The 72089-nt window shown below is 44.8% G+C and overlaps 1 non-coding gene and 1 pseudogene across 1 annotated transcript; both read right to left on the minus strand.

Annotated features, from left to right (window-relative positions):
* Positions 1-12789: 12789 nt before the first annotated feature.
* LOC139257448 (zinc finger protein 23-like) lies at positions 12790-34019 on the minus strand (annotated as a pseudogene).
* Positions 34020-47969: 13950 nt separating this feature from the next.
* Positions 47970-48051, minus strand: trnas-gcu (transfer RNA serine (anticodon GCU)). Its single transcript has one exon. It is a non-coding gene; the product is annotated as a tRNA-Ser (tRNA).
* Positions 48052-72089: the final 24038 nt, after the last annotated feature.

The following is a 72089-nucleotide window of genomic DNA, read 5'->3' on the forward strand; positions in this document are numbered from 1 at the left end:
ACTGGTCCTGAGCCCCACACTCACTCACGCACAGCACAATTGCCTTCAGGAAATATAGAAATCCCACTTTATTCTTTGAAAAGGGAACTGCTATCCGTCAAGGGTCATTCTGCATCTGTGCAAGACGGATGTGCTTGCAGTCCCGGACCATTCGATGTCCGTTTAATCGGGTTGGTTGTCAGTTCCCATTCATAATTTGCCCCTTTATGACGTATTTCCTCATAATCCGGATCATCCTGTATAGTTTTAAAAGGAGTTGATTTTAACTGCGATGACCGAATTGTTAAACTGTTGTGTGTCAAGCTACATTGACGTTGCCTGTGCCCGTGCAAATCTATATCACAGCGCGTCGATTCATTACTCGAAATATGCTCATGTTTTCCGAAATCCACAACTTGATTTCACTCTTGTGCCAAATTTGCTCTCTATATAATCAACAACAAATTTTGCAGAGCCAGCAGCGGCCGCGTGGCCGAATGGATAAGCTATGTCAATTGTAACTGCGATATTATCGAAAGATTGTAGGCTCGAGTCTTGCAACGGTCAACTAACTTGCCGCATCGAATTTTATATTCTTTGTTTTGGTTCTGCCTCAAAACCAACCATCTCGTACAGTCACTCACCTGAAGTAAAGGAAGGCTGTTTGCTTTAAGAAGCTAATGGCACATTTTCATCACTGTCGATCTGGTTGCACGGACAAAACAAGCGGTGAAGTAAACTTTCGTGCACATTATTTCTGTTTGGATGCAATAAGTAACGGATGGATATCTGACGTCGTTGTAAATAGGAGACGAGGTGGCCGAGAGGTTCAGGCGATTGATTGCTGATCCAGTGTGCTCGTCGTTATTGTGTTAAACATTTGATCCCTCTGTTTTTTTTATCAATCACATTTAACCTCATGGCAAAATTAAATATTTGCTTACAAGGATACTGCAATTTGGTTATGCAATGTAATAATACATTCATCAAAGGGAAAACCTAAGCAGGACTATGAAGAGGGGGACTCATTAAATCGGTCTTTATGAGTGAGCACAGGCAGGATGGGCGGAATAGTAAACTACCGTCAGAATTTTACAGCTACGCTCCTCGTTGTCGGCGGCTCCTTCGTGTAAGGGTATGAATCTTGTTTCGGGATATTCATATTTGAAATACGAGAGATCCTGGACGAGCGCTGCCAACTTTTAGTCAAAGAACCGTTTCTGAGTCGGTCGACATGTGAGAAAACAGACATATTTCAAATTAAAACGTGTGATTTCGCTCCGTTGTTCCCACAGCGTCCAAATGTCAAAAAGTGCCTTTGGAGGTTGCAGAAATTTTAGTTTGTTTGTGTATTTGTGTAAGCGAGAGAGTGCGTGCAAACGTGCTTCACGATCTTACTGTGCATTTCATGTCACGTGAGAAAAAAGGCATTACATGCAACTTGAAGCCACACTGATTGGATTGAACACGCATTCTAGGACTGCCTGACAGGCGAAGAATCTGCTCTGGGATTTTGCTATTCCACATCTGAAAGAAGGCAAATGACATAAGTTAGAAACATAGCGATTTTAGCGAGAGCTTGTGGATGGGCTGTGTGACAGGATGACCTCCTTCCCCCTTATTTTCAAATACAAATCAAATAAAGACAAGACAAGACATGACTGACTGACTGACTTTGTTCATGTAAATATATGTATAAATATTTATATATACGTATATTTATATACATTCCCTACTTTTTAACTTTCACAATAAATGTACTTTTTCTGTTCTGCCTGCACTGGACTCTATTACATTTGACCTCTATCACAGCACACGCAGCTGCTGTCAGATCCAGCAGAAAGGCACTCGCGACTTTAAAAGATCGCCTTTGTTGCCCACATCTTCAATCGTGGCTTGTGTTCCACCATGGACTTACTGTGTTCGGGTATTTACCGACTGCACGTCCTGATTTCCAGTGGAATTCATCCAGTCACATAGCCTTCGTTCAATCAAAAATATATAGATTATGAAACAATTACTTATTTATTTAATTCAAATCAAATTCAATTTTTTGCAATAAAATTGTAAAATTATTTATTTTCTTACTTTGATAAATATATAGATATTTTAAATTGTCTTTTTGTCTGGGTTGGTTTTACTTCCATCCCTCCTTCCTGCCTATCTATCACCTGTGGTTTCAACAACCGTCGCAGCCCCCACTGGTCCTGAGCCCCACACTCACTCACGCACAGCAAAATTGCCTTCAAGAATGATAGAAATCACACTTTATTCTTTTAAATCGAACTGCTGTCAGTCAAGGGTCATTCCATATCTTTGCAATCGGGATGTGCTTGCTGTTCAAGATCATTCGGTGTCTGCTTAGACGGGATGGTTGTCAATTCCGTTTCATAATTTGCCCCTTTATGACGTATTTTCTCATAATCCGGATCATCCTGTATAGTTTTAAAAGGAGTGTGATTTCAGTTGCGATAACCGAATTGTTAAACTGTTGTGTTTCAAACTACATTGACATTGCCTGTGCCGGTGCGCATCCATATCGCAGCGCTTCGGTTCATTACTCGAAATATGTTCATGTTTTCCACCATCCATGCCTTGAAATAACCCTTGTCCCAAATTTGCTCTCAAGATCAAATACAACGAATTCTGTGCCCATGGCTGCGGACGCCTGGCCTCATGGATAATGCATCTAACTTCGATTGTAACCACAATGTTATCAGAAGATTACAGATTCGAGTCACACCACGGTCAACTAACTCGGAGCGTGAAATTTTAGATTCTTTGTTTTGATTCTGCCTCAAAACCAACCATCTCGGCAGTCACTCACCTGAAGTAAAGGAAGGCTGTTTGATTTAAGAAGCTAATGGCACATTTTCATCACTGTCGATCTCGTTTCACGGGCAGAACAGGCGGTGAAGTCGACTTCCTTGCACATTATTTCTATTTGGATGTAAAAGTAGGGGATGGATGTCTGACGTTGCTGTAAATAGGAGACGAGGTGGCCGAAAGGTTCAGGCGATGGACTGCTGATCCAGTGTGCTCAAACCCTCGTCGTTATTGTGTTAAAAATTTGATCCCTCTGGTTTTTTTGTCAATCACATTTAACCTCATTGCCAAATTCACTTTTTATGACAAGGATACGGATCTTTGGTAATGTAATGTCTCAAATTAATAATATATTCATCAAAGGGAAAACATTAGCAGGACTATGGATCGGGAGAGTCATTAGATAGGTCTCTGAGAGTCAGTCCAGGCATGATCGGCCGAATAGTAAACTACCGTCAGAATCTGAAAACTGGGCGGCTCGTTGTCGGCGGTTCGTTGGTCTCGGGGTATGATTCTCACTTTGGGATTTTTCAAAATTGAAATGCGAGAGGTCCCGTGTTCAAATCCTGGACGAACCCTGCCAATTTTTAGTCAAAGAACCGCTTCTGAGCAGGTCGACATGTGAGTAAACAGACATATTTTAAATTTAAAAGTGTGATTTCGCTCCGTTGTTCCCACAGCGTCCAAATCCTGGAGTTTCCCAGAAGCAAAGTGAAATTCACCTAACTGAGTAAAGTTAAAGTCTCTTAGATGTACTCGGCTCTGTGTCTCATTGGACAACCTAAACCCGTGTTTGGTTCCGGACAATACTTGATCAGTGTATCTTCCTTTCTGCATGCATGAGCTCACCTCCATTGGGATAAACATACATTCAGTGTCAATCTCCACTTCAACGTCAAACATACTCTGCCCTGAATATGAGTGCGTCCTATTTCTCTAGCGCCGAAAAGATGTGAGAAGCTGGTTTTGACTTGGGCGGAGACTATTCCTTCCAGTGCCCCTCGCAGGAGGGTGGCACCGTCCTGGTCTACCAGCCCCATCTGGTGCGGAATTTCCCGTCGATATATCGTCGGGACCCATCAACGTAAATGTTTAAATCGGGATCGCTCATAGGTTCATCGGCTATTCCCCCTTCTGTTCCTTGGTCTATCTCAGTTTTGCAGCCATGGGGTTCACCTTCGGTCACTATTCCCTCCGCGGGATTAAACCCTGTATCCCTGATTACTTGTATGGATTCGTCTTTGGGTAATAGTACTGCCTCCCAGGTAGCTCGTCGCGCATCTGACACTGTTTTTAACCACCCAGTGTTTAGCAATTCAACTATGGTTTGCTTCGTGTGTATGATTAGCTGCCCCGACATCGTGACTGGTTCGCATATTCTTGTAGCCCAAGCGGCGCAATCGAGGGCAGTCACACACCGATGAAGTCCGTTCACTACTGGGGACTCTTGTGTTGCGTAATACGCTACTGGTCTCATTCCCCCCCCCCCACCCTTTTCCTGGGTTATGACGGCGCTATATAAACCTCCCTCAAGATCATAATATACGTGGAACGGCTTCGTCATGTCAGGTAGCTTCAGCGCCGGGGCTGCCAATAATTCAGCTTTTAATTTCCCATCGGCTTCTTCTTGCTCCAATCCCCACTCTACCAGTTCTGTTCCTGGTTTTCCTCCCCTCACTAGTCGCTGAATGGGTTCGGCCACATTCGGAAATTGAGGAATGAAATTCCTGCAATAGTTGAACAAGCCCATCACCCGTCGCACTGCCCGCACCGTAGTTGGTCCGGGCACAGCAGCGATGTCTGTCTTTCGGTCTGTCGGAAGGGTCTTTTTTCCCTGACTGATATCATGTCCCAGATATCGAAACGTGGCTTGCCCGATCTGTGCTTTTTTTGGAATTATTTTAAAACCTGCCTTGTCTAGAGTCCTTAAAACCTTGGCTACGGCCCCTAAGTGCTCTCGGTCGCTTGACGAGGCTATCAAGATGTCATCTACGTACTGAAGAATTGTGCTATTGTAAGGGGTTAAGTTACACTGTTCCAAGGCATTACTCATGATTCGGTCGAAAATGTTCGGACTATTGTGGAATCCCTGAGGGAGTCGGGTGCACGTGTATTGTCTGCCACTGGTTGTAAATGCGAATCTTTCCTGAGACTCAGGATCCAGTGGGATTGACCAAAATCCGTTAGCAATGTCTAAAACGGTGAAAATCCTGTGTTCCGGATTCAGACCGTTGAAGATAGTCGCTGGGCTGGCCACAATCGGGTGTTCCCTGGGCGTTACTTTATTTAGGGCTGTATAATCTATCGTTAGTCGGTAACTCACATCCGGCTTTTTAACTGGCCACATCGGGGAGTTCGTGATTGACACTGTCTGTCGCAATATGCCTTGGTCTACCAGGGCTTCTATTATTTCCTCAGTGACCCGCATGGCCTCTGGTTTAATAGGGCATTGCTTGTGGGGAGGATGTACTGGCCCCGTTACCTTCTCGGGTGTCATATCAATTAGTCCACAGTCCTGTTTGCTTTTTGCCCAAACTCCCGGGATTGCCTGACACAGTAATCCCAACATTCCGTCCTTCGACCAGTCTCTTGCCAAGGTGCCTTTTTTACCTAATGTGGCTATATTTTGTTACTTGGGCCCATCTCCTGGCAACTTTATCCTTGTATCCTTTCTTAGTCTTCCAGGTTACCCGCCTTCGCTGTGCGTCCACTATGGTGCCTAATTCGTGGAGTAGGTCCATCCCTAATATAGTGCCCTCTGAATTTTGACAGACCCAGAACTGGACCGGTACGATTATACCGTCCACCTCGAGTACTTGTGTTTCACTTTGATATGCCGTGGTCCTATCTCCCCCTACCCCTTGGATTATGATAGATCTCCGGGTAGTGGGTAGTTCGAGATTGGTTAGGGATACCGATGCCCCTGAGTCTATCAACATATCGCATCGCCGGCCCCCTAACGATGCATTGATCCACATTCGGGGATCGGGTTCCTGGCTGGGGGCCGATGCGATTCATTGGGGATTCTTCTGCTTCTGAGTCAGCTGCTGTATAATGTTCAGCAGCTGCTGATTTCCGAGCGTACTAACGTCCGGGGCTCTTTCATTGGGGTTTTGTCCCGTTTTAGGTCCCCGTTGCGGTCCCATCCCTTTCTTACCACGTCCTTTTGCCCAACAGTCCTTTGACTCGTGACCTGATCGGTCACAGTTGTTACACTTTTTACGTCCGATGCGTTTTGCGGCTCTACACTCGGCGTGGCGATGTCCAGTTTTGTTGCAGTTACATCATGTCTCAGCCGCCTTTTTGTCGGTGGCCATGCAGACCTCCGCTGTACTGGTGGCTATTTTCGACCTATGTTGATTGTCTACCGAGGTCGCCCAACTTTCCAGCTCATCATAATTATTATACACCACTAAGCCTGTTTTCAGGATGGCTTGGTGTGCGGAGCTTATTCCGTCCTTATACAACTGTAGGAAGGCCGGGTTCCGCCGGTCTGCGTCCGGTACTCCGCTATGTGCTAAGAACGCCTCAAATTTCCTAACCCCGTACTCTTGTGCCCGTTTGTCCTTCTTCTGCACTACCCCCGCTATAGAGTTCCAGTTTACGGGAACCTGGCCTAAGACGAGTGTCACGTTTGCTTTGAATGCTGTGATGTCCACCTTCTGCTGCTGCTTAGTAGCAGACAGGTCGGTACACCAGGCACCGTTTCGGTAATCATTAGGTAGTCTGTCCCAGTAGGTTTCTGGCATTTTAATCCTAACTATACCAGCGATGTCTTGATTGTGGAGCTGGTGGCAAATTGTCATTTCCTTGAGCTTCTGCCAGAAGGTTGCATTGCTATTGCGGGGTATTAGGGGTGGCAGTTTGTCCCGGGTGAACAACGATGTGTACGTTATTCGTGTTTGTATGGGTATGGCGGGACTGCCATTGTGTCTTGCTCCTGCTGGGACCCCGGGTATGCGTTCCACATTTATCGGCGCGATCTGGGCCGGGTTTAATGTGTCATAATAATATGACACAATAAAACGTCCCCTCTAACCGAATCGCAACTATGCGTTTCATTCTTTGGCATTCCCAATCTTCCTCATTAGGTGTTGCACTTGGACTATTTATGGACAGGACTGGCAAAACTGTCTGTCCGTTTTCAACAGTTACTTGCTTTCTTTTTATTTGCACATACTGGTTTACTTTCTCTGTTAACTTTACATGTGCTCGCAGTATCAAAACTATTGCCTTTTCCTCTTTTTCTTTCTTTTCCTTCTCCCACCATTCCCTTTGCTTTGCTGGCAGGTCCTGAGGATCCCACCCCGCTTTTATCATTTTTTCGATAGATTTATTTTGTTTATCCACCAGGTGGCGGCTAAGGGACCCTTCTGGTCCCCACTCGAGTTCACTTGCATTCATGGCCATTCCTGGGTAGGACTAGATCCGTTATGTATCTACTCTCAGAGGACCGCTTTCTACCTAGCGTAACTTGTAGTAGACCGTCTCCTAGCTACTGTCAGGTCACAAGTTCTGCTGTTACACAAACTTATACAATTCTTAAAACGCATTTAAGCAATTCCCGCAGTGCTCTACGTTAACCTTAACGACTACCTACCATCACTCTTGCCCGTTGGTCCGACCCTGTTCACAGGTTTGGATTCCGTTAGCCGCTGTACACCGCTTGGTTCTACCCTGGGGTACATCTCAAATTACACTACTGGGTCCGGAAGATTTCTTTCAGTATCACGATCCCACGGTCGAAGTGTGTTCCCAGCACCTACTTAATTACTGGCCGTCACGTGGGACTAAAGTCCTCTTAATTCAGGCTCAGGCTAGGTGTTTGAGATATTGGACCAACTCCTCGTGTCGATCAACCTGCATCCACCTTCCGCACCCTTTATAAAATGTTTTATTTGTAAGCTATACTCACCCGGTTTCTCCAAGAGCGTCAGCGACCCCGAAATCATGTTTGTGACGCCACTGTTAGTGTTAGTGTTTATCAGAAGAATCACTCAACACTTAAAGTCGGTTCCAACGCCAGTGCGGCCTTTATTGACTCCAGCGGGGAGTAAGTCACAGGACTGAAACCAGGCATCTCTCCGCTGAACAAAGGGTTTCATGGATTTTTATATGTTTTTACAACACTTTACTACAGTTACATACTATCCAATCATATTGATTATAAATTCAATTGGACCAATTGGTAAAGTTAGTTTCTAAACATAAAGTGGCTTATGTGTTGCCAAGAGATGTGTTGCCAAGGGGTGTGTTGCTAGGGATGACTCATATGTCTTGTAACATGGCCTGGGCCTCCCTTATCTTATTGTCCTTGAATGCTGTCTTTGGGTAGCGTCCTTATCTCCATCCTGCTACAGAGTCGTATTGTTAGGCCTAGCTGATTAGAGACAACTTTAGAGCTTGCTTGCTGGTTCTGTGTGGGAAACAACAAGTATCAGTCTCCAGGAATGCGGTCTAGTTCAGCGAACAGAAATCCCTTGAGGCTTCACTGGTAGCCATTTTATGGTACAAGTTACATACTTAATTCTAACCTTATACTACAGGTGTATTTCTAACCTTATCCGACAGATGCCGTTGCCTTACGGTGCCTAATACCTACAACAGGTCTCCTCACATGGTGGGTGATATTGAGGTTCTGGAAAGGGCCACTAGACTAAGTCCAAGTCGAAAGCATCTTAGTTATCAAGGTAGGTTCAAAAAGTTGAGACTCTTTACCTCAGTGCAGCGTAGACGTAGGGCGATATGATTGTGGTTTATAAGATAATGAAGGTGAAAGAGAATGTTTCAGCTGACCACTTATTACAAGTAAATAGGTTAGGCAGGACCAGGGGACACAAATTTCAGTTGTATAAGGATAGATCTAGGTTAGACATCAGGAGGTGGATCTTTTTCCAGAGAACAGTCGACCTCATGTGGTGGATGCAGACTCACTGAATTCCTTCAAGTAAAAGCTGGATTTGTTTCTGGCTGCGGCAGAGATTAACACTTACAGAAGGTAGGTACTGCAGGGAATTTAATGGTAAGAGTGATCTCCTGGACTAGTTTCGATCGGTTAGATGACTCGAAGAGGAATTTCCCAGATTTCATTTTCCCAAATTGTCCCAAGTCTTTTTGTAATCTGTACTTTTGCCTCTCCCAGGAGATCACATGGACTCGGGTGGAGTGGAGTGTATACGCTGTGACAGGCTTGATGGACCAGACGGTCTTCATCTGTGCATAATCTTTCGTATGTATTAAAGCGTTTCGTCGACACTGTCCCATCGAACAATCCCAGGACAGGTACAGCACTGATTAGATTCAAAGTAAAGCACCTCTACACTATCTCATCAAACAATCCCAGGGCAGGTACAGCACGGCTTAGATACAGAATAAATCTCAGGCCCCGAATTCGAGCCCACAGGCCCCGTGGTGACAGGATCGGGTGAGCGGGGTCACTGGCGCCCATCTTGCACATGGATGGATCAGGGCGCATGCGCGGCCATCTTGGTTCAGGAACAGAGAGTGGGTGGGGCTTGGGGCTTCAGAATCTCTGTTCCCAACTGGGTCCCAGTGCCTGGGAGATGGATCATCCTGGACAACACATTTTCCATCATCTTAGAATCAGAGACTAGTTACAACATGGAAGGAGGCCATTTGATCCGTCGAGCCCATGCCGGCTATCTGCAAGAGCTTCTGCTAATCCCACTCTATCTACTCTGTCCAGACCCCTCATGCTTTTGAGCACCTCTGTCAAATCTCCTCTCAATCTCCTCTGTTCTGAGAACAATCCCAACTTATCCAGACTATCCACGTAACTGAAGTCCCTCATTCCTGGAATCATTCTCGTAAATCTTTTCTGCACGCTTCAAAAGGCCTTCGTTTTCTTACTAAAATGCCGTAACCAGAATTTCTCCACCTCTTTCAACAAGCTCTCTGCTGGAGAGGAATTAAACGACAGTACCAGTGGGAAGCTGTTCAACCTTCATCGTCTCCAGGCCAGGTACAAGACCACACCAATCTCTGTCGTTGAGCTACCATACGCTGACAATACCTGTGTCTGCGCACATACAGAGGCTGAACTCCAAGTCGTAGTCAACGTATTTACGGATGTTTAGGGCCTTACACTAAACGTCAATAAGACAAAGGTCCTCCACCAACCTGTAATCCGCCACACAGCACTCCCGCCCACCCCCCTCCACAGTCAGCAAAATCTACAGCGCGGCCCTGGACAACGTGGACCATTTCCAATACCTCGGGAACCTCCTATCAACAAGAGCAGAGATTGACGACGAGAGTCAACACAGCCTCCAGTGCAGCCTTCGGCCGCCTGAGGAAATGAGGGTTTGAAGAGCAAGCCCTCAAATTTGCGACTAAGCTCATGGTCTCGAGGGCTGTAGTAATACCCACCCTCCTCTATGGCTCAGAGACAGGGACCATGTACAGTAGGTATCTCACCCACAGCACCCAGCTCATGGTCTACAGGACTGTAGTAATACCCACCTCCTGTATGGCTCAGAAACATGGACTATGTACTGTAGACACCTCAAGTCACTGGAGAAATACCACCACCGATTTCTCCGCAAGATCCTACAAATCCCCTGGGAGGACAGACACACCAACGTTCGCGTCGTCGACCAGGCCAACATCCCCAGCATTGAAGCACTGACCACATTTGATCAGCTCCGCTGGGCAGGCCACATTGTTCGCATGCCAGACACAAGTTTCCAAAAGGAAGCGCTCTACTAGGAACTCGTCCACGGCAAATGAGCCAAAGGTGTGGCAGAGCAAACGTTACAAGGACATCTTCAAAGCCTCCCTGATAAAGTACAACATCCCCACTGACACCTGGGAGTCCCTGGCTAAAGACCGCCCTAAGTGGAGGAAGAGCATCCGGGAGGGCACTGAGCACCTCGAGTCTCATCGCCGAGAGCATGCAGAAATCAACCGCAGGCATCAGAAAGTGCGTGTGGCAAACCTGTCCCACCCACCCCTTCCGTCAACGCCTATCTGTCCCACCTGCGACAGGGACTGCGGTTTCGTATTGGACTGTTCAGCCACCTAAGGACTCATTTTTAGAGAGGAAACATGTCTTCCTCGATCCGAGGGACTGCCTATGATGATGATGATGACGCAGAATTGGACAAAATACTCCAGTTGAGGCCGAACCAGAGTTTTATGCAGGTTCAACATAATATCCACACTTCTGTACTCCATACCTCTATTCATGAAAAATAGGATCCCGTAAGTCTTTGTAACCACTTTCTCAACCAGCACTGCCACCCTCAGTGATTGGTGCACACATACTCCTGGGTCTCTCTGTTCACGCACCCCTTGACAATTGTACTCTTTAGTTTATATTTCCTCTCCTCTTTCTTCCTCCGAAAATGTATCACTTTTGAACTTTTCTACATTAAATTTCATCTGCCACATGTCTGCCCATTCGACCAGCGTGTCTATGCCTTTCTGAAGTCTATCACCATCCTCCTCACTGGTCACTGTACTTCCAAGTTTTGTGTGAGCTGCAGATTTGGAAATTGTGCCCTGTACACCCAAGTCGAGGTCATTAATATAGATCAGGAAAAGCAGTGGCCCCAATACCGACCCCTGGGGAACACCACTTCCTCCAGTCTGAAAAACAACTGTTCACCACTACTCTGTTTGTGTCAGTTAGCCACTTTCATATCCATGCTGCCACTGTCCCCGTTATTCCATGGGCTTCGATTTTGCTGGTATTGGTAACACGCCTGGGATCACTAAACACAAAACCCAGTCTGTTAGTAACTTTCAGCTGCTGGACTTAGCATGTGTCCCACAGCATCTCTTCTACCCTCAATATGTGAATAGAGCATCACGCCTGTAAACCTGGTTTAAGTTTATATCCACTTAGCAAATCCATTTAAGAAAAGACTGTCGGCCAATGAGACACTGTTAAGGTGCCAGTGTGCTGCTGGTTTGATTGGCATTTTGCCTGTTAAGGACTCTGTATTTTGGTCTCCGTATTTAAGGAAGGATATACTTGCATTGGAGACAGTTCAGTGAAGGTTCACTAGGTTGATTCCAGAGATGAGGGGATTGACTTATGATGATACGTCGAGTAGATTGGGCCTAAACACATTGGAGTTCAGAAGAATGAGAGGTGATTTTATCGAAACATAAGATAATGAGAGGGTTCGTTAAGGTGGATGCAGAGAGGATATTTCCACTAATACGGGAAACTAAAACTAGGGGACATAGTCTTAGAATAAGGGGCCACCCAATTAAAACCGAGTTGAGGAATTTCTTCTCTGAGGGTTGTAAATCTGTGGAACTTTCTGCCCAGGAGAGCTGTGGAGGCTGAGTCTTTGAATATCTTTAAGGCGGAAATAGACAGATTTCTCAGCGATAAGTGAGTAAAGGATTATGGGGAGCAGGCAGGGAAGTGGAACGGAGCCTTGATCAGATCAGCCATGATCTTATTGAATGGCGGAGCAGGCACGAGGGGACAAATGGCCTTATCCTGCTCCTATTTCTTATGTTCTTATGTTCTAACTGAACATTTCTCCCAGTGTAACCTTGTCTGTAATGAAATATGTGCCTTTTAATAAGCCTCAGGTCCTTGCTCATGTCTCCTGCAGATTCCGGAGTTGATGGGATTGACCTATGACGATAGTTTGAGTCGGTTGGGCCTATACACATTGGAGTTCAGAAGAATGAGGTGATCTCAGTGAGGCCCTGAAGGACTGTGTCCAGGCTGAAGTTCTGTTCCCCCTGTAAGATCCTTCCCACAGATTGTCCTTTCTCAGCTCCTGCCAGGTGATGCTAAACACTCAGGTGGGAAAGGCAAAAATCGACAGCAATGTGTTGGAAGCAACACTAATTTATGTGTCTGTATCCCAAATATTAAACTCCAGTCCAGTTACAGGAGTTATTAAAATCAGCTTTACAGGAGTTATAAACCCCAACTGTCAGAATGAAGACAATGCAGTCCAGAATGCGATTAACAGCAAAATCCAACCCCTGCGTTCACTTGTGAACTTGCTAGTGTCTCAGCAGGTTGCCTGACAGAGAGAATCCCTTCCCACACTCAGAGCAGGTTAATGGCTTCTCCCCAGTGTGACCTCGCTGGTGTGTCAGTAGGTAGGATGATGTAGCGAATCCCTTCCCACAGTCAGAGCAGGTGAACGGCTTCTCCCCAGTGTGAACTCGCTGGTGTGTTAGCAGGTCGGATGACCGAGTGAAACCCTTCCTACAGTCGGAGCAGGTGTACGGCCTCTCCCCAGTGTGAACTCGCTGGTGTACCAGCAAGTCGGATGACCGAGTGAATCCCTTCCCACAGTCGGAGCAGGTTAACTGCCTCTCCCCAGTGTGTACTCGCTGGTGTATCAGCAGGTTGGGCGATGCAGTGAATCCCATCCCACAGTGGGAGCAGGTGAGCGGCCTCTCCCCAGTATGAACTCACTGGTGTGTCAGCAGGTTGGATGACTGAATGAATCCCTTCCCACAGTCGGAGCAGGTGAACGGCCTCTCCCCAGTGTGAACTGGCCGATGTGTTTCTTGCTGGGATGGGTAGTTGAAACGTTTCCCACAATCCCCACGTTTACACGGTTTCTCTCCAGTGTGACTGCGCTTGTGTCTCTCCATTTTGGACGATTGGCTGAAGCCTTGTCCACACACAGAGCACGTGTACCGTTTCTCCCCACTGTGAACGGTGCCTTCTGCTTCCATGGTCAAAAGCTGATGATATTCCAGTCCCGATGTATCGACTGACTGTCAGATCTTGAGGTGATGTTTGGTTTGAGCTTCCAGTCTACAAATCCTGCCCTTTTAACATCCTGCAAAGTGAATTTCAAACAGGAAAGTGAGTGTGAGAGAACCCACAAAAACACAAAGGCAGGTTGTGAAATTGAGCTTAATGAATCTGGTCATTTGTGAGGCCGGCACGAGAAAAAAGTGACCATGAAAACTGCCGGATTGTTGTAAAAACACATCTGGGTCACTACTGTCCTTCAGGGAAGGGAACCCATCTCCCTCGACAGGCCCACATAGGAAATTTTTGGTCCCACTGGGCACAGAAGTACAGAAGTACAGGGGGTGAAACCCAGCAGCTTCTCCCCCTCTCCATCCAGCTCAAACTGATGTAACAAACAGACCCACACAGTTATAAACCCCAACTGTCAGAATGAAGACAATGCAGTCCAGAATGCGATTAACAGCAAAATCCAACCCCTGCGTTCACTTGTGAACTTGCTTGTGTCTCAGCAGGTTGCCTGACAGAGAGAATCCCTTCCCACACTCAGAGCAGGTTAATGGCTTCTCCCCAGTGTGAACTCGCTGGTGTCTCTGCAGGTCGGTTGAGGTAGTGAATCCCTTCCCACACTCAGAGCAGGTTAATGGCTTCTCCCCAGTGTGAACTCTCTGGTGTGTTAGCAGGTCGGATGACCGAGTGAAACCCTTCCCACAGTCGGAGCAGGTGAACGGCCTCTCCCCAGTGTGGTACTCAGGGAGTAATTCCACATCCAGTGCCCACCTGATACGGAGCGGCTGGGAATTGCTGGGCCGCTGTATAAATGCAAGTTGTTGTTTTCCTGGTGTGAGTGAGGGGCTGCCCCCGGGGGTTGCTGGGGCCGGGCCCGGTGGTTCTGCCTCAGGCCCTGAGACCCGCGCTTGGTGTTGCCCGGGGCCTGAGAGCCGCGTTCGGTGTTGTCCGGGGCCCGAGAGCCGCACTCGGTGTTGCCCGCGGACTGAGAGCCGCACTCGGTGTTGCCCGGGGACTGAGGGCCGCACTCGGTGCTGCCCGGGGACTGAGAGCCGCACTCGCTGTTGCCCGGGGCCCGAGAGCCGCACTCGGTGATACCGGGGGCCCGAGAGCCGCGCTCGGTGTTGCCCGGGACCCGAGAGCCACGCTCGGTGTTGCCCGGGACCCGAGAGCCGCGCTCGGTGTTGCCCGGGGCCCGAGAGCCGCACTCGGTGTTGCCTGGGGACTGGGAGCTGCACTCGGTGTTGCCCGGGGACTGAGAGCCACACTTGTTTAAAAAGGAGGCAGACAAAATGCAGGAAACTGCAGACCAGTTCGCCAAAATGCAGGAAACTGCAGAACAGTTCGCCTAACATCTGTGATGGGAAAATGTTGAAGAGTTCATTCTTTAAGAAGCATTAGCACGACATTTGGAAAAGCATAATTCGGTCAGGCAGAGTCAGCATGGATTTATGAAGGGGAAGTTAAGTTTGACAAATTTGCTGGAATTCTTTGAGCATGTAACGAGCAGGGTGGATAAAGTGGATGTGGTGTATTTGGAATCCCAGAAGGCATTTGACAATATGCCACATAAAAGGTTACTGCACAAAATAAAATTTCACGGGGCTGGGGGTAATATATTAGCATGGATTGAGGATTGGCTAACTAAGAGAAAGCAGAGAGTTGGGGTAAATTGTTCATTCTTGGGTTGGCAATTAGTAACTAGTGGGGTGCCGCAGGGATCAGTGCTGGGACCCCAACTATTTACCATCTATATTAACGTCTTGGAAGAAGGGACCGACTGTAACATAGCCAAATTTGCTGGCAATAAAAAGATGGGAGGAAAAGCAATGTGTGAGGCGGACACAAACATTCTGCAAAAGGACACAGATAGGCTAAGTGAGTGGGCAAAAATTTGGCCGATGGAGCGTAATGTTGGAAAGTGTGAGTTCATGCACTATGGCAGAAAAAAAATCAAAGAGCAAGTTATTGTATAGATGGAGAAAGTTTGCAAAGTACTGCAGTACAGCGGGACTTGGGAGTACTTGTGCATGAAACACAAAAGGTTAGTATGCAGGTATAGCAAGTGATCAGGAAGGCCAACTGAATCTTGGCCTTTATTGGACTATAAAAGCAGGGAGGTCTTGCCACAGTTATACAAGTTATTGGTGAGGCCACACCTGGAATACTGCGTTCAGTTTTGGTTTCCATATTAACGAAAGGATATACTTGCTTTGGAGGAAGTTGAGAGAAGCTTCACTGGGTTGATTCCGGAGATGAGGGGTTCACTTATGAGAAAATGTTGAGGAGGTTGGGCCTCTATTCATTGGAATTCAGAAGAATGAATGAGAGGTGATTTATCGAAATGTATAAGATTATGAGGGGGCTTGACAAGGTGGTAGCAGAGAGGATGTTTCCACTGATAGGGGAGACTAGATCTAGGGGGCATAATCTTAGAATAAGGGTCCCTCCATTTAAAACTGACGTGAGGAGGAATTTCTTCTCTCAGAGGGTTGTAAATCTTTGGAATTCGCTGCCTCAGAGAGCTGTGGAAGCTGGGACATTGAATATATTTAAGACAGAGATAGACACTGTCTTAACCGATAAGGGAATGGGGAGTGGCCAGAGAAGTGAACCTGAGTCCATGATTGGATCAGCCATGTTCGTATTAAATGGTGGAGCAGGCTCGAGGGGCCATATGGTCTACACCTGCTCCTATTTCTTATCTTCTTATGTTCTTATATAGTGGGTGTCTGGTATGGAAGTGTGGATTTGACTCGAATCCGTCCATCTCTGGTATATGGATGAGGGTTTTACACTGTTCGTTTCTGATACGAGAGCATGGATTTTATCCTGTACCTGTCAATTTCTGGTAATTGCCTGTGGGTTTCATTCTGTATCAAAAAGGGCCACATTACAACATAATTCTAAAAGGACAAAGAGTGTTAAAAAAACAAGCCTGAAGGCTCTGAGTCTCAAAGCGAGGAGCATTGGTAATAAGGTGGACAAATTAACTGCACATATAGCTGTTAACGGATGTGAAGTAATTGGGATTACTGAGACATGGCTCCAGGGTAACCAAGGCTGGGAACATAACATCCAGGGGTATTCAAAATTCAGGATGGATAGCCAGAAAGGAAAAGGAGTTGGTGGAGTGTTAATGGTTAAAGAGGAGGTTAAAGCAATAGTAAGGAAGGACATTAGCTGGGATAATGTGGAATCTACATGGGTCGAGCTGCGAAACACCAAAGGGGAGAAAACTTTAGTTGGGGTTGTGTACAGACCACCAAACAGTAGTAGGGAGGTTGGGGATGGCATCAAACAGGAAATTAGGGACGCGTGCAATAAGGGTACAGCAGTTATCATGGGTGACAACCTGCATATTCATTGGGCTAACCAAACTTGTAGCAATACTGTGGAGGAGGATTTTCTGGGGTGAATCAGGGATGGTTTTCTACACCAATATGTCGAGGAACCAACGAGAGCAGCTCATCCCAGACTGGGTCTTGTGTAACGAGAGAGGATTAATTAGCAAACTAGTCGTGCGTGGCCCCTTGGGGAAAAGTGACCATAATATGGTAGAATTCTTCATTAAGCTGGAGAGCAACGCAGTTATCTCAGAGACTAGGATCCTGAACTTGAAGGAAACTTCGATGGTATGAGACGTGATTTGGCTAGGATACACTGGCGAATGATACTTAAACGGTTGACGGTGGATAGGCAATGGCAGACATTTAAAGATCACATGGATGAATTACAACTATTGTACATCCCTGCCTGGCGTAAAAATAAAACAGGAAATGTGGCTCAACCGTGGTTAACAAGGCAAATTAGGGACAGTATTGAATCCAAGGAAGAGGCATATAAATTGGCCTGAAAAAGCAGCAAACCTGAGGACTGGGAGAAATTTAAAATTCAGCAGAGGAGGACTAAGGGTGTAATTAGGATTGGGAAAATAGAATATGAGAGTAAGCTTGCAGGGAACATAAAAAACTGACTGCAAAAGCTTCTATAGATATGTGAAGAGAAAAAGATTAGTGAAGTCTAATGTAGGCCCCTTGCAGTCAGAATCAGGTGAATTCATATTGCGAACAAGGAAATGGTAGACCAATTGAACAAACACTTTGGTTCTGTCTTCACTAAGGAAGACACGAATACCTCCCAAATTACTAGGGGACCGAGGGTCTGGCGGGAAGGAGGAACTGAGGGAAATCCTTATTAGTCAGGAAATGGTGTTAGGGAAACTGATGGGACTGAAGTCCAATAAATCCCCAGGGCTTGATAGTCTGCATCCCAGAGTAGTTAGAAAAGTGGCCCTAGAAATAGTAGATGCACTGGTGATCATTTTCCGGAATTCCATGGACTGTGGATCAGTACCTATGGATTGGAGGGTAGCTAATGTAACACCACTTTTTAAAAAGGAGGGAGAGAGAAAACAGGGAATTATATACCGGTTGGCCTGACATCGGTGGTGGGGAAAATGCTGGAATGAATTATTAAAGATGTAATAGCAGAGCATTTGTAAAGTAGTGACAGGATTGCTCCAAGTCAGCATGGATTTATGAGAGGGAAATCATGCTTGACAAATCTTCCAGAGTTTTTTGAGGATGTAACTAGTAGAGTGGATAAGGGAGAACCAGCGGATGTGGTGTATTTGGAATTTCAAAAGGCTTTTGACAAGATCCCACACAAGAGATTAGTGTGCAAAATTAAAGCACATGGTATTGGGGTAATGTATTGACGTGGATAGAGAATCCGTTGGCAGACAGGAAGCAAAGAATGGGAATAAACAGGTCCTTTTTAGAACGGCAGGCAGTGACTAGTGGGATGCCGCAGGGCTCAGTGCTGGGATCACAGCTATTTACAATATACATCAATGATTTAAATGAAGGAATTGAGTGTAATATCTCCGAATTTGCAGATGACACTAAGCTGGATGGCAGTGTTAGCTGTGCGGAGGTGCTAAGAGCCATCAGGGTGACTTGGATAGGTTAGGTGAATGCGCAATTGCATGGCAGATGCAGTATAGTGTGGATAAATGTGAGGTTATTCACTTGGGTGGCAAAAACAGGAAGGCAGATTGTTATCTGAATGGTGACAGATTAGTAAAGTGGGATGTGCAAAAAGACCTGGGTGTCATGGTACATCAGTCACTGAAGGTAGGCATGCAGGTACGGCAGGCAGCAAAGAAAGCAAATAGCATGCTGGCATTCATAGCAAGAGGATTTGAGTATAGGAGCAGGGAGGTCGTACTGCAATTGTACAGGGCCTTGGTGAGACCACACCTGGAGTATTGTGTGCAGTTTTGGTCTCTTAATCTGAGCAGGAAATGCTTGCTATTGAGGGAGTGAAGCGAAGGTTCACCGAACTGACTCCCGGGATGGCAGGAGTGACATATGAAGGAAGAATGGATCAGCTAGGCTTATACTCACTGGAATTTAGAAGAAGGAGAGGGGATCTCATAGAAACATGTAACATTATAACGGGAGTGAACAGGTTAGATGCAGTAAGAGTGTTCCCGATGTTGGGGAACGCCAGAACCTGGGGTCACAATCTAAGGATAACGGGTAAGCCATATAGGACTGATATGAGGAGAAACTTTTTCAGCCAGAGAGTGGTAAACCTGTGCAATTCTCTGCCACAGAAAGTTGTGGAGTCCAGTTCGTTGGATATATTCAAGAGGGAGTTAGATGTGGCCGTTACGGCTAAGGGGATCAGGGAGTATGGAGAGAAAGCGGGAGTGCGGTACTGAAGTTGCATGATCAGCCATGATCATATTGAATGGCAGTGCAGGCTCGAAGGGCCCAATGGCCTTCTCCTGCACCTATTTTCTATGTTTCTTTGTATCTTTCCATTCCTGGTGTGTGTGTGTGTGTTCTGTGCTGTATCTGTCCATCTCTGTTATGTGAATGTGAGCTCTACTCCATACCCGTCATTCTCCAGTATGTTAGTATTGTTTTACTCTGTACCCCCAATTCCTGATAGTTAGAAAATAAAACGAATACTGTATCAATTTGTGTTGTGGAGGTGAGTGTTTATGCTGAATCTGTCGGTCTCTGGTAAATGAGTCTGTGTTTCACTCTGTATCTATCCGTCTCTGCTATGTGAGTGTGTGCCTTTCTCTGTATCTTTCCATTTCTGTTATGGGAGTCTGGGTTTTATGCTGTACCTGTCAAGTTCTGACATGTGATTGTGAGCCTCACTCTATAACTGCCAGTTTCTGCTTAATTGTGAGTGGACTTTCCTTTGTACCTGTAAGTTTCTGGAATGAAAGAGAGACCTTTACCCTGTACCTGTCAATTACTGGCTCGTGAGTCTGGGCATGTCACTGTATGTCAATTTATGTTATGGGAATATGGATTGTAATATGTAAGCCTCTGATATGTGAGTGTGGGTTTTATATTGTATCTCTCAGTCTCTGATGTGCAAGTGTGTGTATTTTTCTGTAACTGTCAGATTTTGGTGGATGTTGAGGTTTAATCTGTGCCTCTCAATTTCTTCGATGTTGGACTGTACCTCTTTGTTCCTGCTACTTGATTGTGTGTTTCAGACTGTTCCTGTCAGTTCCTGCTATGTGAGTGTGGAATTTCCTCTGTATCTGCTAGTCTCTGGTATGTGAACGTGAGAATCAATGTTAATTTTTACCTGTATTTCTCTGATATGTGAGTGAAGATTTTGCCTTTTCCCTGTCATTTTTCAGATGTGTGGGTGTGGGTTTTACTCTGCCCCGATCAGTTCCTGCGAAGCAAGTAATAATTTTACTTACTGCCTTTCAGTTTTCGATATGTGCCCATGGGATTTACACTTTATCTGTCACTCTCTGGTATGCAAGTGGGGATTTTATTCTGTTACTGTCACTTTCATATATGTGGGTGTGTGTTGTATAATGTATCTGTCAGTCTATGGTACGGGAATGTGGGGTTTATTCTGCACCAGTCATCTTCTGGCATGTTCGGGGGGTTAAATACTGAATCCGTCAGATTCTGAAACATGAATATGGCTTTTGCTCTGTACACGTTAGCATCTGATATGCGAGTGTGGTTTATACTTCCTGTTTAACATTTTTTCTGATAGATGATTGTCTTTTATTCTCGACCTGCCAGTTTCTGGCAAGTGATTGTGGGTGTTTAATGTACCTGTCAGTGTGATCTGTTTCAATGGTGAAACAGCATCTGATTCTACTGCTCCATGTGGCTGTAAGATTCACAATGTAACTCTGCCACTACGGATCACTGTGGGACTGACATCTTCTGCTGTCTGTGACAATAGGATTGAGGCCAGTTCTGTGTCTCTGCCCTCTGTGAGTGATAATCTACTTACTGTGTGTGAGAAGGAGCTGCCTGCACTGTTCCTTGTATTCTGGGTGGAGGAATGATCACATATGTTCTGGCTGGTTGAAGAATTTTGTTCTGAGAATAATAATAAGAGAATATTAATAGGTCTAAGATATGGATGCGGGGAGAATATGATGTATCTGAGGGAGTGACAATGTATCTCTAGATCATCAGCAACATGGTTCTGGAGCACTCAGCTCACCGAAACAATATAACCCGTCTTTAAAATATCTTCTCCCAGACTCCTCTCCTGGTGCCTGCAATCGATGCACTCTGAGAAACTCCTCACATTCTCACTGTCAGGCTGTGTTTCCACTGCTCACTGTCCGAGAACAACAGACACGGTGAGATTGGAACTGAATCAGGACCATTGACTACTGATTTGGGGAAGGAAAGCAGCAATGATTTGAAAGAGCGAGGTGGTTTACTTTCTCTGTTACCTTACACTTTCCACACACAGCCCGAGAATGGCCTCTCTCTTCCCCCACTCACATCATGTTCCAGAACTAGTTCCTGCTTCACTCTGCCTCTTACACACAGCCCCTGACGGAACTAAACCAGGAACGTTCACTACTGGTTTGGAGAGAGAAAGCAGCAGATTGTAAATAGTGATTCTGACCAATCTGTCTCCCTTACCCTGGACACACACTGACCAAACACAGCCCGAGAATGGCCTCTCCTTTCCCCCACTCACACCACGCACTGACACTGGATCTTGCTCCACTCTGCCTCTTACACACAGCCCCCGACTCCCCCTGAACTCCCCCCGGACTCAATGCCGATCTCTCAGCCCATCTGCGGACAGGCTCCCAAAGTGCTGCGCTGTTGTAAGGTGGCTGCTGCTCGCTGCTTTAGCCCAGGGCCGTTGTGCCTTCATTCCCGACTGTTTTAAACCATCTTCTTCTGCTCACTGAGTGAATGGCGATCACAGGCAGTGCTGGGGGAGGGGAGGCACATGCGCTCTTCTGCTCACTGGGAATCGACACAGGGGGCGGTGCTGAACCGCGCAATGTGCAACTCTCTGCAATAATTCAGCCTGTAAAAATCAAAGTGCACTTTTCGCAAGTTACTTTTATCAGAATCTGAGCAAAGTATCTGGGCCTAGGGGGAAAGGACAGAGAATGATTAAAGCTGGGAGCCTTGTCCCTTGGAGATGCTCAATTTGGGATCATTCTGTGCAGGGTGTTTCTCTCCATGAGCCCGTCTTCTCAAAGCAATTCTTCAGAAACATCGGAGCGACCAGGAAGTGGGAGTGTTTCCTGAGTCCGTACAGGAGTTAATATCTGACAGAAACAGTCCGAGATGAGTTTAATTACAGTAAAACACTCGCTCACTGAGAGTAAGAGTGAAGTGGATAATGAAGGGGTTATAGTGAGGGAAGAACTTAATACAATCACTATTCATAATGACGTAGTACTCAGAAAAATAATAGGAGTAAAGGCAGACAAGTCACCTTGCCCTGATGGCTTACATCGTAGGGTCTTAAGAGAAGTGGCTGCAGAGATAGTGGGCACATTAGTTGTAATCTACCAAAATTCCCTCGATTCTGGGGCGGTCCCAACAGATCGGAAAACCGAAAATGTAACGCCTCTATTTAAAAAAGGAGGCAGACAAAGTGCAGGAAACTATAGACCAGTTAGCCTAACATCTGTCATTGGGAAAGTGCTGGAGACCATTATTAAGGAAGCAGTAGTGGGACATTTGGAAAAGCATGATTCAATCAAGCAGAGTTAGTATGGCTTCATGAAAGAGAAATCATGTTTGACAAATTTGCTGGAGTTCTTTGAGGATATAATGAGTAGGATGGATAAGGCGGAACCAGTGGATGTGGTGTATTTGGATTTCCAGAAGGCATTTGAAAAGGTGGTACATAAGAGGTTACTGCACAAGATAAAAGCTCACTGGGTTGAGGGCAGTATATTAGCATGGATAGAGGATAGGCTAACTAACAGAAAACAGAGAGTCGGGATAAATGGGTCTTTTTCTGGTTGGCAAATGGTGACTAGTGGGGTGCCGCAGGAATCGATGCTGGGTCCTCACCTATTTACAATCTATATTAATGACTTGGATAAAAGGACTGAGTGTAATATAGCCAAGTTTGCTGATGATACAAAGGTGAGTGAGAAAGCAAATTGAGGACACAAAAAATCTGCAAAGGGATATCGACAGGGTAAATGAGTGGGCAAATAATATGGCAAAATGTGAGGTTATCCACTTTGGCAGAAATAATAGAAAAACAAATTATAATTTAAATGCAGAAAAATTGCAAGTGCTACAGGACAGAGAGACCTGAGGGTGTTTGTGCATAAAACATTAAAAGTTAGTGTGCAGGTACAGCAAGTAATGAAGAAGGCAAATGGAATGTTGGCCTTTATTGCAAGGGGGATAGAGTATAAAAGCAGAGAAGTCCTGCTATAACTGTACAGGGTTACAGGGTATTGGTGAGACCACACCTGGAATACTGCATGCATTTTTGCTCTGCGTATTTAAGAAAGCATATACTTGCATTGGAGGCTGTTTAGAGGTTGATTCCGGCGATGAGGGGGTTGTCCGATGAGGATATGTTGAGAAGGTTGGGCTGATACACATTGCAGTTCAAAAGAATGAGAGTTGATCTTATTGAAACATATGATAACAAAGGAACTTGACAAGGTGAATCCAGAGAGGATATTGCCATTCATAGGTTAAACTAAAACTAGGGTACATCATCTCAGAATAAGGGGTCACCCATTTAAAACTGAGATGAGGAGGAATTTCTTCTCTCTGTGGGTTGTAATTCTGTGGAATTCTCTGCCCGAGAGCTGTGGAAGCTGGGCCATTGAATATATTTAAGGCAGATAGACAGATTTTTGTGCGATAAGGGATTATGGGGAGCGGGCAGAGAAGTGGAGCTGAGTCCATGATCAGATCAGCCATGATCTTATTGAATGGCAGAGCATGATCCAGGGGCCAAATGATCCACTCCTACTCCTATTTCTTAAGTTATTATGTTCTTATGAGATAATAACCCTGGGTCTGTACATGGGGACTCTAACCCTGGGACTGTACATGGGGACTCTAACCCTGGGACTGTACATGGGGACTCTAACCCTGGGACTGTACATGGGGACTCTAAACCTGGGACTGCATGGGAACTCTTATCCTGGGACTGTACATGGGGACTCTAACCCTGGGACTGTAAATGGGGACTCTAACCCTGGGACTGTACATGGGGAATCTAACCCTGGGACTGTACATGGGGACTCTAACCCTGGGACTGTACATGGGGACTCTAACCCTGGGACTCTACATGGGGACTCTAACACTGGGACTGTACATGGGGACTCTAACCCTGGGACTGTACTTGGGGACTCTAACCCTGGGACTGTACATGCGGATTGTAACCCTGGGACTGTACATGGGGACTCTAAACCTGGGACTGTATATGGGGACACTAACCCTGGGACTGTACATGGGGACTCTAACCCTGGGACTGTACATGGGGACTCTAACCCTGGGACTGTACATGGGGACTCTAACCCTGGGACTGTACATGGGGATGCTAACCCTGGGACTGTACATGGGGACTCTAACCCTGGGAGTGAACAGCTCTGGGGCTTTCCTGTTATAATTGTCTGGGATGTAACCAGAAGCTTAGCACTGAGCAGCGCCTTTAGGAGATGGTGAGAAATCCCAGGTGTCGAGAATATAACTCAGCTGTTACTTTACCAAGATGGCCGCGCATGCGCTTTGCTGCTCACTGAACCAAGATGTCGGAGGACTGACCCTGCCTTCCTGTACAAAGATGGCCGCCGTTACCCGGGGCCTGTGACCGGGAGAAAGCCTCGAGGCTGCAGTCGCCGATATTTCGGTTATTATTCCGGGCTTGCAGTGGGCACCAGTTGTTTATGAAGCCTCCCCGGCTCCCCGCTGCTCCATTACTGCCCTCCGCCCCGCTGAAAAAGGACTGTTTTGTGGAACATATGTTCAAGATGTCCATTCCGCCATTGCACGCACGGCGCATGTTCAAAACAAAGCTCGGCCTCGCGCCTGCGCACTGGGTCTCTGGGGTCGGCAAGTCCTCCGTCGCGGGGAATGCTGGGTAAATACCAAAGGGAACGTCAATGAATGGGACAGGATTTACTGGCTCCCATTGGGCACTGAACCATGTTCATTCTGGCACTTCGACTTTGTTTCTGCTGCTCTGAATAACCCTGTACCTGAGCTGGAGATTAATGTCTGTATAAATATTGAATAAATCAGCTTGTTTCAAACACCGTGTGTCCCATATTTCATTTCTCCATAAAAAGAGACGAATTAATGTTTCCTTCCCTTCCATTTTGGGCCTTTTCTTACTCTATATTATTTCACTTCTCAAGTAATTCATCTTTTCCCACATCAAATCCCAAACTTGTTTCATTTGAGTATACAGCTTGTGGATGTCTCAGACTGAACCGGCGTGTCTCACTTTACATTCATTTAACGTTCCTTTCAATCAACCCTTCAAAGAACTACCTTGCGTAAGACTGTAAATCTATTATTTTCTGTATTTAACGATTTTTGAATGCGGTTAATAGATCTTTAAACAAACTGCATGTGATCAACTTTGAAATTGCCTTTGCTAATTTTGATGGGTTAGTTGATTACAATTACTTGTTACTAACAAACCTTGCAGTATTTCTTGCATCAAAATAATTGTTTAAATACTTCCTTTATCAGGTCTTTAGCTTCCACACTGATCTCTGTTTCTTCTTGTGGGGGAATCGAGAACTAGGTGGCAAAGTCTGAGTATAAGGGGGCGCCCATTTAAAATGGAAATGAAGAGGAATTTCTTCTCTGAGGGTCGTGAATCCTTGAAATTCTCTACCCCAAAGAACAGTGGAGTTTGGGTCATTGAAAATATTTTAGTTGCAGATAGAGTGATTTTTGAAAGATAGTCGAATCAAGGTTTATGGGGAGAGGGCAGGGAAATGGAATTGAGGCCAAGATCAGATCAGCCAAGATCTTATTGAATGGCAGGTGGGCTGAAGGGGCCAGATGGCCTACTGCTGCCCCTATTTCTTATGTTCTTAGCCTTGGTTAGGGGCTGGGTTGAGATGTAGGTTTAGTGGCTGTGGTTTGTGGTTAACTGTTACGATTGGGATTAGTGATTGGGATAGTTAATAGCATATTCGGCTTAGGATATAAAGATTAACTTAGAAAGCACTATTGGCAATATAAGTGGTACTGGACATGCCCTTTTCCATTTCATGTTTTTAACCTCACAGAGCTGAGTCACAAAACAGCCCCACAATGTGATCATTCAAGGAACCTTCTTTCCTGCGCAAGCCTAATTTCTTTCTGTCAACAACACATCGTAATCTCTACATTTCTCATGGAAAAAAAATTAGTGACATTAGATTTGTTATTTTGGAACAATAACAGATGGATACATTTGTTGGACTGGTTACATCTAATCATCAACCTGCCTATAAAGGACTTCTGACAATAATCTGCCACCAGGCCCCACCAGTCACCGTCTGATTCCTCCATCGTCTCTTCATTTATTACCCACCTCTCCCACTAGAGCTGCTTTCACCGGCATGACCATTCTCCATACTGAGGCTCTCTCATTACCAAGCAGAGCATAATTCCCGGCACAGACTGGTTAGACCGAATGGCTCATTTCTGTGTCATTCTGTAATTTTGTAGTCTCATTGTAAGTGGTCCCTGGATTTGATGATTCATTGTAAGTGGTCCCTGGATTTGGTGCCTCAGTGTAAGGGGTCTCCGGATTTGGAGTCACAATGCAAGTGGTTCCTGGATTTAGTGTCTTAATGTAAGTGGTCCCATTGATTTTGTCATGTATTCAACTATCATTGTAACCCATGTATAAGCTGACCTAAGTTGTACACCTTGAGAACATTGGCCACAAGGGGGTGAACTTGTGGCAGACACTCCGAACCTGGACTTTCAGGTATAAAGTGGAAGCTCCACCCACCTTCATCGCTTGAGGTCTTGGTAATAAAGATAACTGGTCACAGAGTGACCTTCTCTAAATATGGGCCTCGTATCCATTTATGCTGTATAGTAAGGACATATCATTGGCGACGAGAAACTGGGATTTAAACCACGTGAGCTTAGCCACAAGTAGCACAGAAGGGAGGTACTGTGTTGATGATGATTGGGACGACTTTATTGAGAGACTACAGCAAAGTTTTGTCACTAAGGAATGGTTGTGACAGGATTCGGCCAACAAACGCAGAGCTCATCTCCTGACGATTTGTGGATCCAGAACGTACTCCCTGATGAAGGCCCTTCTAGCACCAGAGAAGCCGGGACAAGACGTTCCAAGAGCTCAGTAATTTGATCGGGGAACACCTTAAACTTGCGAGCAGCATGCACATAGCGAGACACCAGTTTTACATGCACTGGCGCTGAGAAGGGCAAAGCGTTCCTGACTTCATGGCAGATCTCCGGCGACTGGCGAGCGTATGTAAGTTCACAGATGCAGGCAGAGCGGAGATGATGCGAGACTTTTTTATTGAGGGCATTGGGCATGCTGGGGTTTTCAGGAAACTGATTGAGACCAAAGACTTTACCTTGCAAATGGCGGCTTTGATAGCCCAGACATTTATCTCAGGGGAGGAAGAGACCAGAATGATGTATGACAAAAATCTTGGCTCAAATGCGGCAAACGACCAGGAAGTCAACATTGTTAACGATGCACACAGTTCTCTAGGCAGACAAGGTCAATCGGACATGCCCCAGCGTGTAGTCGAACCGAAAAAGTGAATTCAACAGAGACAATGGCTAGCTGAACTGTGAATCATGCCATTGCAATGGACAATGCGGCCAGTAATGGGGCCATCAACACCTGTTAATGGTGCACTTAAGGACAGTTACAAAGACAGTCATAGACGATCGACTGGTAATGGACCTTTTGTTTCCAACAACGGGTCCTCCAGCTCATGCTGGAGGTGTGGAGCCAAACACCCAGACAGAGCCTGCAGGTATCAGCAATATACCTGCAGAAACTGCAACGCCAGCAGTCATTTGGCGCATATGTGCAGGAAGCCTGCAGCCAGGTTAATGTACGAGGAGTACGGGTCCGATGTAAGCTCTACAAGGCCAAATAAACACTGGGCAAAATCACTTGAAGCTGAAGTTCAGCGAGTTCATGTGGAGCATATATACAGTTCATACACCAGGACGCCACCGATAATGATGAAAGTGCTCCTCAATGGCATCCCAGTATTAATGGAGCTAGATACGGCGGCCAGCCAGTCCTTGATGAGTATCAAACAGTTTGAAAGATTGTGGGTGTCCAAGGCCAGGAGGCCAAAATTATTGCCGATTGATGCACAGCTACGGAGATCATTCGGAGAACAGGTTGCCACTCTGGATTGTCCTGGGGGACGGTCCCACACTACTGGGGAGGAGTTGGCTTGCTGTCATGAACAGGAAATGGGGCGATGTCAATGCATTTCTTCTGTGGAGCGAGCATCATGCTCACAGGTCCTGGACAAATTCGACTCATTATTTCAACCCGGCATCGGCACTTTCATGGGGACTAAGGTAGTAATTCACATAAACCCTGACGCCAGGCCAGTACACCACAAGGCCAGAGTGGTGCCATACGTGAGGCGGGAAAAAATAGAATGTAAATTGGACTGCCTGCTGCGGGAAGGCATCATCTCGCCAGTTGAATTCAGTGACTGGGCACGCCCGATTGCGCCGGTGCTCAAGGCGGATGGGTCGGTCAGGATATGTGGCGCTTACAAGGCCACCATCAATCGGTGTCACTCCAAGACCAGTACCCGCTACCGAGAGCGGATGACCTCTTTGCAACACTATCCGCTGGCAAACCTTTTTCAAAATTAGACCGGACCTCAGCTCACATGACCCAGGAGCTGGCGAGTGAGTCGAAAAGGCTGACCCCCAACACGACACACAAGGGGTTGTTTGAGTATAACAGATGTCCGTTCTGGATTCGTTCAGCCACCGTGATCTTTCAGCAAAATATGGAACGCCTCCTCAAGTCGATTCCAAGAACGATCGTTTTTCAGGACGACATCCTCATCACGGGTCGCGATGCTGTAGAACACCTCCAGGACCTGGATGAGGTGCTACGCAGACTGGACCGGGTAGGGCTGCAACTGAAAAAGGCAAAGTGCGTCATCTTAGCTCCAGAGGTAGAATTCCTGGAGAGGAGGGTAGCAGCAGACGGGATCAGACCTACTGTGTGCAAAACGGAAGCGATCCGGAGAGCACCCAGTCTCCGTAACACGATAGAGCTGCATTCATTCCTGCACTTTTTTGGTAACTTTCTTCCCAAATTGAGCATGCTGTTAGAGCCGGAACATGTGCTCCCACGCAAAGGTCGCGATTGGGGCTGGGGGAACATCCAGGAAAGGGCTTTTGATAGAGCATGCAACATGTTATGCTCCAACAAATTGTTAACATTACATGACCCATGCTGTACCTGCATCTCTCTGGAAAGAGAGAAGACTGCCTGGAAGGATCCCAGACTGAGGAAATTCAGAATCACGGTCACCTTCACAGCTAGTAGCAGCGCTGTCCTTGTCATGGAGTATGGCTGCAGGTTTGGTTACAAGAGGTGTCAGAATTCTGTGAGCACCTCCTTTGTAAAGGGCAGACACCTCCCACACTGCTTCTGGCTCAGGCTGAGGTAAAAGAATTGCTCTTGGAAGGCCCTAGTTTGGCAGGAAATTTGAGCTGGAGACAGATCACAAATCCCTAACGTCCTTTTTGGCCGACAACAAGGCCATAAATGCGAATGCGTCGGCCCGCCTACATAGGTGGGCACTTACATTAGCCGCCTATCACTACACAATTCAGCACAGATCAGGCACTGAACACTCTGCCGATGCACTCAGCAGGCTCCCACAAGCCACCACTGAGGGGGAAACTGAGCACGATGCTGAGATGGTCATGGCTGTTGAAGCTTTCGAAAGCGAAGATTCACCTGTGACAGCCCGTCAGATTAAAGTCTGGACAAATAAAGACCCGCTACTGTCTTTAGTTAAGAAATGTGTCCTGAATGGGGACTGGGCAGCCACGTACAGGGCATGCCCTGAGAAATTTAAACCGGTTCATAGGCGCAAGGATGAACTCACAATTCAGGCCGATTGCCAACTATGGGGAACCGAGTAGTCATGCCCCAGATGGGCAAAGAGGTGTTTATCAGAGATCTTCACAATGAGCACCCGGGCATTGTCATGATGAAGGCAATTGCCAGGTCACACATTTGGTGGACAGGGATAGATGCAGACCTGGAATTTTGTGTTCGCAGGTGTAACACGTGTCCTCAGCTGGCCAACGCATCCAGGGAAGCCGCTCTTAGCCCCTGGTCCTGGACCGCTAAGCCATGGTCACGCATCCATGTAGATTACGCAGGTCCTTTCATGGGAAAACTGTTTTTGGTGTAGTAAATGGATTGAGTGTGCCATTTTAAATTCAAGCACATCCTCTGCCTCGGTAGAAACTCTACGGACATTGTTCGCTGCCGATGGTCAGCTACAATGGCCCGTGCTTCACAAGCATTGATTTCCAAGACTTCATGACAGGCAATGGAATCAACCAGGTCAGAACGGCACTGTTCAAACCGGCCTCAAATGGCCAGGCGGAACGAGCAGTGCAGATAATCAAACAGGGGATGCTCAGAATCCAAGGGGGTTCCCTACAAAGGTGCTTTATCACGCCTTCTGTAGGCCAATATGTCCCGACCACACTCGCTCACAGGGGTTTCACCCGCAGAGCTGCTAATGAAAAGGACGCTCAAAACCAGATTATCACATATACACCCTGCTATGAAAGAAATTGTTGAGAGCAGGCGTTAGTCACAATGTAACTACCATGACAGGAATGCGAGGGCGCCATTATTGATGTCAATACACTGTTTTTTCCTTAATTACGCTGCAGGGCCCAAATGGCTTGCAGGCACTGTGATTGCCAAAAACGGGAATTAGGGTTTTGGTAATTAAACTTACCAATGGACAAATCTGCCGCAAACTCGTGGATCAAACTAAAAGGAGGTTTAGCAACCCCATAGAAGAAGCAGAGGAAGAACATGACGTAGAGTTTACTCCACCACAGGTGACTGAACACCGGAACTAAGTGGAGGAAAGCCCAGTCACTGTGGGCAGTCCAGACAGGCCTGAGACACCGCAAACGGCAGACACTCAGGCCAGCGCCCAACAACCGGAGCCCCAACTCAGGCGCTCTAAAAGGGAGTGTAAACCACCAGAGAGACTTAACCTGTGATCTCAATAAGACTTTGGGGGGAGGTGATGTCATGTATTCAACTATCATTGTCACCCACGTATAAGCTGACCGAAGTAGTAAATCTTGAGAACTTTGACCACAAGTGGGTGAACTTGTGGGAGACACTCCTAACTTGGACTTTCAAATATAAAAGGGGAAGCTCCACCCACCTTCATCACTTGAGGTCTTGGTAATAAAGGTAACTGGTCACAGAGTGACCTTCTCTCAAGTATGGGCTTCGTGTGTATTTATACGGTATCGTAAGGACATATCAGATTTGGTGTCACAATGTAAGTGGTCCCTAGATTTGGTGTCACAATGTAAGGGAATCCTGGATTTGTTGTCGGCAGCACCACGTCATTGGGACAATGGACAACCCCGCAGCCCAGCAATGCATTCAGCACAGAATGATCCCACTAAAATCTATTCCCAATTAACACTACCCACATTAATTCACCAGAAACAGCCCAGTGCCTGCAAGAAACTGCAGCCCCATGTCTACCTTCGGGGGAACACACAATACAAAATATTTTAAAGGAAAAATAAACCCAACAAGGCAATTAATGGGCAGTAAATACCCCTCACTCATACACCTCCTTCACCTCTACTCTCCAATTACCCCTCCCCATCTACACTTTATCCACGACCCTCCAAACCCCTCACCCCAACTCCTCTATCACCCCATTTCTTTCAAACACTCACCCCAACTCCTCTTTCACCCTTCTCTCCAAACCCCTCCCCCAAATCCTCTTTTACCCTTCTCTCCAAACCCCTCCCCCAACTCCTCTTTCACCCCTACAATTTAATTTTCAACATCACTTGCACAAGTCATCCACACTGGAGGTAAATCTAGGATCTTCTGTGTGATGGTGAGGTGATCACTGGACAATAAAGTGCAGAGACTGGTGGGTGGCTGCTCATTACCCTCGGTGTAATTTAATCCACTTAGCACTGAATGCTGCGGACAGACGGTCACCTTGGTAATGGAATGGTCATTGTGACATCACTTTCTAAACAAGGGCACACAGGACAATGGGTCATCAATAAATGGTAAAGGGATTAAACACTCTACAATTACATCATAAATAATAGGAAATAAATGCTGAAAAATAACTGGTGAAGATAATAGCTTATCTCTGTGGAATTCACTAGAAAACAATAAGAATGATGTGTTTCGTTTACACACACACACACTTACACATATATGTATAGCAAAGACTTTGCGTACACACTTTTCAGTTGTTGTGCTTAAGCTGATGCAATGTGTTTTATTAGGTCTTGCTGCATCAGGATATAAAGATACCGCACGCTATTGCTCCTCCCACTACCTGGAGGAATGTGGCAGATATTTAAAGGGACAGGGACTCCCTTTTCTCTCTCTAGTTATACTTAAAAGAACAGTCCAGTTTATCTCGGAGTGTCGGAGGACTTCACAAGCCGAGCTCCCATTAACAGTCGGTCCCTTCTGTACTGTGCAGTGATTGTAAAGCTGTTTATTTTCAGTGACTTGAGCCTTTCTATAATGTCTCAATTGTTTTTGATGATACATTTGATATGCTTTTCTAATTTGAAAGGATTTCAGAATTGTGCATTGTGACGAAGGTTTTGTTGAAAGGTAGAATAAAGTTTGTTTGAAAATATTTTTTCTAACACTCCCCCAACCCCACAAATTTTAGAACACTCTGCAATACTGAGTGGGAAGTTCCCACGTTCGGTCCTTGATCTGGGCTGTTAGTTGTTCTCAGTCAAGGCAGCAGTTCAGCGGTTCTAATTGTCCTCACTACCACTGGTCTAAATATAAGTAAATATTATCCAGTGCCCTTGCTCTTGATACCGATCCAGTGACATCAACTGGGAAGTGTGTGGATGTCACTTGAGGGCAGGATTGAACTCGGCTCTGATGCCTATCACAGTGGAAATTTGTATCCTGTACTTAAAGTAACAACTTTTGTAACCTCCATTTGCAGGGTATTAGAAGGGGAGGATCTGCAGCTTGGAAACTCAAATCAAGCATCACGTCAAGATTTGAGGGAATCATCGGATTCATCAGGATCACCTCATCATCAGTCTTTGGAAAAACACCAATCACAGCGGGGAGAAACAGGACATATGTTCTGTGTGTGGATGCACCTTCAACCAATCGTCTAGCCTGTGAGACTCCTATGCCCAGCTGACTGAACACTGTGAATGTGGGGACAGTGGGAATGGATGTAGATGCGCCTCGGGTGAAAACACATCAGGGAGAGACCGTTTACCAGCTGAGTGTGGAAAGAGATGCAGTCGGTTATCTCAACAACTGCTGTAGGCACATGCTAAGTCCTGTCACTGAAAGTGATTAACAGACTGGAATTTGTGTTAGTGATCCCGGGCGTGTTAGCTATCCCTAATCTGGACACCAAGGCAAAGAGAGGCACTCTGGAATGTGTGGAGCACTGGGACTTGTCCCTGAGAGTAACCAAAGGCATGAGAACTGAAACAATCGAGAGTTAAAGGAGAAAAGGCCCAAAATGGAGCAGTCGGTAACAGGACATCAATAGTCTCCTCTTATCATAGAGATATCAAATATTGACACATTGTGTAATTTGAAATATCAAAATATTAAACTCCAGCCCAGTTTTCAGAATGATTAGCATCAGCAGAAACAAATCCCAACTGACAGGACAAACATGATTCAGTCAGGATATGATTAACAGCAGTAATAACAGTAGAACAAAACCCCTGCAGTCACTTGAGAACTCACAATTCAGATGACTGAAAGAATCTCTTCCCACACTTCCCCCGTGTGAACACGCTGGAGATTCAGCAGATGATGGAGTGAAACCCTACCCACACACAGAGCAGGTGAACGGCCTCTTCCTGGTGACTGTGACAATGAATTTGTAGATCAGACGGGGAGTGAATCCCTCCCCACAGTCTCCACATTCCCACGGTTTCTCCATGGTGTGGGTGTCCTTGTGTCTCTCCAGTTTGGACGATCAGTTGAATATTCGTCCACACACTCTGTCCCTCTTCTCTTTTCACCGAAGGACTCCCAGTTCTGGACTCACTGCCGCTTCTGCGTGTGATCGATCGATAATCTATGAAATCCAACTTTTACAAAGTTTGAGCTGGAATGTGTCCCGATACAGAATCAGTGGAGATTGATTCCACTCATTGCAGATAGTTTGAAACGGAACCCGAATTTAATCCTGATTGTAACAGCCTGGGATTTACATGTGAAATATGGATTAAGACAAAAGGAAACAAAAAGTGTTTGGAAATATTTGGCTAATGGTGAAGTTACCAACATAATCCGCAATTTTAACAATTTTTGGCGGGATTTTTGAATTTCTAAATCATTTGAGGAGCGACTGTTGAACAGTCATTTCGGCCTCGGTTTCATTGGCGGACTGAACAGGCTTCGATTGGTCAACAGAAAAGACCAATGAAATTCACCACAGAGCGACCAATCACATGTTCGCTCCCTGCATTTATCCTGAAGGTATAAGAAGGGCAGATGTGGGAGGAGTTTCTCATTCTTTCTCTGAACGTGTGCATTGTGGAAACGTGTAGAAGATGAAAAACCGGTTGTAAAGCTCGGGCCAAGGCCAAGTCTCGCTCCTCCCTGCCGGACTGCAGTTCCCTGTGGGCCGTGTTCTCCGGCTCCTGCGAAAGAGTAACTACGCTGAGCGTGTGGGTGCCGGAGCCCCGGTCTACATGGCTGCGGTGCTCGAGTATCTGACCGCTGAAATCCTGGAGCTGGCCGGCAACCCGACCCGCGACTACAAGAAGACCCGCCTCATCCCCAGACACCTGCAGCTGGCCATCCGCAACGACCAGGAGCTCAATAAGCTGCTGGGAAAGGTGACCATCGCTCAGGGCGGGGTGCTGCCTAATATCCAGGCTGTGCTACTGTCATGAACTGGAAATGGGGCAATGCCAATGCAATTTCCTCTGTGGAGCGAAGATCATGCTCACAGGCGCTGGACAAATTTGACTCATTATTTCAACCAGGCATTGGCACTTTCATGTGGACCAAGGTAATGATTCACATCAGCCCGGACACCAGTCCAGTACACCAAAAGGTCAAAGCGGTGCCGTACGTGATGCAGGAAAAGATAGAAGGCGAATTGGAATGCTTGCTGAGGGAAGTTGAATTCAGTCACTGGGTGAGCCTGATTGTGCCGGTGCTCAAGGCGGATGGGTCGGTCATGATATGTGGTGATTACAAGGCCATCATCAATCGGGTGTCACTCCAAGACCAGTATAAGTTACCGAGAGCGGAGGACCTCTTTGCAACGCTATCCGGTGGCAAAATTTTTTCAGAATTGGACCGGACCTCAGCTGACATGGCCCAGGAGCTGGCGAGTGAATCAAAGAAGCTGAGCACCATCACGACATACAAAGGGTTGTTTGAGTACAACATATGTCCGTTTGGAATTTGCTCGGCCACCGCGATCTTTCAATGAAATATGGAAAGCCTCCTCAATTCCAAGGACAGTGGTTTTTCAAGACTAAATCCTCATCACGGGTTGTGATACTAAAGGACACCGCCGCAACCTGGAGGAGGTGCTACGGAGACTGGTAGGTCTGCGACTGAAAAAGGCGAAGTGAATCTTTCTAGCTCCAGATGTAGAATTCCTGTGGATGAGGGTAGCAGCAGACGGGATCGGACCGACTGTGTCCAAAACGGAAACAATCCAGAGAGCACCCAGACCCTGTAACACGACGGAGTTGCATCATTCCTGGGGCTCCTGAATTATTTTGAGAACTTTCTTCCCAAAGTGAGCAGGCTTTTAGAGCCGCTACACGTGCTCCTGCGCAATGGTCATAAATGGGTCTTGGGGGACAGCCATGAAAGAGCTTTTGATAGGGCACAAAATTTGTTTTGCTCCAACAATCTGTTAACGCTATATGACCCATGTAAGAAACTTGTTTTAACATGTGATTCGTCGTCCTATGGGGTTCAGGTGTGTGTTGCAGCACTTTAATGCCAAGGGCCAATTACAGCCGGTAGCTTATGCATCCAGAAGTCTGTCCCAGGCAGAACGGGGCTACAGGATGGTAGAAAGGTAAGCCCTTGCATGGATATATGCTGTAAAAAATGCACCTGTACCTGTTTGACAGGAAATTTGAGCTGGAGACAGATCACAAACCCTTAACGTCCCTTTTGTCCGACAACAAGGCCATAAATGCAAACGCATCGGCCCGCATATGGAGGTGGGCACTCACGTTAGCCGCCTTTGACTACACAATTCGGCACAGACCAGGCACTGAAAACTGCGCCCATGCACTCAGCAGGCTCCCACTAGCCACCACCGAGGGGCCAACCTAACATCTGCTTAGATGGTCAAGGCTGTTGAAGTTTTAGAAAGCGAAGGCTCACCTGTGACAGCCCGTCAGATTAAAGTCTGGACAAATAGAGATGCGCTGCTGTCTTTCGACAAGAAATGTGTCTTGAATTGGGACTGGGCAGCCAGGTACGGGGCATTCCCTGAGGAATTCAAACCATTTCACAGGCGCAATGATGAACTCTCGATTCAGCCCGATTGCCTACGATGGGGAAACCGTGTCGTCATGCCCCAGATGGGCTGAAAAATGTTCATCAGAGAACTCCACAATGAGCAGCCGGGCATTGTCACGATTAAGTCAATTGCCAAGTCACACGTTTGGTGGCCAGGGATAGACGCAGATCTGGAACGTTGTGTTCACAGATGCAACACGTGTGCCCAGCTGGGCAATGCGCCCAGGGAAGCCCCCCCTTAGCCCCTGGTCCTGGCCCGCCAAACCATGGTCACTCATCCATGTGGACTACGCAGGTCCTTTCATGAGAAAAATGTTTTTGGTTGTTGTAGACGCCTACTCCAAATGGATCAAGTGTGACATTCTCAATTCAATCACATCCCCTGCCACGATATAACTTCTACGTGCAATGTTCGCCGCCCATGGCCTACTGGACGTCTTGGTCAGCGACAATGGCCCGTGCTTTACAAGTATTGAATTCCAGGACTTCATGGCAGGAAATGGTCTCAACCATGTTAGAACGTCACCGTTCAAGCCGGCCTCAAATGGTCATGTGGAACGAGCAGTGCAGATAATCAATCAGGGAATGCTCAGAATCCAAGGGGGTTCCCTACAAAGCCGCTTATCGTGCCTCCTGTTGCCCAATAGATCCCGACCACACTCGCTCAGAGGGGTTCCACCTGCAGAGCTGCTAATGAAAAGGAAGCTCAAAATCAGGTTGTCCCTTATACAACCCACCATGAAAGAAATTGTTGAGAGCAGGCGCCAGTCACAATGTGACTACCATGACGGGAATGCGAGGGCGCGATGTAATGATGTCAATGAACCTGTCTTTGTCCTCAACTACGCTGCAGGGCCCAAATTGCTCACAGGCACTGTGATTGCCAAAGAGGGGAATAGGATTCTGATAGTTAATCTTACCAATGGACAAATCTGCCGCAAACACGTGGATCAAACAAAAAGGAGATTCAGCAACCCCATAGAAGAAGCAGAGGAAGAACACGATATAGAGTTCACTCCACCACAGGTGACCGAACACAAGAACCAAGCGCAGGAGAGCCCAGTCACTGTGGGCAGTCCGGCCAGGCCTGAGGCACCGCAAACAGCAGATACTCAGACCAACCCCCAACAACTGGAATCCCAACTCAGGCGCTCTACAAGGGTGGGTAAACCACCAGAGAGACTTAACCTGTGATCCCAATAAGACTTTGGGGAGAGGTGATGTCATGTATTCAACTGTCATTGTAACCCATATATAAACTGACCTATGTTGTACACCGTGAGCACATTGACCACATGGGGTGAACTTGTGGGAGACACTCCTAACCTGGATTTTCAGGTATAAAAAGGGAAGATCCACCCACTTCCATCACTTCAGTGCTGGCTAATAAATGTTACTGGTCACAGAGTGACCTTCTCTCAAGTATGGGCCTCGTGTGCATTTATACTGTATAGTAAGGACATATTAGACAGAGTATTCAAACTGCCCCGGTTCTGGTCTCTGTAAGAACTCCCATTCTGGATTGTTACACTGCGGGGAGTGTCGGGTTAATAAACGGACTGACGCAACAGGAATTGAAAAATAAACTTGATAAGTAATTGTGAGAGAGAATGTGTGACTGAAATCTGAGTCTCAGCCCCTAAACATGATCTTAATTCGGCAGGGTGTGTAAATGAACAGGTCTGAGAGTGAAGCTGCTTATCTGAGAATTCAAAACTAAATCTACAGCTGGAACTCCAAAGTTTCTCACACAATTGTTGAGGAAATAATTAGTCATTTAAGTTTAAAGGGAGATGCGTTTGTGCTGCTCTTTCAGAGAAGTTGTGGGTGGCTCTTAAAAGAGCTGTTGTGTTTGGGTTTGATCTCTCAGGACAGCGTGCAGTTTGACTTGGAGCTGGTGTACTTGGTCACCGCCTTTGTCCCTTCCGACACGGCGTGCTTGGCCAGCTCCCCGGGCAGCAGCAGGCGCACAGCGGTCTGGATCTCCCGGGAGCTGATGGTGCGGCGCTTGTTGTAATGGGCCAGGCGGGAAGCCTCACTCGCAATGCGCTCCAAAATATCGTTCACAACCGAGTTCATGATGACCATGGCCTTGGAGGCGAAGCCAGTGTCGGGGTGAACCTGTTTCATCACTTTGTAGGTGTAAATGGAGTAATTCTCCTTCCTCCACTTTTTGTGCTTCTTACCGCTCTTCGGTGGTGTTTTAGTGACCGTTTTCTTGGCACCGTTCTTGGCAGTAACTGTATTCCCCGGTGGTGGGAGTGTGCTCAGCTGCCGCCATATTGGTCAGGGCGGACTCACAGCGCATGCAAGGTCCTTTGTGCAGGGACAAATGGGTGGGCGGGGCTTCAGGATATCTGTCAATTTGATTGGTCACATGTTTATGTCCAGCTCAGTGACCCCTGAAAGGGAACATTGTTGTTCTGATAGATGTCTGGTGACCCTGGGCCTGCACACCTCACCCTATTGGGCCAGCCCAGCCCAAGCTAACCCTATTGGGCCAGTCCAGGATCACCCTATTGGGCAAACATAGTCTCACCCCATTCGGTCAGCCCAGGCTCAAACTATTGGGCCAGAACGGGCTCACCCTATTGGGCCACGCAGATTCACCCTATTGGGCCAGCCCGGGTTCACCCTAATTTGGCCAACACAAAAGGCCCAGTGACCAGCAGAGAAAATCAGCAACTCATTGATTTTATTCTCACTTTGCGTATTTACCCAACCATGTAAGTTGGAAATGATGAATATCATCGGCCTTTGAATTTGGAAGGTGAAACATTTTTCTGTTCTGTCTGTGGGAAAATATTTCAAACATCAGTGTGACTGGAAAAGCACCGAGACAACCATACCCTATCCGAGTGAGAATGTTCCAGTCCACTGACTGTGGAAAGAGCTTCAACCTGTTGTACAGCCTGAAAAACATCGCGCCATTCACAGCGGGGAGAAACTACACGTGTTCTGTGTGTGGACGAAACTTCAACTGATCGTCCAAACTGGACAGACACAAGGACACCTGCTCCATGGAGAACTCATCAAAATGTGAAGACTTAAGGAAGGGATTCAGTTCCTGGTCTGAACAAGAAATCCATCATCGCAGTCACACTGGGGAGAGACCATTCACCTGCTCGATGTGTGGCCAAGGTTTCACTCAATCATCTGATCTGCTGAAACTCCTGCGAGTTCACACTGGCGAAGTGTGGGAAGGGATTTACTCAGTCATTTGAATTGCGAGTTCGCAAGTGACTGCAGGGGTTGGGTTGTACTGGCATTACTGCTGTTAATCACATCCTGACTGAATCGTGTTCATTCTGTGAGTTGGGATTTGTTTCTGCTGATGTTAATCACCCAAAAAACTGAGCTGGAGTTTACTATTTTGATATTTCAAATAACAGTGTGTCGATACTTGAGGTCTCCATGATAAGAGGAGACAAATTGATGTCTTGTTATCGACTGCTTCATTTTGCGCCTTTACTCCTTTCTAACTGTAGATTGTTTCAGTTCTCAGACCTTTGGTTACTCTCAGGACAAGTCCCAGTTCCCCATACCATCCAGAGTGACTTGATGTCCAGGGTAGGGGTAGCTAACACGCCCAGGATCACTAAACACAAAATCCAGTCTGTTAATCACTTACACATACTGGAATGTTCGTGTGTCGACAGCATCTCTCTCACCTTCAATGTGTGAATAGAGTATCACCCCTGCAAAGCTGGTTTCAATTTAAATTTGAATCCACTCAATAAATGTATTTTTTAAAAACTACAATTAAACCGATCACATCAGCTAATTGGCAAAGGTTTACGGTCAACTAGATGAACAAGTAAACACATCACGGCACAATAACACAGCTCTATATTCACAGGAGAAAGTCTGTTATCTAAATCCTCGAATGTCCGTTGGTGAGATGAGAGACTGAATATCTTTCCACACTCAGCTGGAAAATGGCCTCTCTCTCATATTTTTCGACCGAACGCACATCTGCATCCATTTCCACAGTCCCCACATTTACAGTGTTTAGTCAGCTGGGCACAGGAGTCTCACAGGTTGACGAATGATTGAAGTTCTATCCACGCACAGACCATGTGTCCTGTTTCTCACGGCTGTGATTGGTGTTTTTCCAAAGGCTGATGATAAGGTGATCCTGATGAATCTGGTGAATCTCTCAAATCTTGACGTGATGTTTGGTTTGAGTTACCAAGCTGCAGATTCTCCCATTCTAATACCCTGCAAATGTAGGTTACAAAAGTTGTTCCTTTAAGTACAGGATATAAATTAAGAATAGACAAATCTAGATTCTGTAGGACATTCTGTCCCCTCCTGTCGCTCCAAAGATGTAAAAGCCTTATTCTAGACACTCTCCCTCCATCCTTACTGTCTAAAATAAACTGCGAGTTACTTTCTCCAGGAAGTGCTGAATCTGGCTGGGTGCAATTCCACAGAAATGTGTTAACCTCTGGGGCTTCACCATCAGTCCACTCAGTGAGTGTCAGCAGGATTTCCACTGTGGTAGGCATCAAAGCCGAATCCAATCCTACCCTCAAATGACATCCACAAACCTCCCAATTGATGTCACTGGATCAGTATCAAGAGCAAGGGCAGTGGCTAATTTTTACTCATATTTAGCCCAGTGGTACTGAGGATAATTATAAACCCTGAACTGCTGCCTTGGCTGAGATCAACGAACAGCCCAGACCAAGGACCGAACTTGTGAACTTCCCAGACAGTATTGCAGAGTGTTCTAAAATTTGGGGGGTTGATGGAGGGTTGGAAAGAATATTTTGAAACACATTTTACTCCACCTTTAAACAAAACCTTCGTCACACTGCACAATTCTGATTTTTTTCCAAATTAAACAAGCAAGTCAAATGGATTGTAAAAACAATGTGCCATTTTAGAAAGGCTCAAGTCACTCGAATAGACAGCTTTACAATCACAGGACAATACAGGAGGGAGCGAATGTTAATGGGAGCTCGGTTAGAGAAGTCCGCCGACACTTTGAGATAAACTGAACTGTTCCTTTAAGTATAAATCGGCAGAGAAAATAGAGGCCCTGTCCCTTTAAATAGCTGCCCCTTTCCCCCGGGCAGTGGGAGGAGCAACGGCGCGCAACTTCTTGAGATACTGACACAGCAAACAGCGCTGGTTTGGTTCCCGCAAGTTCCTAAAGTCCGAAGAAATAAATTGCATCAGGTTAAGTAGAACAACTGAAAAGACTGCACACAGAGTCGTTGCTATGTGCGTGTGTGTGTGTGTGTACACAAAACACATCATTCTAAATCTTTGCGAGAGATAAGCTACTTTCTGCACCATTATCCAGCATTTTATTTCCTATTAATTACAATGTAATTGCAGAGTGTTTAATTCATTTACAATTTATTGATGACCCATTGTCTTGTGTGCTATTGTTTAGATGGTGATGACAGAATGACCATTCCGCTACCAAGGTGACCATGTCTGTCCGCAGTATTCAGTGGGAAGGGAATTCACTGGAAGAGATGGCTGGTTTCTCGGCAGAATCACAACAAAGAATATAACATTTCACGTAGCAAGCTAAGTTGACCGCGGCAGGACTCAAACGCGCAATCTTCTGATAATTTTGCGGTTATAATCGAAGTCAGACGCCTTATCCATTAGGCCACGCGCCCATTGCCAGCGCCATCCATTGTGTTGTTGTATATATTGCGAGCAAATTCGGGGCAACTGCAATATCAAGGAGTGGATTTAGGAAAAGATGAGCATATTTCGAGTCAATGAACAGATGCACTGCGATCTGGGTGCGCACAGGTGCAGGCAAGCCCAATGTAAATTGGAACACTACAGTTTAACAATCGGTCATTGCAGCTGAAATCATACTCCTTCTCAAACTATACAGATGACCCGGGTTTATGAGAAAATCCGTTTTAAAGGGAAAGATTATGAACCGGAACTGACAACCAGCCCATTTAAATAGACAGAGAATGATCCGGGACTGCAAGGACATCCCTTTTACCCAGATGCAGAATAATCCTTGACTGACAGCAGTTCCCTTTCAAAAGAATAAAGTGAAATCTCGATCATCCCTGAAGGCAATTGTGCAGTGGGGCTCAGGACCACGCGGGGCAGAGACTGTTATTGAAGCCACAGGTGATAGACAGGCAGGAAGGAGGGAGGGACGTAAAACCAGCCCAGTCTGAAATATATAAATATTTAACATTTAAGAAAATAAATGCATTTAAATTGTAATTAAAAAAAATTTAATTTGATTTGTTTTAAATAAATAAATAATTGATTCATAATCTATGTATTTTTTGATTGAACGAAGGCTGTGTAACTAGAAAAATTCCATTGTAAATGAGGGGTGCAGTCAATAAATACCCAAACGCAGTAAGCCCTTGGTGGAAGACAAGCCACGAGGGAAGATGTGGGCTACAAGGGCGATCTTTTAAAGTCGCGTGTGTCTTTCTGCTGGATCTGACAGCAGCTGCTTGTGCTGTGAAAGAGGTCAAATGTAATAGAGCCCAGCGCAGGCAGAACAGAAAAAGCATATTTATTTTGGAAGATAAAAATTTGGGATTATATATCAATATACACATATATATATGCACATGTATAAACAATGTCAGTCAGTCAGTCATGTCTTATCTTGGTTTGATTTGATTTGAATTTGAAAATAAGGATGGAGGATGTCATCATGTCACACAGCCCACACGCAAGCCCTGCCTAAAATCGCTATATTTCTAACTTGTGTATTTTCCCTTCTTGCAGATGTGGAATAGCAAAATCCCACAGCAGATTCTTCTACGTCAGAGAGTCCACGAAGGAGTGTTCAATCAAACCAGTACGGTTTCAAGTTGCCTGCATTGCATTTTTCTCACATGACAGTAAGATCGCACAGCACGTTTGCACACACTCTAGCTTACACAAACACACAAACAAACTAATATTCCGTAACCTCCAAAGGCAGGTTTTGCAATTTGAAATTGGAAATCCCGGACAGACAACACATCCCTTTTAAACAAACACAGAATTATGAGGGTCTGATAGCACACCATTTTAAAGAGACAGAGAATGATCTCGGACAGACAACACATCCCCTTAAAAGGGACACGGAAATAGAATGAATAAAAACAGATAAATATGTAAAACTCGACAGGTCGTGCAGATTTTGTGGAGGAAGAATGCGTTTTCAAGTTCTGTCGGATAATCATTCCGATATTTCAGGAAAAAGTTATAGATTACAGAAGTTTTCAACACAAATAGCGCCTGGAAAAAATACGCAGCGAGAAAGGTCAAATGGGAACGTCTGTGATACAGCGGAACGCAGGAGTGATTAATAATAAATGGCACAATGGAGAAAGGCAAAGTGGGTGGTAATCGGGCAATAACGCAACAAAGGATGGTCCAGAGGAGGTGTTAGTGGGAACAGTAGAACCATTACCAGACAATGGGAGCGGTGCTTATGTTCCGATACGTTGAACATAATGTTGAGGCCAGAAGACGAGAACATGCCTACACTATCGGGTGTCGCCGCCTTTTAATCAGACCAGGCAGCTTTGACAGCCCGGATTGATTTCCTGTCCGCTTTGAATTCGGCAGCCAAGGGACGAATTCAAAAGGCAGCTTCTCTCATCTTTTCAGCTCTAGAGAAACAGGACGCACTCATATTCAGGACAGAGGTGGAGATTGACGCTGAATGTATGCTTATCCCAATTGAGGTGAACTTATGCGTTCAGACAGGAAGATATACTGATCAAGTCTTGGCCGGAACCAAACAAGGGTTTAGGTTATCCAACGAATCACAGAGTCGAGTACCTCTGAGATATTTTAACTTTACTCAGTTTGGCGGGTTTCACTTTGCTCTGTGATTTGGATGCTAAGGGAACATCGGCCTAAAATCACACGTTTTAACGTGAAATATGTCTGTTTTCTCACATGTCGAGCGGCTGTTAGAAGCGGAAATTTGAGTAAAACATGGCGGGGCTCGTCTGGGATTTGGCCCGTGACCTCTTGCATTACAAATGTGATCATTCCGATGCGAGAACCATACCCGTGGACCAACAAGCCGCCGACAAGAAAAGCGCAGCTCTCAGATTCTGACGGTGGTGAGAAATGATATTATGACCCATCGTTCATGTGCTGTCTCTCAGATACCTATCTAATTAGTGCCCCTCGCCATTGTCCTGCGACTGTTCTCCTTTTGACGAATATATTATTAATTTGAGACATGACACGAGGAAAGTTCAGCATCCCTGTAATTAAAATGTGAATTTGGCGATGAGGTGAAATGTGAATGTCAAAACTTGGTCAAGCTGTAAGCCAACGACGACGAGGACTGGATTCGAATCCATGCGTGCAGTGAACAATGGATTAGCAGTCCATAGCCTTAACCTCTCGGACACCTCGTCTCTGCTTTAACATGTCGTCAGCCATTCAATCTCCTGCTTTTTGAATCCAAACAGAGATAATGTGCAAGAAAGTCCACTTCACAGCTTGCTCTGCCCGTGCATGCAGATCGAAATGATGAAAACTTGCCATGAGATTCTATAAGCAAACAGCCTTCCTTTACTTCAGGTGAGTGACTGGAAGAAATGGTTGTTTTCTCGGCAGAATCACAACAAAGAATATAAAATTTCACGTAACGAGATAAGTTGACCGCGTCAGGACTCGAACCTGCAATCTTCTGATAACTTTGTGGTTATAATCGAAGTCAGACGACTTATCCATTAGGCCACGCGGCCGCTGCCAGCACCATCCATTGTGTTGTTGTGTATATTGCGAGCAAATTCGGGGCAACTGCAATATCAAGGAATGGATTTTGGAAAAGATGAGCATATTTCGAGTGAATGAACTGATGTACTGCGATCTGGGTGCGCACCGGCGCAGGCAAGCCCAATGTCAATTGGAATACAACAGTTTAACAATTCGGTTATTGCAGCTGAAATTATACTCCTTCTCAAACTATACAGGATGACCCGAGTTTATGAGAAAATCAGTTTTAAAGGGAAAGATTATGAACCGGAACTGACAACCAGCCCATTTAAACAGACACAGAATGATCCGGGACTGCAAGGACATCCCTTTTACCCAGATGCAGAATGACCCTTGACTGACAGCAGTTCCCTTTTTTTCAAGAATAAAGTGAGATTTCGATCATGCCTGAAGGCAATTGTGCAGTGGGGCTCAGGACCACGCGGGGCAGAGACTGTTATGGAAGCCACAGGTGATAGACAGGCAGGAAGGAGGGAGGGAGTGAGGGACGTAAAACCAGCCCAGACTGAAATATATAAATATTTAACATTTTAAGAAAATAAATGCATTTAAATTGTAATTAAAAAAAATGTAATTTGAGTTGTCTTAAATAAATAAATAATTGATTCATAATCTATGTATTTTTTGATTGAACGAAGGCTGTGTAACTCGAACAATTCCATTGGAAATGAGGGGTGCAGTAAATAAATAACAAAACACAGTAAGCCCATGGTGGACGACAAGCCATGAGGGAAGTTGTGGGCTACAAGGGCGATCTTTTAAAGTCGTGTGTGTCTTTCTGCTGGATCTGACAGCAGCTGCTTGTGCTGTGAAAGAGGTCAAATGTAATAGAGCCCAGCGCAGGCAGAACAGAAAAAGCATATTTATTTTGGAAGTTAAAAATTTGGGATTATATATTAATATACACATATATATATACACATGTATAAACAAAGTCAGTCAGTCAGTCATGTCTTATCTTGGTTTGATTTGATTTGAATTTGAAAATAAGGATGGAGGATGTCATCATGTCACACAGCCCACACGTAAGCCCTGCCTAAAATCGTTATATTTTTAACTTGTGTATTTTCCCTTCTTTCAGATGTGGAATAGCAAAATCCCACAGCAGATTTTTCTACCGTCAGGGAGTCCACGAAGGAGGGTTCAATCAAATCAGTACGGTTTCAAGTTGCATGTAATGCATTTTTCTCACATGACAGTAAGATCGCACAGCACGTTTGCACACACTCTAGCTTACACAAACACACAAACAAACTAATATTCCGTAACCTCCAAAGGCAGGTTTTAAAATTTGAAATTGGAAATCCCGGACAGACAACACATCCCTTTTAAGCAGACACAGAATGATGAGGGTCTGATAGCACACCATTTTAAAGAGACAGAGAATGATCTCGGACAGACAGCACATCCCCTTAAAAGGGACACGGAAATAGAATGAATAAAAACAGATAAATATGTAAAACTCGGCAGGTCGTGAAGATTTTGTGGAGGAAGAATCCGTTTTCACGTTCTGTCGGATAATCATTCCTATATTTCAGGAAAAAGTTATCGATTACAGATGTTTTCAACAAAAATAGCGCCTGGAAAAAATACGCAGCGAGAAAGGTCAAATGGGAACGTCTGTGATACAGTGGAACGCAGGAGTGATTAAATAATAAATGGCACAATGGAGAAAGGCAAACTGGGTGGTAATCGGGCAATAACGTAACAAAGGATGGTCCAGAGGAGGTGTTAGTGGGAACAGCAGAACCATTACCAGACAATGGGAGCGGTGCTTATGATCCGATACGTTGAACATAATGTTGAGGCCAGATGACGAGAACATGCCTACAGTATAGGGTGTCACCGCCTTTTAATCAGACCAGGCAGCTTTGACAGCCCGGATTGATTTCCTGTCTGCTTTGAATTCGGCAGCCAAGGGACGAATTCAAAGTGCAGCTTCTCTCATCTTTTCAGCTCTAGAGAAACAGGACGCACTCATATTGAGGGCAGACGTGGAGATTGAAGCTGAATGTATGCTTATCCCAATTGAGGTGAACTTATGCGTTCAGTCAGGAAGATATACTGATCAAGTCTTGGCCGGAACCAAACAATGGTTTAGGTTATCCAACGAATCACAGAGCCGAGTACCTCTGAGATATTTTAACTTTACTCAGTTTGGCGGGTTTCACTTTGCTCTGTGATTTGGATGCTAAGGGAACATCGGCCTAAAATCACACGTTTTAACGTGAAATATGTCTGTTTTCTCACATGTCGAGCGGCTGTTAGAAGCGGAAATTTGAGTAAAACATGGCGGGGCTCGTCCGGGATTTGGCCCGTGACCTCTTGCATTTCAAATGTGATCATTCCGAAGCGAGAACCATATCCGTGGACCAACAAGCCTCCGACAAGAGAAGCGCAGCTCTCAGATTCTGACGGTGGTGAGAAATGATATTATGACCCATCGTTCATGTGCTGTCTCTCAGATACCTATCTAATTAGTGACCCTCGCCATTGTCCTGCTGCTGTTCTCCTTTTGACGAATATATTATTAATTTGAGACATGACACGAGGAAAGTTCAGCATCCCTGTAATTAAAATGTGAATTTGGCGATGAGGTGAAATGTGAATGTCAAAACGTGGTCAAGCTGTAAGCCAACGACGACGAGGACGGGATTCGAACCCATGCGTGCAGTGAACAATGGATTAGCAGTCCATAGCCTTAACTTCTCGGACACCTCGTCTCTGCTTTAACACATCGTCAGCCATTCACTCTCCTGCTTTTTGTATCCAAACAGAGATAACGTGCAAGAAAGTCCACTTCACAGCTTGCTCTGCCCGTGCATGCAGATCGACAATGATGAAAACTTGCCATGAGATTCTATAAGCAAACAGCCTTCCGTTACTTCAGGTGAGTGACTGGAAGAGATGGTTGTTTTCTCGGCAGAATCACAACAAAGAATATAAAATTTCACGTAACGAGATAAGTTGACCGCGTCAGAACTCGAACCTGCAATCTTCTGATAATTTTGCGGTTATAATCGAAGTCAGATGCCTTATCCATTAGGCCACGCGGCCGCTGCCAGCACCATCCATTGTGTTGTTGTGTATATTGCGAGCAAATTCGGGGCAACTGCAATATCAAGGAGTGGATTTTGGAAAAGATGAGCATATTTCGAGTGAATGAACAGATGCACTGCGATCTGGTTGCGCACCGGCGCAGGCAAGCGCAATGTCAATTGGAACACAACAGTTTAACAATTCGGTTATTGCAGCTGAAATCATACTCCTTCTCAGACTATACAGATGACCCGGGTTTATGAGAAAATCAGTTTTAAAGGAAAGATTATGAACCGGAACTGACAACCAGCCCATTTAAACAGACACAGAATGATCCGGGACTGCTAGGACATCCCTTTTTCCCAGCTGCAGAATAACCCTTGACTGACAGCAGTTCCCTTTTTTACAAGAATAAAGTGAGATTTCGATCATCCCTGAAGGCAATTGTGCAGTGGGGCTCAGGACCACGCGGGGCAGAGACTGTTCTTGAAGCCACAGGTGATAGACAGGCAGGAAGGAGGGAGGGACGTAAAACCAGCCCAGTCTGAAATATATAAATATTTAACATTTTAAGAAAATAAATGCATTTAAATTGTAATTAAAAAAAATTGAATTTGAGTTGTTTAAATAAATAAATAATTGAATCATAATCTATGTATTTTTTGATTGAACGAAGGCTGTGTAACTAGAAAAATTCCATTGTAAATAAGGGGTGCAGTCAATAAATACCCAAACACAGTAAGCCCATGGTGGAAGACAAGCCATGAGGGAAGATGTGGGCTACAAGGGCGATCTTTTAAAGTCGCGTCTGTCTTTCTGCTGGATCTGACAGCAGCTGCTTGTGCTGTGAAAGAGGTCAAATATAATAGAGCCCAGCGCAGGACGAACAGAAAAAGCATATTTATTTTGGAAGTAAAAAATTTGGGATTATATATTAATATACACATATATATATACACATGTATAAACAAAGTCAGTAAGTCAGTCATGTCGGATCTTGGTTTGATTTGATTTGAATTTGAAAATAAGGATGGAGGATGTCATCATGTCACACAGCCAACACGCAAGCCCTGCCTAAAATCGCTATATTTCTAACTTGTGTATTTTCGCTTCTTTCAGATGTGGAATAGCAAAATCCCACAGCAGATTCTTCTACCGTCAGGGAGTCCACGAAGGAGTGTTCAATCAAATCAGTCCAGCAGCTTTGCCAGACCGGCTTGATTTCCTGTCCGCTTTGAATTCGGCAGCTAAGGGACGAATTCAAAAGGAAACTTCGCTCATCTTTTCAGCTCTAGATAAACAGGACGCACTCATATTCAGGGTAGAGGTTGAGATTGACGCTGAATGTTTGTTTATCCCAATTGAGGTTAACTTATACCTTCAGACAGGAAGATATACTGAACCAAACAAGGATTTAGATTATCCAACGAGTCACAGAGCCGAGTACTTCTGAGATATTTTAACTTTACTCACTTTGGCGGGTTTCACTTTGCTCTGGGATTTGGATGCTAAGGGAACATCGGCGTAAAATCACACGTTTTAACGTGAAATATGTCTGTTTTCTCACATGTAGAGCGGCTGTTCGAAGCGGAAATTTGTGTAAAACATGGCGGGGCTCGTCCGGGATTTGGCCCGTGACCTCTCGCATTTCAAATGTGATCATTCCGAAGCGAGAATCATAACCGTGGACCAACGAGCCGCCGACAGTGAAAAGCGCAGCTCTCAGATTCTGACGGTGGTAAGAAATGATATTATGGCCCATCGTGCATGTGATTTCTCTCAGATACCTATCTAATTAGTGCCGCTCGCCATGGTACTGCCACTGTTCTCCTTTTGACGAATGTATTATTAATTTGAGACATGACATGAGCAAAGTACAGCATCCCTGTAAGTAAAAGGGGAATTTGGCGATGAGGTTAAATGTGAATGTCAAAACGTGGTCAAGCTGCAAGCCAACGACAATGGGATTCGAACCCATAAGTGCAGAGCACAATGGCTTAACAGTTCATCGCATTAACCTCTCGGCCACCTCGTCTCTTAGGTAGTGTTTTGTCAGCCCTTCAATCTTCTGCTAGTATTCAAACAGAAATACTATGCAAGACTGTCCACTTTACAGCTTGCTCTGCCCGTGCATGCAGATCGACAATGATAAAAACGTGCCATTCGATTCTTCAAGCAAACAGCCTTCCTTTCCTTCAGGTGAGTGACTGGAAGAGATGGTTGGTTTCTCGGCAGAATCAAAACAAAGAATACAACATTTCACGCAGCGAGCTAAGTTGACCGCGGCAGGACTCGAACCTGCAATCTTCTGATATTTTCGCTGTTTTCATTGAAGACAGACGCCTTATTCTTCAGGCCACGCGACCTCTGCCAGCAACATGTCGTGTGTTGTTGTTTATATTGGGAGAAAATTCGGGGCAACTGCAACATCAAGGAGTGGATGTCGGAAAAAATGAGCATATTTCGAGTGAGTGAACTGATGAAATGCGATCTGCGTGCGCACCGGCGCAGGCAAGCCCAATGTAAATTGGAACACAACAGTTTAACAATTCGGTTATTGCAGCTGAAATCACACTCCTTCTCAAACTATACAGGATGTCCCAGGTTTATGAGAAAAAAGGAAAGATTATGAACCGGAACTGACAACCAGCCCGTTTAAACAGACACAGAATGATCCGGGACAGCAAGGACACCCTTGTACCCAGATGCAGAATGACATTTGACTGACAGCAGTGCCATTTTAAAAGAATAAAGTGAGATTTCTATCATCCCTGAAGGCAGTTGCGCAGTGGGGCTCAGGACCACGCGGGACAGAAACTGTTATTGAAGCCACAGGTGCTCGACTGGCAGGAAGGAGGGAGGGACGTAAAACCAGCCCACACTCAAACATATATATATTTGAAATTTTTAGAAAATAAGTACAGTTAAATTTTATTTTAAACTAATTGAATTTGATTTGTTTGAAATAAATAAATAATTGAATCGTTATCTGGATATATTTTTTGATAGAACGAAGGCTGTGTGAGCAGAAGAATTTCATTGGAAATGAGAGCTGCAGTCAATAAATACCCAAACACAGTAAGCCCATGGTGGAAGACAAGCCACGAGGGAAGATGTGGGCTACAAAGGCGATCTTTTAAAGTCGCGTGTGTCTTTCTCCTGGATCTGACAGCAGCTGCTTGTGCTGTTGAAAGAGGTCAAATGTAATAGAGCCAATGCAGACAGAACAGAAAAAGCACATTTATTGTGAAAGTTAAAAAGTTCAGATTGAATTCATGTATAAATATATATATTTACATGTATACACACAGTCTGTCAGTGAGTTATGTCTTGTCTTGTCTTGATTTGATTTGATTTGAATTTCAAAATATGGGTGGAGGATGTCATCATGTCACATAGCCCACACGCAAGCCCTGGAGAAAATCGCTATATTTCTAACTTGTGTATTATCCCTTCTTTCAGATGTGGAATAGCAAAATCCAACAGCAAATTCTTCTACCGTCAGAATGTCCACGAAGGAGTATTCAATCAAATCAGTATGGCTTCAAGTTGCAAGTAATGCATTTTTCTCACATGACATGAAATGCACAGTAAGATCGCACACACGTTTGCACACACTCTGGCTTACACAAACAAACACACAAATTAAAATTCCTGCACCCTCCAAAGGCAGTTTTTAAAATTTGAAATTTGAAATCCGTGACAGACAGCACATCGCTTTTAAACAGACACAGAACGATCGGGGCTGATAGCCCACCATTTTAAACAATTAGAGAATGATCACGGACTGAAAGCACATCCCCTTAAAAGGGACACGGAAACACAATGAATAAAAAGAGATAAATATGTGAAACTCAGCAGGTCGTGCAGATTCTGTGGCTGAAGAACCCGGTTTCACATTCTGTCGGATAATCATTCCTATATTTTAGGAAAATGTTCAAGGTTACAGATTTTTTCAACAAAAATAGCGCCTGGAAATAAATACGCAGCGACAAAGGTCAAATGGAAACGTATGCGATACAGTGGTAAGCAGGAGTGATTAAATAATAAATGGCACAATGGAGTAAGGCAAAGTGGGTGGTAATCGGGCAATAACGTAACAAAGGATGGTCCAGAGGAGGTGTTAGTGGGAATAGCAGACATTACCAGACAATGGGAGCGGTACTTATGATCCGATACGTTGAACCTAATGTTGAGGTCAGAAGACTATTACATGCCTACAATATAAGGTGTCACCGCCTTTAATCAGACCAGGCAGCTTGGACACCCCGGATTGATATCCTCTCCGCTTGGAATTCGGTAGCCAATGGACTAATTCCAAAGCCAGCTTCTCAGATCTTGTCAGCTCCATAGAAACAGGACGCATTCATATTCAGGGCAGAGGTGGAGATTGACGCTGAATGTATGCTTATCCCCTGTGAGGTGAGTTTATGCGTACAGACAGGAAGACATCCTGGTCAAGTATTGGCCGGAACCAAACACGCGTTTAGGTTATCCAACCAGTCACAGAGCCGAGTACTTCTGAGATTCTTTAACTTTACTCAGTTGGGTGAGTTTCACTTTGCTCTGGGTTTTGGACGCTGTGGGAACATCCGCGCAAAATCACACGTTTTAACATGAAATATGTCTGTTTTCTCACATGTCGAGTAAAAAATGGCGGGGCTCGTCCGAGATTTGGCCTGAGACCTGTCGCATTTCAAATGTGATCATCTCTAAGCGAGAATCGTACACCTCGACCAACGAGCCGCCACAGTGAAGAGCGTAGCTCTCAAATTCTGACGGTTGTGAGAAAAGATATTAGGCCCCTCGTGCTTGTACTGTCCCTCAGAGACCTATCTAATTAGTCCACCTCCCCATAGTCCTGCAAATGTTATCCTTTTGACGAATATATTTTTAATTTGAGACACGACATGAGCAAATACAGCATCCTTGTCAATAAAAGGGGAATTTGGCGACGAGGTTAAATGTGATTGACAATAGGACCAGGGGGGGTCAAAGCTGTATTACAACACCGACGAGGATGGGATTCTTAAAAAATCCGTGTCAGGGCATAGTGGATTAACAGTCCAACGCTTTAACCTCTCGGCCATTTCATCTCTCACTCAGCGCACCCTCCGCCGTTCAATCTCCTGCTTTTTGTATGCAAACATAAATAATGTGCAAGAAAGTCCACTTCACAGCTTGCTCTGCCCGTGCATGCAGATCGAAAATGATGAAAAGGTGCCATGAGATTGTTAAAGCAAACAGCCTTCCTTAACTTCATCTGATTGACTGGAACTGATCACAACAAAGAATATAAAATTTCCGGCAGCGAGCTATTTGACCGAGGCAGGATTTGAAGCTGTAATTTTCTGATAACTTCGTGGTTACAATCGAAGTCAGACGCCTTAACCATTACGCCAAGCGGCCTCTGGCATCAGCGTCCATTGTGTTGTTGGGTATATTGGGAACAAATTCGGGGCAACTGCAATATCAAGGAGTGGATTGAGGAAAGATGAGCATATTTCGAGTAAATGAACAGATGCTCTGCGATCTGGGTGTGCACCTGCGCAGGCAACCCCTATGTAAGTGGGAACACAACAGTTTAACAATTCGGTCATTGCAGCTGAAATCATACTCCTTCTCAAACTATACAGGATGACCCGGGTTTATGAGACAATCCGTTTTAAAGGGAAAGATTATGAACCGGAACTGACACCCAGCCCGTTTAAACAGACACAGAATGATCTGGGACTGCAAGGACATCCCTTTTACCCAGATGCAGAATGAGCCTGGACTGACAGCAGTTCCCTTTTAAAAGAATAAAGTGAGATTTCTATCATCCCTGAAGGCAATTGTGCAGTGGGGCTCAGGAGCACGCGGGACAGAGACGGTTATTGAAGCCACAAGTGATAGACAGGCAGGAAGGAGGGTGGGAGGGACGTAAAACCAGCCCAGACTGAAAGCCAATTTTTAAATATAGATATATTTCACATTTTAAGAAAATAAATACATTTAATTTATTTTTTAATTGAATTTGATTTGTTTTAAATAAATAAATAATTGATTCATAATCGATATATTTTTGATTGAACGAAGGCTGTGTGACTGGAAAAATTCCATTGGAAATGAGGGGTGCAGTCAATAAATACCCAAACACAGTAAGCCCATGGTGGAAGACAAGCCACGAGGGAAGATTTGGCCTACAAAGGCGATCTTTTAAAGTCGCGAGTGTCTTTCTGCTGCATCTGACAGCAGCTGCTTGTGCTGTGAAAGAGGTCAAATGTAATAGAGCCCCTTGCAGGCAGAACAGAAAAAGTACATTTATTTTGGAAGTTAAAAAGTTGGGATTGGACATAAATATATATATATACACAGTCAGTCAGTCAGTCATGTCTTGCCTTGTCTTGTCTCGTCTTGTCTTGATTTGATTTGATTTGAATTGATTTGAATTTGAAAATAAGGGTGGAGGATGTCATCATGTCACACAGCCCACACGCAAGCCCTGGCTACAATCGCTATATTTCTAACTTGTGTATTTTCCATTCTTTCAGGTGTGGAATAGCAAAATCCCACAGCAGATTCTTTTACCGTCCGTGAATCCACGAAAGATGTTCAATCAAATCAGTACGGTTTCAAGCTGCATGTAATGCATTTTTCTCACATAACAGTAAGATCGCACAGCACGTTTGCACACACACTGGCTTACACAAACACACAAACAAACTAAAATTCCTGCACCCTCTAAAGGCAGTTTTTGAAATTTGAAATTTGAACTCCGGGACAGACAGCACATCGCTTTTTAACAGACATAGAATGATGTAGAGCTGATAGCACACCATTTTAAATAGACAGAGAATGATCCCAGACAGACAGCACATCCCCTTAAAAGGGACACGGAAACAGGATGAATAAAAACAGGTAAATATGCAAAACACAGCAGGTCGTGCAGATTCTGTGGATGAAGTACACGGTTTCACGTTCTGTCGGATAATCATTGCAATATTTTAGGAAAACGTTCAAGATTACAGATTTTTCAACAAAAATGGCGCCTGGAAATAATACGCAGCGAGAAATGTCAAATGGGAACGTCTGTGATACAGTGAAACGCAGGAGTGATTAAATAATAAATGGCACAATGGATAAAGGTAAAGTGGGTGGTAATCGGGCAAGAACGTATCAAAGGATGGTCCAGAGGACGTGTTAATGGGAATAGCAGAACCATTACCAGACAATGGGAGCGGTGCTTATCACCCGATACGTTGAACCTAATGTTGAGGCCAGAAGACTATAACATGCCTACAATATAAGTGTCAACGCCTTTTAATCAGACCAGGACGCTTGGCCACCCCGGATTGATTTCCTGTCCGCTCTGAATTCGGCAACCAAGATGCGAATTCAACAGCTAGCTTCTCTCATCTTTTCAGCTCTAGATAAACAAGACGCATTCATATTCATGGGAGAGGTGGAGATTGACGCTGAATGTATGCGTATCCCCATTGAGTAGAGCTGATGCGCACAGACAGGAAGATTCACTGCTCAATTATTGGCCGGAACTAAACACGGGTTTAGTTATCCAACGAGTCACAGAGCCGAGTACTTCTGCGATACTTTAACTTTACTCTGTTTTGTGAGTTTCACTTTGCTCTGGGATTTGGACGCTGTGGGAACAATCGCCGCAAAATCACACGTTTTAATGTGAAATATGTCTGTTTTCTCACATGTCAAGAGGCTGTAAGGAGCGGAACTTTGAGTAAAAATAGGCGGGGCTTGTTCAGGATTTGGCCCGAGACTTGTTGCATTTCAAATGTGATCATTCCTAGGCGAGAATCATACCCCGAGACCAACGAGCCGCCGACAGTGAAGAGCGCAGCTCTCAGATTGTGACGGTAGTGAGAAAAGATATTAGGCCCATCGTGCTTGTGCTGTCCCTCAGAGACCTATTTAATTAGTGCCACTCGCCATAGTCCTGCAAATGTTATCCTTTTGACGAATATATTATTAATTTGAGACATGACATGATCAAAGTGCAGCATCCTTGTCAGTGAAAGGGAAATTCGGCGATGACGTTAATGTGATTAACAAAGTGACCAGGGAAGTCAAAGCTGAACACAAATACGATGAGGATGGGATTTAAACCCATGCGTGCAGAACAAAATTGATTGGTAGTCCATCGCCTTAATTTCTCGGCCACCCTCGTCTCTTATTCAGCCAAGCGTCAGCCTTTCAATCTCCTGCTTTTTGTAACCCAACATAAATAATGTGCAAGAAAGTCCACTTCACAGCTTGCTCTGCCCGTGCATGCAGATCGAAAATGATGAAAAGGTGCCATGAGATTGTTAAAGCAAACATCCTTCCTTAACTTCATCTGATTGACTGGAACTGATCACAACAAAGAATATAAAATTTCTGACAGCGAGCTATTTGACCGAGGCAGGATTTGAAGCTGTAATTTTCTGATAACTTCGTGGTTACAATCGAAGTCAGACTCCTTAACCATTACGCCAAGCGGCCTCTGGCATCAGCGTCCATTGTGTTGTTGGGTATATTGGGAACAAATTCGGGACAACTGCAATATCAAGGAGTGGATTGAGGAAAGATGAGCATATTTCGAGTAAATGAACAGATGCTCTGCGATCTGGGTGTGCACCAGCGCAGGCAACCCCTATGTAAGTGGGAACACAACAGTTTAACAATTCGGTCATTGCAGCTGAAATCATACTCCTTCTCAAACTATACAGGATGACCCGGGTTTATGAGACAATCCGTTTTAAAGGGAAAGATTATGAAACGGAACTGACACCCAGCCCGTTTAAACAGACACAGAATGATCTGGGACTGCAAGGACATCCCTTTTACCCAGATGCAGAATGAGCCTGGACTGACAGCAGTTCCCTTTTAAAAGAATAAAGTGAGATTTCTATCATCCCTGAAGGCAATTGTGCAGGGGGGCTGAGGAGCACGCGGGACAGAGACGGTTATTGAAGCCACAAGTGATAGACAGGCAGGAAGGAGGGAGGGAGGGACGTAAAACCAGCCCAGACTGAAAGCCAATTTTTAAATATAGATATATTTCACATTTTAAGAAAATAAATACATTTAATTTATTTTTTAATTGAATTTGATTTGTTTTAAATAAATAAATAATTGATTCATAATCGATATATTTTTGATTGAACGAAGGCTGTGTGACTGGAAGAATTCCATTGGAAATGAGGGGTGCAGTCAATAAATACCCAAACACAGTAAGCCCATGGTGGAAGACAAGCCACGAGGGAAGATTTGGCCTAAAAAGGCGATCTTTTAAAGTCGCGAGTGTCTTTCTGCTGCATATGACAGCAGCTGCTTGTGCTGTGAAAGAGGTCAAATGTAATAGAGCCCAGCGCAGGCAGAACAGAAAAAGTACATTTATTTTGGAAGTTAAAAAGTTGGGATTGGACATAAATATATATATATACAAAGTCAGTCAGTCAGTCATGTCTTGCCTTGTCTTGTCTCGTCTTGTCTTGATATGATTTGATTTGATTTCAATTTGAAAATAAGGGTGGAGGATGTCATCATGTCACACAGCCCACACGCAAGCCCTGGCTAAACTCGCTATATTTCTAACTTGTGTATTTTCCATTCTTTCAGGTGTGGAATAGCAAAATCCCACAGCAGTTTCTTTACCGTCCGAGAATCCACGAAAGAGTGTTCAATCAAATCAGTACGGTTTCAAGCTGCATGTAATGCATTTTTCTCACATAACAGTAAGATCGCACAGCACGTTTGCACACACACTGGCTTACACAAACACACAAACAAACTAAAATTCCTGCACCCTCTAAAGGCAGTTTTTGAAATTTGAAATTTGAACTCCGGGACAGACAGCACATCGCTTTTAAACAGACATAGAATGATGCAGAGCTGATAGCACACCATTTTAAATAGACAGAGAATGATCCCAGACAGACAGCACATCCCCTTAAAAGGGACACGGAAACAGGATGAATAAAAACAGATAAATATGCAAAATGCAGCAGGTCGTGCAGATTCTGTGGATGAAGTACACGGTTTCACGTTCTGTCGGATAATCATTGCAATATTTTAGGAAAACGTTCAAGATTACAGATTTTTCAACAAAAATGGCGCCTGGAAATAATACGCAGCGAGAAATGTCAAATGGGAACGTCTGTGATACAGTGAAACGCAGGAGTGATTAAATAATAAATGGCACAATGGATAAAGGTAAAGTGGGTGGTAATCGGGCAAGAACGTATCAAAGGATGGTCCAGAGGACGTGTTAATGGGAATAGCAGAACCATTACCAGACAATGGGAGCGGTGCTTATCACCCGATACGTTGAACCTAATGTTGAGGCCAGAAGACTATAACATGCCTACAATATAAGTGTCAACGCCTTTTAATCAGACCAGGACGCTTGGCCACCCCGGATTGATTTCCTGTCCGCTCTGAATTCGGCAACCAAGATGCGAATTCTACAGCTAGCTTCTCTCATCTTTTCAGCTCTAGATAAACAAGACGCATTCATATTCATGGGAGAGGTGGAGATTGACGCTGAATGTATGCGTATCCCCATTGAGTAGAGCTGATGCGCACAGACAGGAAGATACACTGCTCAATTATTGGCCGGAACTAAACACGGGTTTAGTTATCCAACGAGTCACAGAGCCGAGTACTTCTGCGATACTTTAACTTTACTCTGTTTTGTGAGTTTCACTTTGCTCTGGGATTTGGACGCTGTGGGAACAATCGCCGCAAAATCACACGTTTTAATGTGAAATATGTCTGTTTTCTCACATGTCAAGAGGCTGTGAGGAGCGGAACTTTGAGTAAAAAATGGCGGGGCTTGTTCAGGATTTGGCCCGAGACTTGTTGCATTTCAAATGTGATCATTCCTAGGCGAGAATCATACCCCGAGACCAACGAGCCGCCGACAGTGAAGAGCGCAGCTCTCAGATTGTGACGGTAGTGAGAAAAGATATTAGGCCCATCGTGCTTGTGCTGTCCCTCAGAGACCTATCTAATTAGTGCCACTCGCCATAGTCCTGCAAATGTTATCCTTTTGACGAATATATTATTAATTTGAGACATGACATGATCAAAGTGCAGCATCCTTGTCAGTGAAAGGGAAATTCGGCGATGACGTTAATGTGATTGACAAAGTGACCAGGGAAGTCAAAGCTGAACACAAATACGATGAGGATGGGATTTAAACCCATGCGTGCAGAACAAAATTGATTGGTAGTCCATCGCCTTAATTTCTCGGCCACCCTCGTCTCTTATTCAGCCAAGCGTCAGCCTTTCAATCTCCTGCTTTTTGTAACCCAACATAAATAATGTGCAAGAAAGTCCACTTCACAGCTTGCTCTGCCCGTGCATGCAGATCGAAAATGATGAAAAGGTGCCATGAGATTGTTAAAGCAAACATCCTTCCTTAACTTCATCTGATTGACTGGAACTGATCACAACAAAGAATATAAAATTTCTGGCAGCGAGCTATTTGACCGAGGCAGGATTTGAAGCTGTAATTTTCTGATAACTTCGTGGTTACAATCGAAGTCAGACTCCTTAACCATTACGCCAAGCGGCCTCTGGCATCAGCGTCCATTGTGTTGTTGGGTATATTGGGAACAAATTCGGGACAACTGCAATATCAAGGAGTGGATTGAGGAAAGATGAGCATATTTCGAGTAAATGAACAGATGCTCTGCGATCTGGGTGTGCACCAGCGCAGGCAACCCCTATGTAAGTGGGAACACAACAGTTTAACAATTCGGTCATTGCAGCTGAAATCATACTCCTTCTCAAACTATACAGGATGACCCGGGTTTATGAGACAATCCGTTTTAAAGGGAAAGATTATGAAACGGAACTGACACCCAGCCCGTTTAAACAGACACAGAATGATCTGGGACTGCAAGGACATCCCTTTTACCCAGATGCAGAATGAGCCTGGACTGACAGCAGTTCCCTTTTAAAAGAATAAAGTGAGATTTCTATCATCCCTGAAGGCAATTGTGCAGTGGGGCTGAGGAGCACGCGGGACAGAGACGGTTATTGAAGCCACAAGTGATAGACAGGCAGGAAGGAGGGAGGGAGGGACGTAAAACCAGCCCAGACTGAAAGCCAATTTTTAAATATAGATATATTTCACATTTTAAGAAAATAAATACATTTAATTTATTTTTTAATTGAATTTGATTTGTTTTAAATAAATAAATAATTGATTCATAATCGATATATTTTTGATTGAACGAAGGCTGTGTGACTGGAAGAATTCCATTGGAAATGAGGGGTGCAGTCAATAAATACCCAAACACAGTAAGCCCATGGTGGAATACAAGCCACGAGGGAAGATTTGGCCTAAAAAGGCGATCTTTTAAAGTCGCGAGTGTCTTTCTGCTGCATATGACAGCAGCTGCTTGTGCTGTGAAAGAGGTCAAATGTAATAGAGCCCAGCGCAGGCAGAACAGAAAAAGTACATTTATTTTGGAAGTTAAAAAGTTGGGATTGGACATAAATATATATATATACAAAGTCAGTCAGTCAGTCATGTCTTGCCTTGTCTTGTCTCGTCTTGTCTTGATATGATTTGATTTGATTTCAATTTGAAAATAAGGGTGGAGGATGTCATCATGTCACACAGCCCACACGCAAGCCCTGGCTAAACTCGCTATATTTCTAACTTGTGTATTTTCCATTCTTTCAGGTGTGGAATAGCAAAATCCCACAGCAGTTTCTTTTACCGTCCGAGAATCCACGAAAGAGTGTTCAATCAAATCAGTACGGTTTCAAGCTGCATGTAATGCATTTTTCTCACATAACAGTAAGATCGCACAGCACGTTTGCACACACACTGGCTTACACAAACACACAAACAAACTAAAATTCCTGCACCCTCTAAAGGCAGTTTTTGAAATTTGACATTTGAACTCCGGGACAGACAGCACATCGCTTTTAAACAGACATAGAATGATGCAGAGCTGATAGCACACCATTTTAAATAGACAGAGAATGATCCCAGACAGACAGCACATCCCCTTAAAAGGGACACGGAAACAAGATGAATAAAAACAGATAAATATGCAAAATGCAGCAGGTCGTGCAGATTCTGTGGATGAAGTACACGGTTTCACGTTCTGTCGGATAATCATTGCAATATTTTAGGAAAACGTTCAAGATTACAGATTTTTCAACAAAAATGGCGCCTGGAAATAATACGCAGCGAGAAAGGTCAAATGGGAACGTCTGTGATACAGTGGAACGCAGGAGTGATTAAATAATAAATGGCACAATGGATAAAGGCAAAGTGGGTGGTAATCGGGCAAGAACGTATCAAAGGATGTTCCAGAGGACGTGTTAGTGGGAATGGCAGAACCATTACCAGACAATGGGAGCGGTGCTTATCACCCGATACGTTGAACCTAATGTTGAGGCCAGAAGACTATAACATGCCTACAATATAAGTGTCAACGCCTTTTAATCAGACCAGGACGCTTGGCCACCCCGGATTGATTTCCTGTCCGCTCTGAATTCGGCAACCAAGAGGCGAATTCAACAGCTAGCTTCTCTCATCTTTTCAGCTCTAGATAAACAAGACGCATTCATATTCATGGGAGAGGTGGAGATTGACGCTGAATGTATGCGTATCCCCATTGAGTAGAGCTGATGCGCACAGACAGGAAAATACACTGCTCAATTATTGGCCGGAACTAAACACGGGTTTAGTTATCCAACGAGTCACAGAGCCGAGTACTTCTGAGATACTTTAACTTTACTCTGTTTTGTGAGTTTCACTTTGCTCTGGGATTTGGACGCTGTGGGAACAATCGCCGCAAAATCACACGTTTTAATGTGAAATATGTCTGTTTTCTCACATGTCAAGAGGCTGTGAGGAGCGGAACTTTGAATAAAAAATGGCGGGGCTTGTTCAGGATTTGGCCCGAGACTTGTTGCATTTCAAATGTGATCATTCCTAGGCGAGAATCATACCCCGAGACCAACGAGCCGCCGACAGTGAAGAGAGCAGCTCTCAGACTGTGACGGTAGTGAGAAAAGATATTAGGCCCATCGTGCTTGTGCTGTCCCTCAGAGACCTATCTAATTAGTGCCACTCGCCATAGTCCTGCAAATGTTATCCTTTTGACGAATATATTATTAATTTGACACATGACATGATCAAAGTGCAGCATCCTTGTCAGTGAAAGGGAAATTCGGCGATGACGTGAATGTGATTGACAAAGTGACCAGGGAAGTCAAAGCTGAACACAAATACGATGAGGATGGGATTTAAACCCATGCGTGCAGAACAACATTGATTGGTAGTCCATCGCCTTAATTTCTCGGCCACCCTCGTCTCTTATTCAGCCAAGCGTCAGCCTTTCAATCTCCTGCTTTTTGTAACCCAACAGAAATAATGTGCAAGAAAGTCCACTTCACAGCTTGCTGCGCCCGTGCATGCAGATCGACAATGATGAACACGTGCCATTAGATTCTTAAAGCAAACAGCCTTCCTTTACTTCAGGTGAGTGACTCGAAGAGATGGTTGGTTTTTCGGCAGAATCGCAACAAATATAAAATTTCACGCAGCGTGTTAATTGACCGCGGCAAGATACAAATCTGCAATGTTTTGATAAGTTCGCGGTTATAATCGAAGTCAGACGCCGTCACCATTAGACCACGCGGCCGCTGCCGCCATCATACAATGTGTTGCTGTGTATATTGCGAGCAAAATCAAGGAGTGGATTTAGGAAAAGATTACCATATTTCGAGTAAATGAACAGATGCACGGCGATCTGGGTGCAAACCCGGCGCAGGCAACCCCAATGTAAATTGGAACACAACAGTTTAACAATTCGGTCATTGCAGCTGAAATCATACTCCTTCTCAAACTATACAGGATGACCCGGGTTTATGATACAATCCGTTTTAAAGGGAAAGATTATGAACCGGAACTGACACCCAGCCCGTTTAAACAGACACAGAATGATCTGGGACTGCAAGGACATCCCTTTTACCCAGATGCAGAATGAGCCTGGACTGACAGCAGTTCCCTTTTAAAAGAATAAAGTAAGATTTCTATCATCCCTGAAGGCAATTGTGCAGTGGGGCTCAGGAGCACGCGGGACAGAGACGGTTATTGAAGCCACAAGTGATAGACAGGCAGGAAGGAGGGTGGGAGGGAGGGACGTAAAACCAGCCCAGACTGAAAGCCAATTTTTAAATATAGATATATTTCACATTTTAAGAAAATAAATACATTTAATTTATTTTTTAATTGAATTTGATTTGTTTTAAATAAATAAATAATTGATTCATAATCGATATATTTTTGATTGAACGAAGGCTGTGTGACTGGAAGAATTCCATTGGAAATGAGGGGTGCAGTCAATAAATACCCAAACACAGTAAGCCCATGGTGGAAGACAAGCCACGAGGGAAGATTTGGCCTACAAAGGCGATCTTTTAAAGTCGCGAGTGTCTTTCTGCTGCATCTGACAGCAGCTGCTTGTGCTGTGAAAGAGGTCAAATGTAATAGAGCCCCGTGCAGGCAGAACAGAAAAAGTACATTTATTTTGGAAGTTAAAAAGTTGGGATTGGACATAAATATATATATATATAAAGTCAGTCAGTCAGTCATGTCTTGCCTTGTCTTGTCTCGTCTTGTCTTGATTTGATTTGATTTGATTTGAATTTGAAAATAAGGGTGGAGGATGTCATCATGTCACACAGCCCACACGCAAGCCCTGGCTAAAATCGCTATATTTCTAACTTGTGTATTTTCCATTCTTTCAGGTGTGGAATAGCAAAATCCCACAGCAGATTCTTTTACCGTCCGAGAATCCACGAAAGAGTGTTCAATCAAATCAGTACGGTTTCAAGCTGCATGTAATGCATTTTTCTCACATAACAGTAAGATCGCACAGCACGTTTGCACACACACTGGCTTACACAAACACACAAACAAACTAAAATTCCTGCACCCTCTAAAGGCAGTTTTTGAAATTTGAAATTTGAACTCCGGGACAGACAGCACATCGCTTTTAAACAGACATAGAATGATGTAGAGCTGATAGCACACCATTTTAAATAGACAGAGAATGATCCCAGACAGACAGCACATCCCCTTAAAAGGGACACGGAAACAGGATGAATAAAAACAGATAAATATGCAAAACACAGCAGGTCGTGCAGATTCTGTGGATGAAGTACACGGTTTCACGTTCTGTCGGATAATCATTGCAATATTTTAGGAAAACGTTCAAGATTACAGATTTTTCAACAAAAATGGCGCCTGGAAATAATACGCAGCGAGAAAGGTAAAATGGGAACGTCTGTGATACAGTGGAACGCAGGAGTGATTAAATAATAAATGGCACAATGGATAAAGGCAAAGTGGGTGGTAATCGGGCAAGAACGTATCAAAGGATGGTCCAGAGGACGTGTTAGTGGGAATAGCAGAACCATTACCAGACAATGGGAGCGGTGCTTATCACCCGATACGTTGAACCTAATGTTGAGGCCAGAAGACTATAACATGCCTACAATATAAGTGTCAACGCCTTTTAATCAGACCAGGACGCTTGGCCACCCCGGATTGATTTCCTGTCCGCTCTGAATTCGGCAACCAAGATGCGAATTCAACAGCTAGCTTCTCTCATCTTTTCAGCTCTAGATAAACAAGACGCATTCATATTCATGGGAGAGGTGGAGATTGACGCTGAATGTATGCGTATCCCCATTGAGTAGAGCTGATGCGCACAGACAGGAAGATACACTGCTCAATTATTGGCCGGAACTAAACACGGGTTTAGTTATCCAACGAGTCACAGAGCCGAGTACTTCTGCGATACTTTAACTTTACTCTGTTTTGTGAGTTTCACTTTGCTCTGGGATTTGGACGCTGTGGGAACAATCGCCGCAAAATCACACGTTTTAATGTGAAATATGTCTGTTTTCTCACATGTCAAGAGGCTGTGAGGAGCGGAACTTTGAGTAAAAAATGGCGGGGCTTGTTCAGGATTTGGCCCGAGACTTGTTGCATTTCAAATGTGATCATTCCTAGGCGAGAATCATACCCCGAGACCAACGAGCCGCCGACAGTGAAGAGCGCAGCTCTCAGATTGTGACGGTAGTGAGAAAAGATATTAGGCCCATCGTGCTTGTGCTGTCCCTCAGAGACCTATCTAATTAGTGCCACTCGCCATAGTCCTGCAAATGTTATCCTTTTGACGAATATATTATTAATTTGAGACATGACATGATCAAAGTGCAGCATCCTTGTCAGTGAAAGGGAAATTCGGCGATGACGTTAATGTGATTGACAAAGTGACCAGGGAAGTCAAAGCTGAACACAAATACGATGAGGATGGGATTTAAACCCATGCGTGCAGAACAAAATTGATTGGTAGTCCATCGCCTTAATTTCTCGGCCACCCTCGTCTCTTATTCAGCCAAGCGTCAGCCTTTCAATCTCCTGCTTTTTGTAACCCAACAGAAATAATGTGCAAGAAAGTCCACTTCACAGCTTGCTGCGCCCGTGCATGCAGATCGACAATGATGAACACGTGCCATTAGATTCTTAAAGCAAACAGCCTTCCTTTACTTCAGGTGAGTGACTCGAAGAGATGGTTGGTTTTTCGGCAGAATCGCAACAAATATAACATTTCACGCAGCGTGTTAATTGACCGCGGCAAGATACAGATCTGCAATGTTTTGATAAGTTCGCGGTTATAATCGAAGTCAGACGCCGTATCCATTAGACCACGCGGCCGCTGCCGCCATCATACAATGTGTTGCTGTGTATATTGCGAGCAAAATCAAGGAGTGGATTTAGGAAAAGATTACCATATTTCGAGTAAATGAACAGATGCACGGCGATCTGGGTGCAAACCCGGCGCAGGCAACCCCAATGTAAATTGGAACACAACAGTTTAACAATTCGGTCATTGCAGCTGAAATCATACTCCTTCTCAAACTATACAGGATGACCCGGGTTTATGAGACAATCCGTTTTAAAGGGAAAGATTATGAACCGGAACTGACACCCAGCCCGTTTAAACAGACACAGAATGATCTGGGACTGCAAGGACATCCCTTTTACCCAGATGCAGAATGAGCCTGGACTGACAGCAGTTCCCTTTTAAAAGAATAAAGTGAGATTTCTATCATCCCTGAAGGCAATTGTGCAGTGGGGCTCAGGAGCACGCGGGACAGAGACGGTTATTGAAGCCACAAGTGATAGACAGGCAGGAAGGAAGGAGGGAGGGACGTAAAACCAGCCCAGACTGAAAGCCAATTTTTAAATATAGATATATTTCACATTTTAAGAAAATAAATACATTTAATTTATTTTTTAATTGAATTTGATTTGTTTTAAATAAATAAATAATTGATTCATAATCGATATATTTTTGATTGAACGAAGGCTGTGTGACTGGAAGAATTCCATTGGAAATGAGGGGTGCAGTCAATAAATACCCAAACACAGTAAGCCCATGGTGGAAGACAAGCCACGAGGGAAGATTTGGCCTACAAAGGCGATCTTTTAAAGTCGCGAGTGTCTTTCTGCTGCATCTGACAGCAGCTGCTTGTGCTGTGAAAGAGGTCAAATGTAATAGAGCCCAGCGCAGGCAGAACAGAAAAAGTACATTTATTTTGGAAGTTAAAAAGTTGGGATTGGACATAAATATATATATATACAAAGTCAGTCAGTTAGTCATGTCTTGCCTTGTCTTGTCTCGTCTTGTCTTGATATGATTTGATTTGATTTGAATTTGAAAATAAGGGTGGAGGATGTCATCATGTCACACAGCCCACACGCAAGCCCTGGCTAAAATCGCTATATTTCTAACTTGTGTATTTTCCATTCTTTCAGGTGTGGAATAGCAAAATCCCACAGCAGTTTCTTTTACCGTCCGAGAATCCACGAAAGAGTGTTCAATCAAATCAGTACGGTTTCAAGCTGCATGTAATGCATTTTTCTCACATAACAGTAAGATCGCACAGCACGTTTGCACACACACTGGCTTACACAAACACACAAACAAACTAAAATTCCTGCACCCTCTAAAGGCAGTTTTTGAAATTTGAAATTTGAACTCCGGGACAGACAGCACATCGCTTTTAAACAGACATAGAATGATGCAGAGCTGATAGCACACCATTTTAAATAGACAGATAATGATCCCAGACAGACAGCACATCCCCTTAAAAGGGACACGGAAACAGGATGAATAAAAACAGATAAATATGCAAAACGCAGCAGGTCGTGCAGATTCTGTGGATGAAGTACACGGTTTCACGTTCTGTCGGATAATCATTGCAATATTTTAGGAAAACGTTCAACATTACAGATTTTTCAACAAAAATGGCGCCTGGAAATAATACGCAACGAGAAAGGTCAAATGGGAACGTCTGTGATACAGTGGAACGCAGGAGTGATTAAATAATAAATGGCACAATGGATAAAGGCAAAGTGGGTGGTAATCGGGCAAGAACGTATCAAAGGATGGTCCAGAGGACGTGTTAGTGGGAATAGCAGAACCATTACCAGACAATGGGAGCGGTGCTTATCACCCGATACGTTGAACCTAATGTTGAGGCCAGAAGACTATAACATGCCTACAATATAAGTGTCAACGCCTTTTAATCAGACCAGGACGCTTGGCCACCCCGGATTGATTTCCTGTCCGCTCTGAATTCGGCAACCAAGAGGCGAATTCAACAGCTAGCTTCTCTCATCTTTTCAGCTCTAGATAAACAAGACGCATTCATATTCATGGGAGAGGTGGAGATTGACGCTGAATGTATGCGTATCCCCATTGAGTAGAGCTGATGCGCACAGACAGGAAGATACACTGCTCAATTATTGGCCGGAACTAAACACGGGTTTAGTTATCCAACGAGTCACAGAGCCGAGTACTTCTGAGATACTTTAACTTTACTCTGTTTTGTGAGTTTCACTTTGCTCTGGGAATTGGACGCTGTGGGAACAATCGCCGCAAAATCACACGTTTTAATGTGAAATATGTCTGTTTTCTCACATGTCAAGAGGCTGTGAGGAGCGGAACTTTGAGTAAAAAATGGCGGGGCTTGTTCAGGATTTGGCCCTTGACTTGTTGCATTTCAAATGTGATCATTCCTAGGCGAGAATCATAACCCGAGACCAACGAGCCGCCGACTGTGAAGAGAGCAGCTCTCAGATTGTGACGGTAGTGAGAAAAGATATTAGGCCCATCGTGCTTGTGCTGTCCCTCAGAGACCTATCTAATTAGTGCCACTCGCCATAGTCCTGCAAATGTTATCCTTTTGACGAATATATTATTAATTTGAGACATGACATGATCAAAGTGCAGCATCCTTGTCAGTGAAAGTGAAATTCGGCGATGACGTTAATGTGATTGACAAAGTGACCAGGGAAGTCAAAGCTGAACACAAATACGATGAGGATGGGATTTAAACCCATGCGTGCAGAACAAAATTGATTGGTAGTCCATCGCCTTAAATTCTCGGCCACCCTCGTCTCTTATTCAGCCAAGCGTCAGCCTTTCAATCTCCTGCTTTTTGTAACCCAACAGAAATAATGTGCAAGAAAGTCCACTTCACAGCTTGCTGCGCCCGTGCATGCAGATCGACAATGATGAACACGTGCCATTAGATTCTTAAAGCAAACAGCCTTCCTTTACTTCAGGTGAGTGACTCGAAGAGATGGTTGGTTTTTCGGCAGAATCGCAACAAATATAAAATTTCACGCAGCGTGTTAATTGACCGCGGCAAGATACAAATCTGCAATGTTTTGATAAGTTCGCGGTTATAATCGAAGTCAGACGCCGTATCCATTAGACCACGCGGCCGCTGCCGCCATCATACAATGTGTTGCTGTGTATATTGCGAGCAAAATCAAGGAGTGGATTTAGGAAAAGATTACCATATTTCGAGTAAATGAACAGATGCACGGCGATCTGGGTGCAAACCCGGCGCAGGCAACCCCAATGTAAATTGGAACACAACAGTTTAACAATTCGGTCATTGCAGCTGAAATCATACTCCTTCTCAAACTATAGAGGATGACCCGGGTTTATGAGAAAATCGGTTTTAAAGGGAAAGATTATGAACCGGACCTGACAACCAGCCCTTTTAAACAGACAAAGAATGATCGGGGACTGCAAGGACATCTCTTTTACCTAGATGCAGAATGACTCTTGAGTGACCGCAGTTCCCTTTAAAAAGAATAAAGTGAGATTTCTATCATCCCTGAAGGCAATTGTGCTGTGGACCTCAGGACCACGCGGGGCAGAGACGGTTATTGAAGCCACAGGTGATAGACTGGCAGGAAAGAGGGAGGGACGTAAAACCAGACCACTGAAAGCCAATTTACAAATATATATATTTTAAACAACGTAAGAAAATAAATACATTTAATTTTTATTTAAAAAAAATTGAATTTGATTTGTTTTAAATAAATAAATAATTGATTCATAATCTAGATATTTTTTGATTGAACGAAGGCTGTGTGACTGGAAGAATTCCATTGGAAATGAGGGGGTGCCTCTTATCAACAAAGGCAGAAATTGATGTGGAGATTCAGCATCTCCTCCAGTGCTCCAGTGCAGCCTTCGGCCGCCTGCGGAAAAGACTGTTTGAAGACCAGGCCCTCAAATCTACCACCTAACTCATGGTCTACAAGGCTGTAATAGTACCCGCCCTCCTGTATGGGTCTGAGGCATGGACGATGTGCAGAAGGCACCTCAGGTCGCTGGAGATATATCATCAACGATGTTTCCACAAGATCCTGCAAATCTCCTGGGAGGACAGACGCATCAACATCAGTGTCCTCGACTAGGGTAACATCCCCAGTATAGAAGCACTGACCACACTCGATCAGCTTCGCTGGGCAGGCCACATAGCATGCATGCCAGATGTGAGACTCCATAAGCAATGCTTTATGCGGAACTCCTTCATGGTAAACGAGCCAAAGGAGGACAGCGTAAACGTTATAAGGACACCCTCAAAGCCTCGCTGGGAAAGTGCGACATCACCACTGACACCTGTGAGACACTGGCCGCAGATCGCCCGAGGTGGAGAAAATCCATCCGGGAGGGCGTTGAGCTCTTTGAGTCTAGATGCAAGGAGCATGAAGAGCCCAGGCGCACGCAGCAGAAGGAGCGTGCGGCAAACCAGCCCTACCGACCCCTTCCCCTGACGAATGTTTGTCCCACCTGTGAAAGGGTCTGTGGCTCTCGTATAGGACTGCTCAGCCATCAAAGAATTCACTTTGGGAGTGGAAGCAAGTCCTCCATAGGACCCCTGGACCTGATGGATTTTATCCTGTGGATACAACCAATGCATCCATAGGATATAAGCCATCAGGTCCAGGGGACTTGTCCGCCTTTAGTCCCATCATTGTACCTCATACTACTTCATTCGTGACAATGATAGTATTAAGTTCCTCCCTCCATATAGCCGTTGGATTATCCACTATTTGGATGTATTTACTGACTTCTACCGTGAGAACTGAAACAAAATATTTTGTTCAAAGTCTCTGCCATTTCCCTGTTCTCCATTATTAATTCCCCAGTCTTATCCTCCAGGAGACTAACATTTACTTTAGCCACTCTTTTCCTTTTTACATCCCTGTAGAAACTCTTACTATCTGTTTTTATATTTCGTTCAAGTTAACATTCATAATCTACCCTCTTTTAACCATATTTTTAGTCATTCTTTGCTGGATTATAAAAATGTCCCAATCCTCTGGACTCGCACAAGTGGATGATTGGGTGAGCGAGACGGAACAGGTGGCGTTCCAATTTTAGTATATGTGTTGCCGAAGCGAGCACGAATACAGAGCTAAGATGGAGAGTTATGTAAAGCACCGATAATCTCAACACCTTCAGGTCATGGTCTCGTATTATTTCTCATATTTCGACCTAAAATTCGCCAACAATATCATAGACGAGACGCAGCTCATCTGAAATTAAAAATGTCTCCTTTCATCACTTATCACTTCTTAACAGAAATATTCAAAGCAAAATACACCGAAATGTAAATGAGGGCGGTGGGCGGGTTTATCCGCTGCAATTCAGACTCCACTTGTCGAGCACTCAGGGGCAGCGCCTGCCTTTCCACACACTTCGCTCTTGGCCTGGGCACTTCTCTCCCTCCCCCTCAGCACTCCTGCCCCCTTCTCCCCTCCCCCTCAGCGCTCCTGCCCACTTCTCCCCTCCCCCTCAGCGCTGCTACCTCCTTCTGCCATTGGCGCTGTGCCTTCACCTCTCTGGGGCTGAAGCTGTGCAACACTGTTCGTAAACCTCCACCTTTATCTTCCATTAAGGCCTCCTTACAATTTATCTCTTTAACCATACTTTTGGCCACCTGTGCTAATATCTCCTTATGTCAAATGTTGTCTGATTGCTTTCCTCTGAAGCAGGACGTTTTGCTCTGCTAACGGCGCTATATCAATGCAAGTTGTTGTCTTCTACATTGTTGCTGCAAAATACTTCAGAACAAATGCACCTCAAACGACCTCCAAACAGAGCGGATTACGTGCCAATGCCTACAGCTACTAATTCATTGTGAACAGGGCTCGAACTTACTCAGAACCAATTCAATTACATTCCAAATCCAAAGATTTAACCACCCAGCCACGGCAGCTAGCACGTCGCATTTTTTTAAACACACACTGAATGAAGCAGCACTGAGAGCGCAAAACTTTTAAACAGATAAAGCCTGATCCGAGACT

This window comes from Pristiophorus japonicus, unplaced genomic scaffold, assembly GCF_044704955.1.
Source record: "Pristiophorus japonicus isolate sPriJap1 unplaced genomic scaffold, sPriJap1.hap1 HAP1_SCAFFOLD_85, whole genome shotgun sequence".
Lineage (NCBI taxonomy): Eukaryota > Metazoa > Chordata > Chondrichthyes > Pristiophoridae > Pristiophorus > Pristiophorus japonicus.